This window comes from Homarus americanus, unplaced genomic scaffold (genome assembly GCF_018991925.1).
Source record: "Homarus americanus isolate GMGI-L3 unplaced genomic scaffold, GMGI_Hamer_2.0 scaffold56009, whole genome shotgun sequence".
Taxonomy (NCBI): Eukaryota; Metazoa; Arthropoda; class Malacostraca; order Decapoda; family Nephropidae; genus Homarus; species Homarus americanus.
The window spans coordinates 2,890,650-2,962,738 of NW_024739542.1; the positions used below are offsets into that span (position 1 = coordinate 2,890,650).

The 72,089-nt window shown below is 37.7% G+C and overlaps 2 protein-coding genes across 3 annotated transcripts; one reads left to right on the forward strand and one right to left on the reverse strand.

Annotated features, from left to right (window-relative positions):
• The first annotated feature begins 16,252 nt into the window (after positions 1-16,252).
• Positions 16,253-28,638, forward strand: LOC121874862. Its single transcript, XM_042379152.1, has 10 exons — positions 16,253-16,417; positions 17,055-17,168; positions 17,792-18,042; positions 19,321-19,458; positions 20,001-20,171; positions 20,929-21,015; positions 21,395-21,506; positions 22,240-22,362; positions 23,649-23,690; positions 27,402-28,638. Coding segments are annotated over exons 4-9 (630 nt in total). The 5' UTR covers positions 16,253-16,417; positions 17,055-17,168; positions 17,792-18,042; positions 19,321-19,323; the 3' UTR covers positions 23,651-23,690; positions 27,402-28,638.
• Positions 28,639-33,371: 4,733 nt separating this feature from the next.
• On the reverse strand, positions 33,372-51,967 carry LOC121874863 (transcription termination factor, mitochondrial-like). 2 transcript variants are annotated; one of them, XM_042379153.1, is made up of 9 exons: positions 51,602-51,967; positions 50,093-50,267; positions 49,202-49,337; positions 47,193-47,394; positions 44,708-44,892; positions 43,048-43,144; positions 37,733-37,886; positions 35,486-35,692; positions 33,376-33,690 (listed from the first exon to the last, which is right to left on the reverse strand). In XM_042379153.1, exons 1-9 carry the CDS (start codon positions 51,714-51,716, stop codon positions 33,504-33,506), a joined length of 1,458 nt encoding a protein of 485 aa, XP_042235087.1. In that variant the 5' UTR covers positions 51,717-51,967; the 3' UTR covers positions 33,376-33,503. The 2 variants fall into 2 exon arrangements, with proteins under 2 accessions (XP_042235088.1, XP_042235087.1); XM_042379154.1 differs by lacking the exon at positions 35,486-35,692 and having other exon boundaries at positions 33,372-33,690.
• Positions 51,968-72,089: the final 20,122 nt, after the last annotated feature.

The following is a 72,089-nucleotide window of genomic DNA, read 5'->3' on the forward strand; positions in this document are numbered from 1 at the left end:
GAAATGCTATACACATGCATTGGTCTTCATTTCAGAATATGTAAGATGATACATCAGAAAATATAAATATTTTAACTTTGCGTCGTCATTATGGTAGAAGTATTACAATTATGTTTAATATACTCGGCACTGTCTAATTCTATCCTTGATATCGGGTAATATTTTATTGGTAAAGATACAACAGGTAACCTGCTCACTTGTCGACCAGCAATATTACTAATTATCATCAGCTGCAACTTCCTGGTATCGGAACCCAACATTATCTCATTGTAGCGGAGGGGTTAATTACTGCTTCACTCAAAAACTCACACCCGTGATAAAATAAATGATAGGTGTCTGTCTGTCTGTCTGTCTGTCTGTCTCTCTCTCTCTGTCTGTCTGTCTGTCTGTCTCTCTCTGTTTGTCTGTCTGCTGCTGGTACTGTTACTTTCCGTTGGTATTGCTGCGGTTGGTAATGCTGTTGCTGATACTATTGTTATTGGTACTTTTGCTGTTTTTGACACTGTTGTTGTTGGTACTATTGACGTTTTTACGCTGTTTTTGGCACTGCTGTTGTTGTTATTACTTCTGCTGGTACCGTTGAGAATATAAGTCCCGTATTTAAGTTACTTTTATCGCCCTTAATTAAATATATTATCTGTTTATGTACACATGGCTCATAATTGCCCCTCACTCTACGTTTGTCTCTTTGCTTGGACAAGGAAGGTTCCTTATACTCTGGAATCATTTTGTCACCGTTTTTAGAATTCATATCCACTCTATAGTGAGGCGACCAAATCTGAGGAAGGTCTAATTGTGTTCTCTGTTAACTATATCAATTATACCCTGTTGCTTTAGAGGGGTTAATCGAGCACTTTCGCCTGACAATCTTCCGTGTAAACAAACACTCATACCTATAATAAAGTCAGGTGAAGCGTATTGTACGTTTAATCTGAGACTGTTATGCTTTTATTTGAATTCTTTAAGTAATTGGCTTTTTTTTTTCATTTTATGCATCAAATTAAAATATTTTAGTTTCGTTATTATGAAATGGAAGATTTTAATAAACTTTTATGAAACATATTTTCGTAATCCCTCGTAGAGCGCTACAGTTCACTTTTGTTATACGTGGACTTGTGTTCATAATAATTAAATCTTTTCGTCTCGTTGACTACTATTAAAATGTTTTCATTTGTGTAAACACTTGATGACTATTTACTACCACTACTACTACAACTACTACAAAGACTAGTACGGTATTTATATCCTACATGAAGGTCTATTACCAACAATATTTCAAAATACTTTCATTATAACTACAACTATCACAGGACCATTAACTCTTTTCACTTTCTAATGGACTAATCCCTTAATCACCAATATTATGTGAACTACAACACAAAATTATTTTACTAATACTGGCGTGCACACACACACACACACACACACACACACACACACACAGACACACACAGACACACACAGACACACACACTGACTCTTGCATGTGACAAATTTCCTCCGCCATGTACGACAGATATCACTCTTGCAGGAAAGCACTGGCACAAAACACACTAGTCTGACAGCTAGCGTGAGGCGGCATCGTCATCTGGGAAAATTCATTATACTGCATGCTCAATATATTGTCAGATGCTAGACGGGTTTAATCTTGCTCCTCCGTGACCTGCTGCTCTGGGCATTAGTCTTATTATAAAGCTAACGTTGGCAATGCAATAATAATTTCAGATATACTTAATATTTACTTATATTAATGATGAAAGTAAAGAGTGGGATCATGGTTGGCAGATTGTAGAGTTTGCTTCACAAGAGATAATAATTTATCTAAAAGAAATGTGAAGAAAAATTGTATATCAATAATTTTATCATAATTACTACAAGCTCTCATCTTAAGCGCTGTGACAAAGTCTTCTAAATTATCATATACAGTGTGTTATGCGGTCTGGCCGAGCTATACTTTAGGTTGTCGCGTGTAAAGTGTCAGAAGCTTCATTTGACACCTGGAGTTGGGTTCACAAAGGTTCGGGCGGTGAATTTTCCTCTCAACTGACTCACTCAAGCTCGGAAAAAACCTAACACCCCAAAAATAATATCAAAAGAACATTGAGATAAAACCTTAACTGAATACGTTTACTAAATAATCATTTATATGAAATAAAAATTAACATTCTTGAGGTTACCTCCTGACCGTTGCTGAGGAAGTGTATCTAAATAACTAAATGGCTCAGTTTAACTTTAATATTATTAATGGACTACTAACTATTTACTATTCTGAAATAACTTTACTAGTCGTTTAATTAGCATAAATGACAGCGAGCAGTGTATACAAGGACTTCTGATGACGTCACTCCTCAGAAAGGATTTTTTTAAAGAATTTTACGTTAAAGCTTCAGTAAAAAAATTGTTTTGTTTTCACCTGTTTCATGAAAATCACCACAACACAAAAAAATCCGGTATTGGAGTTACCCTTTAAGTTTTATAGGTGGATAGGTTCAGTGTTACCATATGAGTCAGCCATTTTTAAACCAGCCCGCCAATACAGAGAGACATAAATACTTTTTTTTTTCACAACTGATTTTTTCCCATCTTCCTTCAATTTTATCAACAACATTTTTAAGTTCCTTTAACCAAATGCTGCTCCATCAAGCCCAAATAAGCTTATGATTATTTTAACATCTTGGGCTCGGGAAACTGATAGTAGTGTTCACAGTAATAATACTAGCAGTAAAGAGCGTTTTTCTTCTTTATTGATGCTCTTTTGTTACGAAGTATAAGTTCCTGGATGTGCGGAAGTATATGTAAAATGTTCTTATCTTCTAAATTATTTTAAGAATTTCTCTCACATCCTATAGCTTATTGTAACAACTCGTTATCATTCACAATCTTCCTATAACAATTCCTTATCGTTTATTTTATTGTAATAACTTTTTATCCTCCTCTGATTTATCACCATTGCTTGTTATCATCTTCTAACATATTATTATAAGTCGTAATCATCCTCAAACTATCTTCTCTTATCTTAATCAATTAACTTACTCTCGTCAGGTCCTTTGGGCACGCAGTAGCTTTCCGATATCGGCTCAACAGAGTGAAAAGAAACCTACTATATCCAGATCAGATTGTTGATTCCGAAGCCGATATCAATTTTTTATAATGGAGGAGAAGACAAAAGACTGTGAGATGTTGGTGTCGGGTGTTGAGGGGATAGGTAGGTTGTGGACTGGCGAGTAATTAGCATTGCAAAAGTAATTAAAAATTTTTAGATGACATTTGGACAAGTAATTACACAGATATAAGACTGTGAACGGCAGAACCTTAATTAGCATTTTCCTGAGTACATATATTGAAATTTAATGTATATAACTACTTATGTACATCCAGGATAACACATAAACAACCAAAAAAGTGACGACCCTTTAAAACCATAGGTGGAGTAAGGGAGTAGATCCTGGGGGGGGGGGGGTGGAGGGGATGCATCCTTCTCTACAATCGAGTTGATATACTTCCAATATAATCATCCCCCTCCTACAATTAATGCAATTCTTAATAAAATGTTGCAATTATAATATCACAATTTTCATAATCTAATAATCATGTTTGAAGCTATCTAGTTTTATAATTATAGAATACTGTTGTGGTAGGGAGGGTAAGGTATCGGTGTGAGGCTGGGAGAAGGTTATGTTATGGAGTGAGATTTTCTGCTACTAGACCGGGGAGGAAAAGACATAAAGATACGGAAGGAGTAAAGGAAAATAAATAAAAACGCTATGAGGAAGAATTCGGTATGAAGGCATGAGATGAATGGTGAGATAGGAGGGGGAGGTGAGGGAGGGAGAGGAGGTAATGATAGATAAACAGTCTGCCAAATAGAAGAGAGGAAAAAGTAGGAATCAAAAGCGGTGTAGGAGAAGAGAGAGGGGGAGGGAGGGAGCTCAGGAACACTGTCTGAAAGCGACATCGACTGGAGAAATGACTTCACGCCAAATGACTTAAATAATCCCGCTACTCTTTTTGTAGAAACTCTGGGAGATAATTTTCTGTTCTAACATGTTATAAACTCGACGCATCACGGAGTAAACCCTGAACGAAAAATCTGCTGTGAAACCCCACATTAGGCAGAAATGCTTACAAAGCTCCAACAAGACCCCAACGGCGGTATTGGTGGAAAAGGTGACCAACATGGGAACCCAACGACTACACCGGCGGACGAAGGCAATGCCTGATGGACAAGCTACTAAGGTGAAACCCAACAAACTGGGATAGTGGCAGTCCATTGCAACTCTCCATCTCCCCAGTCGTTGCAACATTTGCACCACTGGATCAGGAAAAGGGAGAGCCAAGGTGTGTGGTTGGAATTTGCGCTCCTGCCTCATCACGTAAATCAACTTCCACAAGTCCAGGGTTCGAATCGCCTCTGGTTTAAATGTATGTCTGATGTAGCACGATATCCTGTTTTCGCCTGCACCAACATTGGATAAACTAACCAACCAGATATCTTGTGTCCTGGTTTCAGGTGTTCTTATATATGGTAAACAAAACTACTCAGCCTTTGGATACTCCCCTGGTAACTACGCCACTAGCAACCACGCCACTAGCAACCACGCCACTAGCAACTACGCGTGTATTATCATTTTATTTTAGCCTTTCATCCAGAGGTTTGCCACTGAGGGAATTAGTATGACTGAACATTCATAAATAGTAAATGAGGAACTCTGAGGTAGGTTATTATTGCATGGGGACGAAGCCATAATGTGGGGTGAAATGAAAACTAACCTAACCTCACCCCTGTAAATCAAACCAAGTGTGTCTGTAGTGATGATGAATTGTCTTATAATAACTGGGGATCATTCAGCAGCATCAATCATCATCATTATTCATCATCACCATCATTATCATCATCATTCATTATTTATCATTATTCAACATCATCGTCGTCATCACATATACGCCATCATTATCGTCATCATTCATTATTTATCATCATTCATCATCATCGTCGTCATCACATATACGCACTGTTTTCTAGGCCGTAGGTCCGTGCTTACAAGTACCCCTAAGTCTCTTTCACAAGTCGACTTCTCTAGGTTGATGTTGTTAAGGCTGTATATATTGACAGTATTTGTTCTTCCAATATTAAGTACGCTGCACTTGCTGGTGTTGAATTTCATTTGCCATTTTACTGACCACTCCTGCAGTTTATTTATATCCTCCTGTAGTGTATTTGCATCCTTCCCTGAATTAATCTGCCGCCCTATTTTGGTGTCATCCGCAAACTTACTTATGTCACTGCTGATCCCAGTATCTAGATCGCTTATGTAGATTATGAACAAGAGTGGGCCCAGTACTGACCCCTGCGGAACCACACTGGTTACACAGCCCCACTCAGATTTAACACCATCTACGCTGACCCTCTGTGTTCTATCGGTAAGCCATGATTTTATCCAATTTAAAACTTCCCCTCGATACCATGAGCCTTAACTTTTCTCAGAAGCCTCTGATGCGGTACTATGTCAAACGCTTTGCTAAAGTCTAAGTAAATAACATCGTAATTTTCGTCATTATCTACTACCTCGAAGACTTTCCTAAAAAAAACGTCAGCTGATTTTTAGACAAGATTTTCCCTTTGTAAACCCTTGTTGAGAATCGTAGATTAATTTGTTTTTCTCTAAATGCGATCGGATGTTATTTGCTATAATTGATTCAAGAAATTTCCCCACTACTGACGTCAAACTAATCGGCCGGTAATTTGACGCTGATGTTCTGTCACCCTTTTTGAATATGGGTACTACATTTGCCTGTTTCCACAAGTCTGGCACAACTCCCGTGTCTAATGATTTTGTAAATAAATTTACGAGGGGTCCGCTAATCTGTTCCTTACACTCTTTCAAAACTCGAGGGAAAATTTCATCCGGCCCTGGGGATTTTGTCTTCTTTAATTTATTTATCTTCTTAAGAACATCCTCTTTTCTGATAGTGATATTCTTTAATTTCTCTTCTTCATTTCCCTAAATATCAGTGAATATCTTGCGAAGGTCACAAATATTTTTTCCCAACACAGTAAATACGGTGATAATGGAAAGTAAACTATTTATTTGACCATTATACTTCACTTGACTATGTAATAATTTATAGCACAAAAGTATATTATTCTACTTGTCGAAAATATCACCTTTACACTGGTGATTGGAGGTTGGCAAGTGAGTTACCTACCACCACCACAGACACTTCCCCACCACTCCACCGCAACCAACACAGACACTTCCCCACCACCACCATCATTTCCACACTACCAACCACCACCACAGACACTACTACCACCACTATAAACACTTCCCCACCGCCACCACCACAGACACTTCCCCACCACCACCATTCCTCCACAGTGACCAACTGATGTACTCAAGATGGATCTGATTGTTCCTGGCTACAATATTTGACTGTCAGGTGAACAAGGTAACACCGCCTCTTACACTGGGATTTAAAACGCTCATAGAAATCGTGTTTGGTTTAAACAAGATAAAATTATGAAATCACGAAGATATGGCAGCAGCCCATCTTATATCACCTGAAGATTAACTACCCTAACACACCCCCCCCCACCAAAAAAGTGGCACTTCTGTGTATAACAAGTAAAATCTGATTGGGTGCCTAATCTTCACGTGGTGGCTAATGTCAGCTGAGTTTGGCTGCGCTGAGTGGTTAGTTGCTTATATTGTTACATACGTTTTAGCCTAAAAGTGCTGTTTACATTTTGTTCCCGACAATCATAGACCACTTAGAACACTTATGAATACACCAATGAAGACTGAAGGAATAATGTACACAGTTGAGACATCTCTATTACGCCGACTGGGAACAACCACTTATAAGGTTTGATCATGGACACGATTAGGTGTTAATCTAATGTTCATAATCCTCTAAAGCCGTGTTAAAGGACTCCGTATAAATGCTAAACCGGATAATGGTCTAGGGGAGAAGGTCGGGTTAATCAGCGTGGGTGGTCGCCTTGTTCTGGTACCTAACCTTAAACTCCTACAACCAAATCACGTTGAAATGGATTTCTACCCCAGTGAAGCTGTCAAGATCATTCAGTATAATTAAGTCCCAGTCATCAACATTTCTATACAATTAATGGGCTATCGAATTGACGTAGATTGGAGAGAGAAATAAGTTGTAAGGGAAATATACACAGCGACATACCTTATATTTTTCAACACCAACACACACATGATGGCGTCTGTATTTTATAATCCTTGACAACTGGATGTATTAATTTAGGAGCATTTTGTAAACGTTAACTTCCGTCACACATCCACTAATCGCCTCGACCGTCTCACTACTGGCCGGCTCCCTCCCTCCACGTCTGGCTGTCCCTGGTCTAAAGTTCATCCACATCTCCACCACACACTGAACCATCTCCAGTACGAACATACGCTCTTGTGGTGTTGAAGCACATGATATAAAGCGTCACTTGCGAACCTTAGTAATAACACTTAATCGGATGGCTGGCGTGGCCATATTTGTTTTGCTTAATTTGACACCATAAGAAAGTACTGATACCTTCCAAAGTGACAACTGAGAGCTCGACTCCCAGACACTGAACCACCCGATCGAAACTTCTATCTAACCGACGCTCTTGTAATGATAAGGACCGGATATTACATGTAAATGCTCACTAAAGAAAAACTGAGTTGCTTCTGCAGGAAATAATGGGAAACGTTTTTTATTCAGCTGATCAACAAAAATCACAGATGGTTCAGAGAAATGTGGCTCCAAGCTCGACTCCTGATTCAGCGCTTCCTTTGTCGTGCCCAGCCACTCAGAATTATCGATACAGATTCAGCGCTTCCTTTGTAGTGACCAGCCACTCAGAACTCATGATACAAACGACAGGTTGACATATTCCCATAGGTAGAGGTTCTGCATGATGAATACATTCTGAATAAATTACACGTAATGTTATGTAGATAATCAGAATTTATTGCATATGCCACAACAAAGATTCTTTATTTGGTATATTACGATATATTTATTTTTATGAGAGAAAATCTACAAAATGGCGTAAACGAACCGAAATAACCACTAATTTGTACCAACTGACACTGCTGGTAGTCAAGGCGGGCGGGGGAGAGGGCTCAGGGTGATAATGTGGGGTGTGTGTGATGATAAATGATGATGATGATGAATGATGATAATGATGGCGTATATGTGATGACGACGATGATGATAAATAATGAATGATGACGATAATGATGGCGTATATGTGATAACGACGATGATAATGAATGATGATAAATAATGAATGATGATGATAATGATGGTGATGATGAATAATGATGATTGATGCTGCTGAATGATCCCCAGTTATTATAAGACAATTCATCATCACTACAGACACACTTGGTTTGATTTACAGGGGTGAGGTTAGGTTAGGTTTCATTTCACCCCACATTATGGCTTCGTCCCCGTGCAATAATAACCTACCTCAGAGTTCCTCATTTACTATTTATGAATGTTCAGTCATACTAATTCCCTCAGTGGCAAACCTCTGGATGAAAGGCTAAATATAAAATGATAATACACGCGTAGTTGCTAGTGGCGTAGTTAGTTACTAGGGGCGTATCCAAAGGCTGAGTATTTTTGTTTACCATATATAAGAACACCTGATATCGGGACACAAGCCATCTGGGTGGTTAGTTTATCCAATGTTGGTGCAGGCGAAAACCGGAAATCGTGCTACATCAGACATACATTTAAACCAGAGGCGATTCGAACCCTGGACTTGTGGGAGAGAAATACGCACGTTACGATATACAACCCAAGATCCAAGTGAACCCCTGCTGTTGGTTCGTCTCCTTCTCCCTGGCTGGATTTTCAACCTGAAGTGATTGCCCTCGGTGGACCGCTCCCGAAATCCCACGTGAACCCTGTTATTCTCTGCAAATACCACCTCTCCAGGATCGCCCACTGGTCCCCAGGTAGGGTCGTCCTCTACACTGATGGTTCTGTTGACCCCGCTACAGGTCGGGCCGGGGCTGGTGTCTACATCTCCCGTCCTGATGCCCCTGAGCCTATCAAACTGTCTCTCAGAGTTTCTGACGGGCATCCTCCACTCAGGCTGAACTAATAGCCCTCCTTGCTGCCCTTCTCGCTGAGGAAGAAGCAGATGGTTTCTGCCCCTTGCTTGTCTGCTGCGATTCCAGGTCTGCTCTCGACGGGATCGCATTTGGATCAGGGGAAAATAAGGACCTCATCCTCCGAATACGAGGGTTAACATCCACACTTCAAGATGCAGGCCGTCCTGTGACATTCCTATGGATACCCAGTCATGTCGGTATCTTGGGGAATGAGGCAGGAGATGGCCTTGCCAAGACTGGCTGCAACAAGGCCACACCTGACTACGTTGTTCCTCGAACACTTTTACAGCTTAGGACCCAAATTCGCCGCAAACAGAGAGAAGCTCGGGAAGCAGCCATCCCCCTGGACTCCCCGCCCACCTGGTCGTTGTAGTGCTTTTATTTACCCGTTACACATCTCTCACCATGCCTTATAGTATTAACTATCTTCATGACATTCTTATTGTTATTAGTGATTGCGGAATTCACGATGTTATGCTCCACCTACACACAGCCTGTTACTAGACTAACCCCCACCTCCTCTACTCCCCTCCCCCCTCCACATACTACAGTGGGCGACATCTGTTGGCCGATCATAGCATTTCCCCCAGCTGTTTCGAAACTTCAGACTCAAGGCAATTCGAACCCTCACTGTGGCTGGGTAGTGGACACGACTTTGGTGCACGAAAGGACAGTCGGGGTCAAAGGTTCACTTCCGCCCAAAATGAAGCAGCATCAACCCCAAATGAGTTGAAACAGTCAGGGTAAGTCAGTTCGGAGACTCATTCCCGTGATTCAGTTTGAGCACGAGGAGTAAAGGAAGTCTTTGAGGCCGACTCGATACTGATCAACATAAACTCTACAAAAATACGCTTGTCGCTTATCTAACCTAACCTTACCTTACATAATCTTAACTGACTCTACTTGTCCTAAACTAATCATAACTAACCTTAAGTAACCATATCGAACATAAACTAATTTTATATAACCTGGACGAACCTTTCTTAGCGTCAATAAATCTTACCCAACTTAAACTTACCTTCCTTAACCTAATATAACCTTGTCTTATTTGAGCAGATGTTTCTTAACCTAAATTAAAGTCACCTAACCTAACCTAACCTAAACTAACGTTACTGGAATGTCTAAAAGCTCACCTAACCTGGCTGGCACGGTGATCTACCCCCCCCCCTCCTCTCCGCCCCCGAAAAAAATATACAGAAGAAAATATTTATCATGGAATATACCATCAACACCACTGGAAAAAAAAACCGCTGGATGTAGAGCTGACTTTAAATGAATCTACCTGAAGTCAATATATTTTCAATTTCGTGACAGCTGATAACAGTAGCAGCATTGTGCACTGTTTATTCCGTAATTTATTGACGTAGTTACGGCACAGATAAGGTGATTCACATAATGGTCGAGCTACGCATTGCTATTATCAACGTCAGTGTGAGGCAGGTGCTAGGGACGGTCCACCGGCATGACTGAGTAGGATCAAGATCACCAGTAAGGTCAGTGTGTACATGTGATTAACGGCAGCAGTGTGGCAAAAACGAAATATGGCAACAATTGCCTTACATGAAAAGCAATTGTTGCCATTTTTCGTTATCGCCCTACTGCTGCCTTTAATCACACGTAAAGCGATTGTTGCCATTTTTATAAAATGAATAATTTATTGAAAGACTGTGCCATAATGTTATTACTTAGTCGCATGTGTTTGGTGAAGGGAGAGTTCTTTGATAAATGGTGACTTGTGAGTGCTCGTCCAGGCCAACACGTCCACTTCGGATGACATCAACGTGATAAATGAGTAGAAATAGTACCAGCACTGCCAAAACTCTCCAGTCTATCTAACCCCGTTAAAGAATAATCAGTCTTTCACAACTAGCTGAGAATATGATACAGTAGTACATCAACACAGACCTGAGCTTCGTTTAGCGAGGCTCACACGACTAGATAAAAACAAAACCCTGCTGCACTTTGTATTCGGCTGACAAAGCGAATTCAGTCCCACGAACACATTCCCGCATTTACAGTCATAATTCAAACGTTTGTCTAACTTTTGACTAACACCAACGGGAAAGCTAAATTTATTTGTTCACATTTTCCCAAAGTGTCAGGAATGAATCGTGAAGATCATCAATCACGCTTGTCTATACCGTCAAATAAATTAATCTATAGTCAGAGCCTTAAAAAAGAATTTATCTTTAAGCTAGCTGAGGACCACGGCGTTGCCCCAGTTTATTTGTGCTGGGTAGATCTTTGCCTATCTCTGTGATATTACACTGTCATCCACACTACATCCACTTCACTATGATCTACAGTATATCTACTACACTGTCATTTACACTACAACCACTACACTACTGTATATCTGCTACAGTCTATACTTTCTATACTACATCAGTTGAGCTATCACTTTTAGATGGGGGGAGGGGACAGCCCCCGTTCTTTTAGATGTGTTTTTTATGAGGGGTTCCACCTTTGGGAGCGAGGGGGCGGCCCTTAAAATTGTGGGGTGCCTGCACGTCTCCCTGCTAAATTCCAGCTTTCTGACTTTAAAAACTGTAACGGGAGATCACGAACAGACAAACAAATACACACACACACACACACACACACACACATATATATATATATATATATATATATATATATATATATATATATATATATATATATATATATATATATATATATATATATATATATATATATATAAAACACACACACACTAAGTGAGTCTGAAGGAGCATACAGGTACAAACACCAGGGACTGCTGTGGACAGGCACCCAATACAGTGCCAGTTACCCAGGTTATACGCAACAGTGATACTTGAGGACGACACAGGTCTTGAAGGAGTGGCAGGACCCGTCACTTGCCTTTTACTAAGTAGTGACAGTGGCAGTGGATATATAGCGTAGAAAACGCGAGCCAGAGTGTGTCGTGAGGAAAGCTACACTGTGTCATGAGAGCTACAGTGTGTCATGAGAGCTACAGTATGTCATGAGAGCTACAGTGTGTCATGAGAGCTACAATGTGTCATGAGAGCTACAGTGTGTCATGAGAGCTACAGTGTGTCATGAGAGCTACAGTGTGTCATGAGAACTACAGTGTGTCATGAGAGCTACAATGTGTCATGAGAGCTACTGTGTCATGAGAGCTACAGTGTGTCATGAGAGCTACCATGAGAGCTACAGTGTGCCATGTGTCATGAGAGCTACAGTGTGTCATGAGAGCTACAGTGTGAGAGCTACGTGAGAGAAATGTGTCATGATAGTGTGTCATGAGAGCCACAGTGTGTCATGAGAGCTGAGGAAATCTATAGTGTGTCATGAGAGGTACAGTGCGTCGTGATCAAGGCTAGAATGTGTCATGAGGAAAGCTAGAGTGTGTCGTGAGGAAAGCTAGAATGTGTCGTGAGGATCCAAGAGTGTTCCAAATGAGGGCAATACTCACATAAAAATACACCCAAACCAAGACTGAAAGAGTTCTCCATTTAATTATGCTTAAATACGTTAAATCTGATGAAGCAAACAACCTCGTGATTACCTTGACATTGGGAAGCATCGTGTTAAAATAAACAAATAACAGCAAAATCATATAACATGTACAAAAAATAACAATAAATTCTTACCTATTATTATGCTATTGATGATATAACATGTAAAAAAAATTAATATCGGCAAAATGGATAATAGTGTTGTGAAGTACCGTTGGGTGTGTAGCAGCGTGAGCAAGCCGTATGGTGTGTTGATGTCAGCCTGTAGTACCCTGCCGTCTGCTGGATGTCCACCAAATTCTTGGGAGTCAGGTAAACACTTAACCGGACACCGACAACAACATACCATGGAGGTAATCATATAGCTTTATCGAAAACAGACGAACTGAAAACCAAAACACATACAGAATCCTTATAAAACTAAACAATATTTCCTATTTCCCCCCAGAAGCAAATGCAATAACAATCGTGTCTGACTGAACACTATATGTTTCACTAAAAGCAGATCCATGCACTATATGTTCGACAAAAATCTGTCTCGACAAATTTCCCAGAGATGGAATAGGAAGGATGGCAGTGGGGGAGGGGGGATACAATACATCGGCTGTGAATTTTTTTTTAAGAATATGATCCTAATATTTTATGTTTACAGGGCAACATTATACCATGTAACATAATTGATGGTATCTATTACGGTAGTTTTCATATAAAAGAAGGAAGTATCAACTTCTTCACTATCTGGTAGTGTTGTCCTCACTAAAACGGTGCTATAGGACCATGCTGGCTGACAGTAGACTTCCCAAGTAAATGGCAGAGTATTCCTTAAAGACTGTACAGGTTTAGTGGTGCTGGTAATATACGGAGTCATCTATCATGGCGGTGTCATCTTACTTGACGTGTCGGCCTCAGCGGGCGCTTTACGGTCACCATTTATCAAATATTTAACATCCACGAGATACATTTGCATTGATAATAATATTTAAATATATAATTTCACTCATTAATCATTTTGTAAATAGTTTTTTTTGGAGTGTGTTCATTTCATACTTAAATAATCTTATATCAAGTAATTCTTCCAAGAGAGGAAAAATTTACTCCCCTTCGATGCATTGATGATATATCTCAACTCTTGCTATTTCATGTGACCTGACCTGACCCTCTTAATTGTCTCTTCTGGTCTTTCAGTTTAGCACTAGAAAGGTGTTCCTATCAAACAGTTCAGATTATCACGTAATACAGTGCAGATACACTAAAAGGCCACAGTTGATATATATATATATATATATATATATATATATATATATATATATATATATATATATATATATATATATATATATATATATATATATTATAGGAAGAAATTATACAGGTTATCAAAGACGTAAAGATATGTGCCAGTGTTTCAGTTAACATAAACACACACACTTATCATTCTCTGTAAACATTACCCATCACCACCGTTCAGGCTACTTACTCACAACTGCTGGTCAGGCCTAAATACAAAACTTTTCCCTTGTAACATTGACTTAATTATGAAATGATTGAACTTTCTTCAATAGTCACTATCATTATACGAGGTAAATTCAAATAGAACTTACCTAATATAACTTACAACATTTTATGTGAATTTATCGTGTTTTCATTATATTACATTCATTTGAAAATAATTTTTCAAAAATTTCTGTCTTTTATATAGCTATTTTTTTTAGTATTAAGATTGTTTTAGATGAAATGTTTGACTCTCAAACCAAAGTCTCAATTATTTGAAAATATGTCAAAGATATCAAATTACCTTATGTGGGTGACGCCAGACTCGATGCTCGAAAGAAACTTCGAAGCAGATTTCAATTTGCTTTCACAAATCCTATTGCTATGGTCTCGTTTTTCTTTTCAATTAATATGCCCTCACTTCCTGGTAAATTGTGTTCCGGTATTGTTTATTTATTCACTTGTCCTCAGTGTGTCTCGATGTGGAATGTGTAGTCGTGCTGGTCGACACACTACACTATACTTGAACAAGGGTTTAACCATTTAAACAAACTTGTCATTATTAACAAATACGCCACACTACTATTACTAGGAAGCACGATCTTTATATATATTTCATGTAGATTCAAAGAACCTACTTGTGGACTCTAAGTGGCAGGAGACAAGATAAAGGCAAGCACTGAGGCAGGCGATCACAAGAACCAAGTGAATTAGACAGACCTTGAATATTTCTCTCAACGAGTTCGGACTTCAATGGGTGTGGGGGTGTTGCGGGGGGGGGGAGGTGTGTCACTGTGAAGGCCAGTCATTGCGTCGTTCAGGCTCCATCATGTGGTCCCCCCCACGCCGTTAGATTGGTATAAAACCCTTAGTGGCCCAGCTGTGCCTCACTCTCTCTACAGTCCCGACTGTGAGAACACCCGAAGAGTTTATATTTTTGTTAGTTCCTTCAGAACCTTCGTCCTTCACACTAACCAAGATCCTAACAGCACACTCAGGCCAGAGGTGCTGAGTGGTAACGTGCGGGACAACACTAACAGTGAGTTATGACCTGATATCTTATAATACTGTCGTTGCAGCCTACCTGAGGTCTCACCCCATCCATATTGACTTTACTAAAACATCTTATATTGGTAAATGTCATTATTATCCTCTTCAACTGATATTAAGACCAAGAGAGTGATGGTACTAGGTGTTGTGGGCGTTTAGTTGTTAGATTCATTTTAACTTAAACTGTTTCAGGGTCTGACGTGTGTTGTAAACACCAACTTAAATTCTGCGTGGATTTCTTTAATAAAGTTATGACAACAGTTAGCTACAACAAACATAATTCTACAAATTAAGTCACACCCATTATAAAGGAAATTAAGAGCAACGGCAATCTTACAACACCCTGAGAAAGATCCAGACAATGGCTCCCTACCTCGTGTAGTACTGCACATCGCTATAACGCTGAAACCTTTAAAAAAATGAACCAATATTTCAAATCACTTACTCTTTTACGTGTACATTTCGGTTACAAGCGGTCTCCATCCTTGGGAATTTAAGAACCAATTAATTATTCAACGATTTTGTATCATGTTTGAGTCTTCGAGCAGTTCAAAACTTTATCAGAACCGGAACCAAGTTACAGCGTTCTGAAAAAAAAAATATATAGTCATTGGTTCTGTAGTTCCTTCGGGCCATCAGATCTTAAAAAAGAGAAGAACAAATTGAAACAAAAGTCCACAAATAGATTGTCATACTACATATCCCTGGAGATTTACGGAAAAGTGATCAACCAGAATTATCTTATAGCATTAATTCTACACTTTTGAGAATTTAACTTTATTGAATATTCAATCTCATAATAACAACGAAAAATCTTAAAAGATGTAAAGAAATTAAAAAAAAAACTATCCTAATTATTAACTCAGCCTTCATTACTCCCTCTTCTTACAGAGATGTGGCGACCAACAATTCTTCAGGTGGAATGGTGGCTGCTTGGGATCTGCTTCCTATGCGTCGTCACCCAGGCGACTACAACTACAACTGAATCAGCGACTCCTACTACTACTGCTGCTACTACTTTTACAACTACTGCCACTACTTCTACAACTATAACCCCTTCTACTACTACTTCTACAACTACTACTTCTACAACTACTACTTCTACAACTACTACTTCTACTACTTCTACAACTACTACTTCTACAACTACTACTTCTTCCACTACAACTGCTAGCACCACTTCTACTACCACTTCTACATCTACTACCGCACCTACTACAACTACTACCACTCCTACTACAACTACTGATAAACCTGGTACGAATGCTAAATACTCTGCTGCTATGACCGCTAATAATTAATAATAATAGTATCTGTAATAATAATAATAATCACCAAGGAGTTGTGGGTTCCCTAATATAGTTCAAGATAACAGTTTTATATCTTTTATTTAGCTTCCAAGACTTATTTACACAGATAGGTTCCATACTTCCAATGTTTATATTCAAAATTTATTTGTATTGTAAAGGCTTAATTACAGTAATACGTAAATCACTTTCAATGTTATTATTATATACAGAATCATGTACACACACACGCGCACCTTTGAAGTCTCTCACGTCATAAGTTTGCCATTATCATTTAGGTTTGTCTTAGGCAAAATTATCGTCCCCAGAAATACGGAGATTATTATAATTCACCTAATTTAATAAACCTTTTTGGTAAATTTGATATAGTTCATAATTATACAGTACGTATCACATTGCTAAATGTTCTCTTTATTTTCTCTCTGCCTCTGGTTCTGTCTCACTTTGTATTTATTTTTTCTCTGTCTTTATCATTGTGTTTCTTCCTCTCTGCATTTTTATTCTTCATCACCCCCTCCCTCTCTCTCTCTCTCTCTCTCTCTCTCTCTCTCTCTCTCTCTCTCTCTTCTGACCAACATCTCTTACAGGTTGTGAGCTGAATGGCATACTCTACCCTCACGAGTATGTCCTGGACACGTACTGTTGGGAGCTCAAGTGTTACTGTGGCTACTGGAGGTTCAACCACAACATCACAAAATCATGTAAGCTAACACTAAGCCCTGTTTATCATCTAGACTCTAGAGTAATGACGTAAGTAATTTTCTCTTGTGTAAGTAAACGCCTCTTCCATGATACAAGAAGATATAAAACATTTATATAAACCCAGTTATTTTCATGCTGAACTGATTCGGGCCCTAATGAATGTTTCTTATATACAACTTCACTCTCTTCCACCACCAAAAACATATTTACAATCAAATAATAAAAGTAGAACTACAGTACTCCTATAAGGCCCTGAAAACTTCCTCATTCTACAGTAAGAGCTTGAATACAGTTCACATTCTGTGGGAGACAAAACACAAAGACGAGACGTAAATGATATCGTATGCAGAACAGTATTTTCAAATACAAAATGATAAAATTCCTAATTATCATTGTTGTATTGGTGGTAATATGATAATTTATGTTGGAGAAATTTTCATGTATCACATTTTGTCATAGATTATTCTACTTTATGTAATCGCTAATGTAACCATCATTTATTAACTAATCTCAGTGTATTTTGAAGTGGTCCTTTTTATTCTACATCACCACAGAGTTACACCTTTTGTTTTCTAAGGTGTATTTTCCTAAGTTTCTTCTTCTTGTTTCTGGTGGATTACAGGTTCTTCCTGCCAAGTGCGAGATGATCCTCACTACGTTACCTTTGACTTAAACGCGTACGACCACCATGGTATATGTAATTATACTGTTACCCAAGAAGGCTTCAGCTACGAACCTGAATTCGCCGTCTACGCTGACTTCAGGTCGTGTTTCGGTCATAGCTTCGCCTCCTGCCTTAAGAACACCATCTACAAGGACAGCAACGACACTGTCATCAACATAGACACCCATTCCTCCACCACCCTCTTCAACGTAGGTTCAGTTTTTCCTTCACAATGACACATGTGAGTATTTTGATATAGGATGAGGATATGTGGTTTTTATTATACAAATAAGAAAAATGAATTATTAAAAACGCATGAAATATATAAATTTGTAAAGATTATTATAAAAAAAGGGTAAATCACATCCAGTCAGCATCTTGACAAGAGAGATGGAGTGAACGTTGCTGTGAATAATTTTACAGAGAACGACAAAATGAAGATAAAGATGAGACGCAACACGACCCGACCCGCACGCTAACTTTTTTTATAATAGTGTATATGACATTCAAGCCGGAGTTTGTCCTCGGTAACGTCTCTACTCTTGGTAGTAACTCCGGCCCCCTTCCAGTGTCAGAAGCTGCAGCATTTGCTAGGTACACTGTATTTTGCAGGGTGTGGTTAGAAATGTCATTGTTTACACTGCGCTCGCCTCCTCCTGGGTGGGAGGTAGAGCTGGTGCCTCCTCTTGGGTGGGAGGAAGAGCGGGTGGGGGGTCTACCGCTACCCCCTGGCTTTGTGTCACTACCCTCCCCCTGAATATAACCCACGTACAGTACACCCGTCCCCGCTCCTCCTCGACTCCTTCCTCTGCTTCAAGCCCCGCAAGAGCGTCTTATGCTGTTCCCTCTGCATTACCGTGCGATCTGGGTGAATGAATACATTCTGAAATGCCTCGTTCCTTGCTAAGTTTTTTGCCTGCCGAATAACCTCCCATTTCTTTCCTCGCTCACTAGTGTGATTCTGAGGGGGCGAAGCTTATCCCCCTGCTTTTGTCCCAACCGACAGTTGATTATACTCGTATTGATTGTCTTCAAAAAGACATGAAAAGACTTGTACTTAGTACACCCATCACGATCACAAAGATTAACTAACTTAACTTTGAACCTTCTTGTTGTGTACTGAATCTCATTTCAAACTTGAGTCGCCAACTGGCTAGTTCACATGTAATACCTTAATTCCAAACTAACATCTCATTGTGACCAACATTTATGGGGTTCGGATTCATGTTAAGCTCCAAAAATGACAACTTCCATACAATACTGAGTTATAATGGGGAAGACAGTAGATTTCTGAATTGTGCTTTTCATAAAGTACTTTTGGATTGCATCTTTCTATTTTGTTACCTGTGATAATTTGAACTCTTTTCAAAGACATTATAGTTTGCATTTTAAAGTTTTTCTTCACCGAGTTTTACTCCTACGGTGTATTAACTTTCTATTTTTTCATTCCATGATCTTCTGCACTGGGTATGTCTGCGTCACCTCAGTTAATGGTAAACGGTGAGTCCTTCTATGTAGATCCTGGCCTCGACCTACAGCCTGTGGTGACCTCTGGCGGCAACCACGAAGTCCTTGTCTTCCGTTACCTCGGCTGCATCGTTATCATTGGTTCCTCCAAACTTGTGGTAAGTCCTTGATGGTCCTCCAGAGTGGTTGTCAATCAGCAAAGCAATGCTAATGGAACAGTACTGAAAATGAGTTATTCACACGCTTTTGTTCTGATTTAATTTTAGTATATTTCTCCTTATAACATCATCTATTGTCTTCTGTGTAGAAATATCATCAACACTACAGACCAGTAGCAATATGGCCCCACTGATCCATTATGCACAAACTAAAATGGAATTTTTTTTTCTTACAACTTACGTACAGTAACTATGGATCTTTTCATGTGATGTATTGCATCCCTGTGTGAGTATTATTAATTATGAAGTAAGGGGCAGAAATATATATATATATATATATATATATATATATATATATATATATATATATATATATATATATATATATATATATATATATATATATATATATATATATATATATATATATATATATATAAATATATATATATATATATATAATTATACGCTCAGTCTGCGTAAATAGACTGCATATTGAACAACTCGTGTACTAAAATATTGCACATTCTTTGCATGAGCAGATTATGCAGTGTACTCACGTTCTGTTCGTGTGGGCACCGTCTGAATACTCTGGGTTACTGAACGGCCTATGTGGACACTTGAGCAATAACAAGAAAGATGACTTCCTGGACAGATGGGAAGACCTGCACCCTTACAGCTATCACCCCATCCAGTTCGCGCTCTCTTGGATGGTATGTTCCACCCAAGTCATTATAATGCAACTGTACATTGTGTACACTAGTGCATACAGTATATGTGATTTGATTTGAATTATTAAAAAAAGTAGCGAGTCAGTTTTCCTTGCGAGGTGTTGTAACCGTGGGAGGAACATTAACTTTGACTCTGATAACCTGTTAAGTTCAATTTCCGCACACGCAAAATACCATAAGTGATTTACAGTTTCTACGTGTAAATAAGCAGTAATATAGAGAACTAAACCAAAGATATATGCAATTTTGATTCACACTTTGAGCCGATACACCTGGTTTGACCTCGACATAAGAATTATCATGACTGGCCCAAGAATTCTTAACAGAGAACAGGCTACTGTTTGAATATACAGTAAATCAAGAAAATCATATAATTATGAGTATTTGTAAGCATATTCTGTAGATTTGGAAATAAATAATTTTTCTAATGTGTGTGTGTGTGTGTGTGTTTAGAGGTAATTTACAATAGGTGTTCTTGAATAATTGTTTCAGAAAGTAAACATGTTGGAATACATTTGTTTTTATCAGAATTTTTTCTAAAAATCCCCCCCAAAAAAATCTGTGAATCTTAGACTTCATGAAATAAACAAATGGAATGAATATGTTGACTTTTGAAGTGGTCAGAGAGAGAGAGAGAGAGAGAGAGAGAGAGAGAGGGAGATAGATAGAGAGAGAGAGAGAATATTACTGCTCCTGGCCAGATTATCTGTGTATATTATAGCTACTGTTCCTTTGTCAGACGGAAGACCAGTTGGGGCCGCCTTGTAATGAGATGTGTCCAGAGCCTGGCTATAACTGTTCCACGACAGCGCGTTCATCGGACAAGGTGAGTTGACCTAGGGTTGCTACATCCTTCTGTTGGGTTAAATAGTTTATATACTTGTAAATTCTAAGGTTACATAGCTTTATCTAAAACAATTGACTGTAGTTTGTGTGTTCTGCTCCCAGGGGATATTATGCACCTACTATTTCATCGCTTATTGTATATTAAATGCTAAGTTGGGAGGACAGGATGTTTATAGGCTCTTGGGTCTCCGATAGATATAATTAGTCTAGATCTCAAGTTCGTTAAAAACTCCAGTATTCTTTTGGTTCACATATGGGACTCACTTCTAAGGACCATGGTAAACGTAGAGACCAAAAATTTACTCTCAGTTTTAAGGAAATGGAGGCAAAATCTGAGTAATGCCCCCTTGTATGTACAGAGTGAGCGTCTTATCAGCCACGGGAAGAAACCCAAGAGTAAAATTCAGAAAATCAGTAAGAGGATCCGGAAGCTGTGTAGAAGGCATGTGGGAAAGGACCCAATATTCTTCAGTAAGTATTTTACTTGGGGAAACAAATCAAGGAGGCAATATGCTCTTTTGGGAACATATGTGTGTGTGTGTGTGTGTGTGTGTGTGTGTGTGTGTGTGTGTGTGTGTGTGTGTGTGTGTGTGTGTGTGTGTGTGTGTGTGTGTGTGTGTGTGTGTGTGCCTGCGTGCGTGTGTATGTATGCGTGTGTGTAAAGAAGACATTTATAGTGTGTTTGTGTATACTTTACCTGTTAGGTGTGTTAATAGATAAAGATCTCCTATCACTCCTGTTAGTGGGCTTCTTAGATTAAAAAAAATGGGCTGAATCATTCAAATGATGTTACAGGCACGACACTTGGCACAAATACTCCTTGTGTGTTGTTCGTTACAGAAAAAGTTGGGACCACTTGAAATTTTCCCTTTGGCGGACATATTGAATGTTTTCAAAATAGCCATCACCAGCATGTAATTAATATAAGTCAATATATACAAAATCATCTTCACACACACACATGCAGGTTCCAAAAATGGGGTCATACCAACTTTAGAAACCTTAATACTGCATGACAACTAAGTCCCATTGTTGAAATCCCCTTTCTTGGGTCACCACCAAATGTTAATTTGTCCCATTTAATTAAAAAATCTTACATATGGAATGAGAGATATTGTATATGAAAATCACAAATACATTTCCTTCAGTTAAGGAAGTCATGCGTGTTATGTGCCTATATATGAATGTGTAATTTTATTTTCAGAATTCTGTGTGTTCGACTTGTGGCAGCTTTATAAGGAGGGGAAGCGGAATATGTGGAAGGAATGGGTCAGGAAACTCTGCAAAATCACCATCATTATGAATCACCTCCTTGAACTGGTCAAGTGTAAGCCTACATATACTGTTAATTAACTACAAGAATACTTAAGAGACGAAAAGACAGAAACAAACAAATATGATAATCACTAATGATAAAGGGAGAGTGGGATTCAGAATGTAAGATGGATTCTGTTTTCATTTTACAAATTCCATCGTCACAATTACAATCTCTCATCACATTAAAATTCTCTTCACATATTTCTTGGTACACAGTAGTAATGCGCATATCTCTCACAAATATGTCAAGGGTTCGAACCTCGGCCCGGACACACATGAGAAGGGTGTTATCTAGTGTGACTCAACCAAACATCACAAGTTTCCTGGTTCCCGGTTCCTCCTGTACTAATACTGGATAGACCAACCGCCCGAATGACTAGTAAGATGATAAGTAGCGAAAAAAGACATGATTAGAGCGGTGCCTGTCCTACTGAAATGAATTGAATAAATGTTAGGCGAGTTAATACAACTTAGCCCTTTCAGTTAGGTATTTCATTTTGTCTAACGCTTGACGATTTTATTCAGCTGAGAAAATCCCTGCCACTCAATGGGTTAGGTTAGGTTATTTTAGGTTTTGTATGAAACTATTCTTTTATATGCATCTCTGATTTACATCAGTGGTCCCCAACCCGTAGTTCAGACGCCCGCGAAACCATATTATGGTCCCAGCAAGAAATTAGAAAATTTTGCATTATTTGGGATTCTTTGTAAGAATGAAATTAATGAAAATTTGTAATATTTTGATACAACTTTATAGTTTGAGAGGGAGGTGATGAACTGCACGTTTGTCCCGAGCCTGTCGTGTACAGGACGTGTAAATTTACCCCATCCTGGGCCCAGAGAGAGAGCCTGCCTTCCCACTGGCACTGGGGTAAATACACACGTCTGGTCCAAGAGTAAATGTAAAAAGTATGTAACTGGTAACAGTTAGGCGTTTAAAACTGCAAATAACTGTACAGTACATATGACTTTTATTTTTTGCCTTGAATGTAGATTCAAAGTTTTGGCGCCCTCCAATATGTTTACACTGATAAACATGGCCCAGAGCATACAAAACGGTGGGGACTACTGCTCTACATGATCATTTGTGGCCAATCAGAACTTCCCCCCCCCCCAAAAAACAAAAAAAAGATTAATATATACAGTATATACACACAGGTGTGAGTAATTGGAAGGGACACGAACATTTATAAACATGTAAACAACAAAACAAGATCCACTGGAATTAGTATTTCGTTATACTGTACTATTACACTCCTTATATACTAATCAAATGAATATTTCTTTTCGGCAGAGAGACAACCCTAATTCTGAAGATGACTAACGACTTGATTAAAGGTAAGGAGAGGCCTCACCTTGATTTTACTATTGATGCTCAGTACTATATCTGGTGCCCACCTGGTTCATTCCATCCCAAAACTGGAACTTCTACCATGAACCTTTGTTTGAGTGTTAGCTGTGAGTGATGGCTGAGGTATATAGCAAGTGCATCTCTATTACCGTTCTTTCTCTGGCTTTTGTTTTCCGTTTTTAATGTATATTATTATAAATATTGTTATTTCTTGTTAATAGTTCTTTAATTTGATAACTAACAAGAAATCTTCTCAATGAGTATGTTGCCAAACATTAAAATATATTTAGCATTTGAAGAAGTTACTGTGCATAACACTTCATTTCTCTGGTACCACTGATGTAATGATCTACAGTATACAGCAAGAGACACTTAATTTTTATGATTGGGTATGAAAGGAGTTATGTAAATGAAAAAATATATTTAGGAGTTTATTTTAGAGTCTACTGTTTTCGATCATTTCATCATCTTTTACTTTTTACTTACTTTTATCCTATTCACCACTGACCGGCTCGTTAGCCGCTTGGGCGATCGGTCATGTCTCTGTTACGCACTGTTAGCAAGTACTGGGCATTCACTGGCTCCTGAATGTTTCTGAACCTGCTCCAGAGCTAATCAAGTCTGGTCTTGAAAGAGCTCACAGTCTTTGCCGTCACAACACTCTCTGACAGGTTGTCCAAGAGTTCACAACTCTCACTCCGAAAAAGTTACCCCTCACAGTTTTCTGGGCTTGCGGCTTCTTCAATCTTCAGCTGTGACCCCTTGTGGGGCAAGCGTCCGCCAGCTCCAGGTAGGGACACTCGACTGAGTAGTGCCCTTTGAGATGCTTATACACCTCAATTAGGTCTCACCCTTGCCCGTCTGTAGTATAAGCAAGGCAAGTTCAGGTGCTCCAATCTCTCAGGGTAGCTGAGGTGCAGTAGTGCAGGCGCTAGTCTGATGGCTCTCCTTTGGACATTTTCAATCAACTGACAGTCCCTAGAATAGCTCGTGGATCAGACGGGGTGACAGTACTCCAGATGGGGAAGCACTTCACTCTTGAAGATCGTAATGAGGGTCGGACCGTCTAGATATCCGAACGATCTTCTGATAAGACTTAATAATTTAGTTGCCTCATTTACCTTCTTCTCGCAATGGCCAGAGATCTTCAGATCATTGTCAACATACACACCTCGGTTCTTTTCACATTGTCTCAATTAATGCAGTTTTTTCGTCCCGTTGGGACATATGATACGCCTCCTTATAGTTGGTACGTCCCAGGAGCATCCTTTTACACTTCGTGACATTGAATCTTAGCAGCCATTTCTTCGACCATTCTTGAAGCTCACAGAGATCCTTCTGCAGCTCTTCACAATCTGCTTGGTTCTTAATTTCCCGAAATAACTTGGAGTCATCCCCAAACATTTGTATGGAGGAATGTACAGTGTCAGGCATGTCATGTATGAAGCAAACAAACAACACCGGGCCCGATACACTGCCCTGTGGTACCCCACTTGTGATGGGTACACATGATGATTTCGTGCCATTAATCACCACACACTGCTTGCGATCATGTAGAAAGTCTTCGATCCACGCTAGAAATTTTCCCGAATCCCGTACCCTTCCAGTTTAATTTCCAGCCTTTCAAGGGGTATGCTGTCGAAAGCCTTGGCAAAATCTAGGTATATATTGTCGACATTACCAAACTGTTGTAGAATATGGGTCCAAATATCCAGTACCTTGAGTAATTGTGTTAAACAAGAGCGCCCCGGCATAACACCGTGTTGGCAATCGTTTACAAGGTTGTTTCATAGTAGACGTTCCATCATGGCATCTCTTATAATGCTCTCAAGTACTTTACATGCTTTGCTGGTCAGGCTCACCGGTCTACAGTACAGTAGTTCGTGGAGTGAAGATCGCCCTCCTTGAAGATAGGACTCACATAAGCCATTTTCCAATCACTGGGGAACTTTTGTTCATCCAGGCAATAACAGAACAGGATCTTCAGGGGCTCAGAAAGCTCGTTGCACAACTCTCTTAGGACTCTGGGAGGCACCATGTCAGAGCCGGGACTCTTATGAACCTTTAGCTTTGACAAATTATTTCTTATAACCTCTTCTGTGAACACAATGTGGGTCAGTGCTGTGTTGAACAGTCTGTCCTCAAACGCAGGTATGTTAATCGCATACTCTCTTGTCAACACCGAGGAAAAGAAGCTGCTCAGGGCCTCAGCTTTGTCCTGGTCAGAATCTGTGTAACTACCATCATCAATCCTTAGGACTGATACTCCAACTCGCGTTTTTAATTTTCGACTTTGCATAGTGGTAAAACGCCTTTGGGTTTGGCCTAACCCTCGCCTTGAATTTCTGGGTTTTCTTCTTAACTTTGTCGATCGCTGCATGGTTAATGTGTAGGGGTCCCCTTGTATTCCTAGAGGCACTGGGTTTGGTCTTGGGTATATATTTATCGATCAAATGGTTCACTTTACGAGCTATGGTATTCAGCATAGTGTCTGCCTTCTTATGCCTTAGTGAGTCATACTAGTGGATACCCCTCATCTCGTCCAATTTCCCTTGTAATATTTGCACTTTGGCCTGGTTTTGTCATGAACTAGGTAACAGTTAAATCTGAAGAACAACATTACATGGTGGCTGGTGCCAACTGGGGCTAGATGTTTCAGTTTGGCCACCATACCCTCCTCGTTTGTTATGATGAGGTGTTTGAGTGTTTGCTCCCCTCTGTAATGTGTCGGGTCTTTAACATGTTGGAATAGAAAATGATCTCTCAGAGTTTCTACAAAAAGAGTAGTGGGGTTATTTAAGTCAATTGGCGTGAACGGGTTTCTCTAATCGATGTCGCCATCGTTAAAGTCCCCCATGATAAGGAGGTGGCTGGGGTTGAGCATCGCTGCGTTATCTACTGTATTAAGACTCTTAAGTTCCATTGATTTAGTAAGCTACAGTTTGGGGATATGTAGATACACTCAACAATAAGTAAGTCTCCTCCCTTTAATTAAATTTTACACCACTTGGATTCTTCTAAAACATCCTCTCCCTGTACCCTTGCCTGGCTGGCTCTAAGGTCTTGCCCAGCATAGATAACCACACCTCTCTTGCAAGTTTCTTGAGAAAGGTTTGTATATAAGTCATATCCGTCAATACTGAACTCGCATTCTTCTGGGTCGATTCTCCTGTTCTTGTACAACAGTTCTACAACTCCTACTATATCGGGTTGGTGTACCTTCAGTTGTGTTTCAAACTCCTCTCTCTTATTAAGGAACATGTCAGTATTATTGTACATAGCATTCAAGCCGGAGTTTGTTCTCGGTAACATCTGCTCTTGGTAGTAACTCCAGCCCCCTTCCATTCTCAGAAGCTGCAGCATTTACTAAGCATACACTGCATTTTGCAGGCTGTGGTTAGAAATGTCATTGTGGGAGGTAGAGGTGGTGCCACGTCCTGGCTGGGAGGTAGAGCTGGTGCCTCCTCCTGGCTGGGAGGTATAACGGGTGGGAGGGTGTGCCACTGCCCCCTGGCTCTGTGTCGGCGCTCTTGCTTCCACTACCCTCCCCTTTACTTTATATTTTTCATTTTGTTTTACTTCGATTAGTATTATTGTTTTCAATATCTTGATAAGAAATACAAAAAAATTGATTTTTGCCTTGACAGTTGCCAGTTTTACCTTGTTATGTCAGTAAATATTCATCTTTTATCCAACAGGACACAACGAGGACGACTTCTGTACACACGAAGATCAAAATGTCAACAACTCTTTACTTTAAGTCCACAACCTTACATTACAATATACTGTATCAACTTCTAACCACAACATCACTAACTTATATCACCATAAATCGACTTAAAACCACAACATCTCTAACTTATATCATCATAAATTGACTTATAACTACAACATCACTAACTTATATCACCATAAATCGACTTAAAACTACAACATCGCTCAAGACCTTACAGCCACCATAGATCCAAGTAACATTACCAATCAACACCTCCACCACTTAACACAGTGAAGCATATCACTTCTCAGCACATCATCTCTTCAAGATGAATGACAACATGACTGTGCAACATGATAAGACAAAGAAAGAGAAAAATTCATATGCTAGTGTTAGTTGACAAATCAATTGGACTGAGTAAAAGTATATGGCAAACAAGTTCCTGATATATAAAAGGAATCAACAGCAAAATAACCTCATGGCGATATAGCATGTATCAGTAGGGAGTCGGGAAACTTCCAGTCAATGAACATCTTATGCGATACACTAACGAGTACAGTTCATAAATAACAAGATTAACAATATAAATAATAATTGTAAAATTATTAATAAGTACAAGACTGTATACATGATTGTGTGAAAGTTTGACCCTTCTACCTCTACATTACCTGGTCAGTGTAGGAGGAAGGAGACCAGATATATATGAGCTTACTTGAACACACACTGGTACCTGGATGATTACCAATAATCTTTCTGATTTTAAACATTTATTATGAAGAAACTAACAAAGCTACAGTGAAAATCCAGATACCTGTATATTAATATAAGAAATTAAGGGAAATTTTGTTTTTTATATTGACTATAAGGTTACAATATTCCTGAATGAGTAATTACTTGATCGTTGGGTCGGGTGTGGTGGTGGGTGGGGGCATTCCTTGGCTGGATTGTTAGCCAGATCTAAGCCCTTTGACCTTTTCCTCTGGAGTTATGCCAAAAATTTATTTTTATTCCACCAATCCAGCCACTTTTGGAATAATTGAAAGAATGAATATGTGAGGCTGTGAGATAAGTTTAATAAAAAATGTATGGAGGGAAACAGAATACCATTTTCATTTCTGCAGAGCTACAACAGCAGCTTACACTGAACTACAGGTTGACAACCCTTTATCCGAAATTCAGAAAACCGAAAAGCTCTAAAAACCGAAAGTTTTTTTGTGGGTCTGTTTTTTTTTTTTTTAAACAGGGATTAGCCCACCTAGGCATAAATCACTGGCTCACATCGGGGCCTGGTGGGCTCAAATGTAATACAGTGGTCCCTCGGTTAACGAGTGCCTCGGTTAACGAGATTTCGGTTAATGAGTTAACTTCCATAAGATTCTTAACTTGGTTAACGAGCAATCCCTCGATTAACGAGTTTCTTACAAGCCGACCTGAACATGTTTTTGCTTGCATTTGGCGGTCCACCAGCTGTAGTATTAGTCCGCTAATACAGTAATCGGTTCTAGGGCTTAAATTCCTTACCATTTTAGCAAATATCAAGAAGTTTATACTATTCAATAATTTTATAAGTTTAATATTAAATTTTTTAGTCATTTTAACAATTATTGAACATAAATGAAGGTAATGAAACTAGTTTTATGCACGCCATCCAACCTCTCAACACACCATACAGGCGTCAGTCTTTGTGTCTTTTCAGTGGACGTAACATCTTGCTTGAGACTCTCTTCAACTAAATGCATTTTTTGTGTTTGCAAGCAAATTATTGGTCGTTTTTAAATTTATTTTACATATTGACAATATATAATGCAGTGCAGTGCAGTGTTGATTTAAAGAAAATAATCTTGAATTACACCAAGTGAACTTAAAATTTTATGGGTGAAATGGCGGCATGAAGCATGGGGTAACTTCTCTTCCACCCCAATGCCTTCTTTTCTGCCTTCCCCTCCACCCCCATTCTAATTCCCATCATCATCATCATCATCCAGGAGCCTTCTACAAACACACCTCAAAGTAAGTGTACTTTTCTACATTTTTTGCTGAATTTAGGCAATTTTCGGTGAGCTCGAACCAATTACCCAATAACCCATTGTAACAATGGTTTTGGTTAACGAGTTTTTCGGTTAACGAGCAACCTTCTAGAACGGATTGTGCTCGTTAACTGAGGGACCACTGTAGTAATAATAATTATAATAATAATAATTATTCATAGTAAATAAAAATTTTAATTAAAATACTGTACTGTACACCAAAATAAAATAATAATGATAACAATAATAATAATAGTAATAAAATATAATAATAAAATTAATAATAATAATAATAACAATAATAATGTAATAAAATAATAATAGTAATAAAGAAATACAAAAATGAAAAAAAAGATCAAAAGTGAGAAATACGACCTATAGACCTATGAATTATTATTACAGTATTATTAATAATAATAATAATAATAATAATATTATTATTATTATTATTATTATAATAATATTTCCCCACCAGGCCCCAATGTGGGTCAGTGAGCTATGCCCGGGTGGGCTTATAGAAAAAAAAAAAAAAAACTCTGAAAACCGAAAAATTCTGAAATCCGAAATGCCTCTGGCCCCAAGGATTTCGGATAAGGGATTGTCAACCTGTATTACATCTTAAATCTAAAATGTTTTGAGTTCATCTTATTTGTACAATATATCTTGATTGGTAGACTTGTTATTTTTTTGTTTAGTTTTTCATAATAAGGATTAAAATTGGAAAGCTTGCCAGGATCAATATTCGTCAATAGACAAAACTCAAAGACACACAATGTTCTATTAAGCTTAAACAGTCAGTACTGTGAGGAAGCAAAATATAAAGCATATTTAATTTACAGTGTTTCTTCCTCAACAACATGAAGATGATTAAGTTTGGTGACATAAGTTCTGCACTATATTTAATTTTTTGAAATTTTGAAAAGTATAATACAGTAAGTATCATTTTTATAGAAAAATATAAAAAATAAGATTTTATGTAATACAGGAGGGTGGCAATTATTATAACGACCGTCCTCAACAATGTATTGAAAATTGCGAGAGAAGATCTGTATATGTCGACAACTTCAAAAGGCCTTAAACACTGTCTTCTTACTATTGTACAGTCACGACGATTCTCGACATTTACCTCACACCTAATAGTTGTATATCACATGAAAAGTAAAAAAAAATTCCCTTATAAATTTTAATAATACAGTACGTATTTGATTTGATTAATGTCTTACCTTGACTGATGCACCTATCTAACACAATCACAACCGCAGGCTATAATCTACTTATTATTTATTGTTAATGTTAGTCACCTCTCTAGTGTGTCCTCACCAATAAATCCCTGAAGTTTTGAAGCTTGACAAGTGTAATTATACATTCTAGTCAGTAACATGTGATTATTACATATAATGATACTAAAGGTAGTTTTTTGTTATTTTAAAGGTATTGGGTAATGTATTAGGAATAAATTAATATTTATGGTATGGGCTTACCTTATTGATGTGTTATGTATATTTACTTATGTTTATAAAATCGGTAGAAGATGACAGAATGATGCTGATGTCGATGAATCATGACACAATTGCCTCCACAATGTGTTAATTGGTGGTGTTAATTACAACTTTGTAAAACATGGTATGTTAAAGTTGCTGTGAACTTGTCAATAAATTGGCTTCTAAATATATTTGTGTTTAATTGATCTATATAACCAGTATAAGAGTAGGATGTATAAGACCAGTATAATGGTAAGAAGTATAACTTTTGCATTTTTCCTGTATTTTGATATAACAAGAGTTACAGAAGATGGGGTAGAGATGACACAAGTCAGAAAAAATGAACACAAACATGAACACGATTATGTCTGTAAAATTACAAATATTTGGGGATTGGTTTTACATACACACAAGTAACACTATCTGAAAGCAGGTAGTTGACAAATGTATGTACTGTATACTCATGTTCACAAGCACAAAGACATGAGTGAGTGAGGAAAACAATATTTCATCTCAGCTTGGTCTACTTGTGGCTGTACTAAGCCCATGTGACTGGATCCTGCAGAGGGAAGGTTCTCTTGCCATCATTGAAGGCTGCAAACTCCCTGAACTTCCTCTAACCACTTCTGCCTCTTAAAAATGGGCAGGGTTCAGCAAACCTAATGGCACTGATCATGTCATCCAGGTAACATAACTCATTAATACTATCCGGGGACATATCCCCAAAAATGAGTTTTTCCAGCCTTGCTGTAGGCAAATGGCTACCCATGCATACAGAACATATAAAGTCAGCAACATCCTGCAGTCTGGTATAAGTTAAAAGTTAAAAAAGTTTATTTAATCTTAGCAATCCAGTACAGTACTTTGATAAACCTCTCTTTTCCAGTCCTGAAGAAAGGATAGTTGTCCCTCACAGTAATTCATTTAAACAAAGAAAAAAATGAAAGTGATATCTTAAATATTGACATTAGAGCTTATAACACCATGAATAGAATGGCTTCAATGTCATGAGCCACAAAGAAATAGAACTTAAAATTTTCTGATAAATAAATATCATTTAAATCCAAAATTCTTATCAATTTTTACAGTCATTTTCCATGATTGCATGGATTAGCTGCAATTATGTGATTGCAGCCTCTTTAATCAAGTTCTCATTTCTAATGTCATTTCTTACCACTCCCCATGACATTTTTGGCCTACCCTTAACTCTCCTTTCCTCCATATTTAGAGTCTTTTGACCCAATTGGTCTTCTCCATTCTCTCCACAAGACCAAACAACCCCAGCCTACCTGTATGCAAGACTTTGCTAATACTCTCAATACCCAGCTGTTCTCTTAGCTCTTAACAGGGTTTCCTAATCTTTCAGTGTCACATTGCACATCCATATCGTAAATCTCAGTTCAACTCACTCAAGCCTGTGTATGTCATTTTCTTAAACTGCTGATGTTTCACTGCATACTTCTCTCCTCTCATATGAAGGGAAGGTCCTTTTGCCATTAATAAAGATAGTAAATCCTTAAACTGTCTCCACCCATTTCTGACTCTTGCAACTGAGCGAGCTTTGGCACTGCCTCCGCACTGATCATGTAACCCATTATAAACAGAATTATTTCTACCTTGATAAATTTTAGGGACCTGTTTTATTGAAAATCTTTTTTATTTAGATGTCTTTACTGTGTTTTACATGGTTATAAACTTTGAATGTATATAGTGGTCCCTCGGTTAACGAACACAATTCGTTCCAGAAGGTCATTCGTTAACCGAAAATTTCGTAAACCGAAACCATTGTTTCAATGGGATTTTGGGTAATTGATTCCAGCTCACCGAAAATTACATACAAACTAAAAATAAACGCAGTAAAGTACACTTTCTTTGAGGTGTGCATGTAGAAGGCTCCTGGTTGATGATGATGGGAATTAGAAGTGGGGGTGGAGGAAAAGGGAGAAGAGAAGGCAGTGGGGGTGGAAGAGAAGTCACCCAATGCTTCATGCCGCCATTTCACCCATAAAATTTTAAGTTCACTAGGTGTAATTCAAGATTATTTTCTTTAAATCAACACTGCACTGCATTATATATTGTCAATATGTAAAATAAATTTCAGAATGACCAATAATTGCACTGTAAAAACGTAAAAATAGTTTATGTTCAAGGGAGTCTCAAGCAAGATGCTTCCTCCACTGAGCAGAGACACAAACTGACTCCATTCTGGGTGAGTCAAGTGGTTGTTTGGCATGCTAAAAACTAGTTCCCTGTACTTCAATTATGTTAAATAATTGTTAAAATTACTAAAAATTTTAATATAAGACTTGGAAAATTATTGAATAGTACAACCTTTATGATATTTACTCAAATGGTAACGAATTTAAGCCCTAAAACCGATTACTGTATTGGCAGACTAATACTACAGCTGGTGAGCAGGTGAAAGCAGGCGAAAACATATTGGGAAAAATTTGTAAGGAATTCGTTAACCGAATTGAATATTCTTATGGAAGGTAATTTGTTAACCGAAATTTCGTTAACCGAGGCGTTCGTTAACCGAGGGATCACTGTACTGTATAGTGCTTATTATTAACTGAATCAGGTTTCCTTATCAACTTCATTTTCCATACATTTTTCATACTTGTACTGGTCAACAGCTCTCTTGAATGTCATGGGGGTCTTGTACAAAAGGCTGATTGGAAAGGGCCAATAACCTACCTCCTTCAACTCCTCGATTCTTCCCAATGTTCGTTTCTCTGAATACTGTAGCACACGCAGGCAGAATCTAAAATTGGAGAAATTATATGCAAAATTATGGGAAGCTTTTATCAAATAGATTATTAAGTCTTGAGTAGTGAATCATATAGTCATTACCTGCTTCACATACATGATGCACCCCTGAAAACCTGCATGTTAAGTGCACACACATAAAGCAGACCTTAATTTCGCAGAGAAACCCAAGTTATAGGTTGAGATACTGTACAGTATGTCCCAGAACATTCCCAAATTTTCATTCTACCTTGAGGCAATTCAAAACTTGAATTACCTCTAATAATGACAGAATGGTGATATATGAATACAGGAACTTAAAATAGAGAAAAAAGTATACAATATGAATGTTGTCATGTTCAGAAAAGACAGGGAAAGTGTTAGGTTAGATGTGAAAATAGATGGACACCTAGCCACAATATTTAACATAAATTTTGATGTGTACTTGTACATATTTTGAATTTTTTGTTATCATAAATAAATAAAAATCTTCATTCAAAGTAAATCTTGACCTGATATTTTCATATTTTTTCATTAATTATTTTTCATTTAAAAAAGTTTAAAAAAAGCAGGGTCGCCAACCTCCCTCGGGTGGGAGACCCTACCTCCACACTGGAGTGTATGAGATTCAAAACCGCTATAAGTCACTAAAGACTATAACAATTACACTTTTATCTTCCTGTAATCGTGAGGGTTATATTTTCGGAAATCGTCGTGAATCGTGAATTCACGAATACTGATTTAAAACCTTACGGAAAAAATAGGGTCACTAATAAGTTTTCGTGAATAAGTGAATTAAAAAATACAGAGTTCGCGAAAATGGAGGGTTTACGTATACGAGTATTGTTCCCTAATTATTAAACAACATTATATATATATCGAACCGACACTGTTTGGCACAACGGAAATCAGTGAATGCCTGTACCCAGTACAATGCTGTACACTGTAAACAAAACCAGCTATGGGTCCAATATATGTGCAGTATCTTCAAACATGCGTATGTAACACTGAACGACTGGTACCCTTATAAAATGTGCGTATCATCAAATATACATACTGTATATCAAATGTATGCTAAGTAGGCACTCACTGTACCCCTCCTTCTTGAAAATTTAATCGGGCAATGCAGGAAAGCGATCCTTGGTCAAGTTGCCTTTCTGTTTACCTGCACTGTTTTGACACACAGGAAACTGTATACTCCTACGGCCTATGTCTACATTCATGCTGAACTGTATACCTGCATATTTTATAAACATGCATATCCAATTGTAAACCTGTATGACAACTTTACTGAATATATATCAATACGGTATCATCATTCCCGATACATGCTGTGTACTGTATATAGTTTGTGTGGTTTAGCTCACTTAAGCAGCAGTATTATTCTTTCTTTGATTTTCTTATAAAAAGGAAAATGTCCAGTAAAGATGAAAGGATCTCATTTCCATTTATAAATTTTAAGTATGTACAGTATGAAGATTCTGCCTTGGTAGATCTGGGGCTTTCCCTAGATACCATGGAATCTACTAGACTGTACCTTGGTCTAGATACTACTACAATTAATCCAAGCTCAAGAGGCATAGTTGTACTTAGCACAAAGGTCAATAGATTACCTGTAGAAATGTTGATTAAGCGGAAGAAGGGTGGAGCTATAATACTAAACTGTTATTAACTATTGAAAATTAATATGTAATCCTTAGCTTTAACTTGAACCTGATAAACAGGTCTAATGGGTGACACATAACAAAATTTACAATAACTTTGGCATACCATATCTTTATTTCCAGCCTTGGTGCACATACACAACATACCTGACATCATATGGTGTGAATCCCACAGAAAATAGAAGATCAAGTTTTCTTTTCAACTTGCTGACATGGATGTGCTTGAGACCAGGATTACGTTGAAAGTTTATTGCCACAAAATGAGGCTCACATTCCAGCCTATGTGCTAAGTAACTCACTACATCCTTGTGCTGTCCTAAAAGCATTTTCTGAGACCGATATCGCTCACAGTATCTGGAAAGTAAAATTAGTACTGTACTGCTGCCTTTCAAAGAAATATTAGTGAGGCTGCTCCATCATCAAGTGAATTATACTGTGGTCAGCTATACTGCCATGTTGTGCATGGAAGTTTATCTTGGTGAGTCATCCTAGTGCCACTGGACAACTTTTGCTACAGTATCAGGTTTATTATAGTCAAGGTACCATACTTTTAGAAGTACTGTACTTAAGTACGTAAAGTAAAAAGTAACTCACTGAAAATAATATAATACGTATACTTCTTCCATCAATAGTTCATTAACGGTGTATGTAAGTTCCACCATGGTTTTTTTTAGCATTAAACTGTTATTATTTTATTGTCTAATTATCACTACATATAACACCACCCATCATCCATCATCACTACATATAACACCACCCATCATCCATCATCACTACATATAACACCATCCATCATCACTACATATAACACCATCCATCATCACTACATATAACACCACCCATCATCACTACATATAACAACATCCGTCATCACTACATATAACAACATCCATCATCACTACATATAACACCATCCATCATCACTACATATAACACCATCCATCATCACTACAGATCAGTAAAGTAGTTTCCGAGATTCTAGTGCGGACACACAAACAAACAGACATACTTCTTTATTTTATATAGATAGATAAATGTTACCCAAATGCAGTATTGCTAAGCTGTGCACATTTACAGGATTATAAGATTTAGTGACAAGCTGCCAGGGTTCATTTTATTTATTCATACACTGAAAACAATTGGCAAAACTTTGTATTAACTTTTAATATAAATAATTTTCAAATTTCTTGCATTCAATACCCTGTAGTAGCATGCTTTGGGCTAAAAATTAGCACAGCACAGCTAAACAAACATTCAGAGGCTGCTGAAGCTGACAGAAGAGAGTTTAGGGACAAATATTGCGAATGAATTATCCTGTCTTATTTCGCATTTTGCTTGAGTTCAAAACTCGCATGTTTCGAAACTAAAGATTCATTTTACACGAGCTGTTGTGAGAGGCCGGCAAGGCAGGCCACGTCATTTAGCCGGGACCTGCCTCGTCACTGACACTCATCCTCTCTTCATCCTCTCTGTGAGTATGATTAATAAAATATATATATGTATATAGTGTGTTTAGCAAATAAGTGGCATACTTAACTGGTGTTACAAGTAAATAATTTAGTTTGTATGAAACTAAGGACGTGTTCAATCCTTCAGCTTTTTATATATGGAGTGGCGGAGCTGCTGCAGTGTGGTGACCTGTGTGGACTACCGCTAGTGACCTAGTTAGCTGGTATTGTGTGTTACCTCGCTAGGATTTGTGTGTGCAACTAGCCCACTACAGCACCTTTTCAACAGTGCTGACACCTTCAATGATGGATGCGGCCTCCAGTGTAACCCCTGTGTACATGAAGTCCAGTTGGCCTGAGTCGCCAAGTGACACCAGACCCCACCTCTACCAGCCATGATTCATATTTTATATGGTCTCCTTAATATGCTGCCACTAGAGTATTCTTATTTTATTATTGTTAACACATTTTAATTTTTCCTTGGTACAATCAATCATAGTTGAGAGATAAATGCAGAGTTAATCATAATTGGTGTGAAGATCTAACAACCTTTAATGAATACCTTGACACGGATACCTTATTTCCAATTATTATCCTACTAATTCTCGTAATTTCTAGTCCCTCTGCAAAACTTATCAGAAACATAAATAAGGACTAATGATTCCTTAAATGATTAGCTGTCAAACTAGAAGTATGCCATGTACTGTAGTACTATTTCATATGCCTTTCACTGACAGGATGCTGTTTGCCTGTCTGTAAACTTTCTTTGTAAATGCAACTCACCTACAGATTTTTATAGAATGTTTTGAAACTTGTAACATACTACTACCACCACCTGAACATCTGTAAGTGTATTACTATCATAAGTAAATTGTTTCGACACCATCCATCTTGGGATTATAAGACTGACTTTAGAGCATACAAAGTAAACTGTTTTGCAACTAACCTCTCAAAAACTTCAGGAGTCGAGTGACAAATCCATGGTTTGGGCCTCTCACAACCTACTTCACGGGCTTGCTGCAGTCTCTCCTCTGCTATTTTAACATTGTGACAGAACACCCATAAGTCGGATACAATGTCTTCAGACTGCACTCCATATGCTGTGGATAATCATCATACTGTACTCTCATTAAAGAACTTACTTATCACTGATATCTATATCAGGCTAAATAAAGATTTCTACTGTACATTTATTTTTGAGAATTCACATTGGTCTTTAAAAATGTCCATATCAAGTGCTGGGTTTAAATACTCCTGTGAAATGTAGCAATGATTTTGAAACCTACATTTCAGTAAGGTTCAGCAAAATTCCTAATCCTAACCATTATTTCGTAAAAAAAAATTAATATAAAAGTCTGAGAGTAACATACTACCTACGAGTAATGAGCTATTGCTTATGAAACATACACTAGCATGTGTGTTACAATGAATATGATCAACATGCTGGGGAGGGTCTGTTTAATACCATTACCCTGTATACAGTAAAAACCCATAATTCAAAATAATAGGGGCACCTTTTCCTGAGGGATAAACAAAAAACAACAGTACTTCTACATTATCTGCATCAATCAAAACTTTAACATTTCTAAGTACAGTACAACATTTAGGTGCTTGGTTCAGGGTATCAGACATAAAAGCTCAAACATTGGGCAATGATGGAAAACCAGGCAGGAAAAAGCGTACATGGTAGACCATCGAAGTACACTCGATGACTGACCAATGTGAACTGACCATGACTGACACGATTGACACGCATAGTACTTGTTTACACTGAGGTGGGCGGTCGCATCCCATGGCGACATGTGTGTCATATATTTGAAAATGTCTTTCATAATCAGAAATTTTACCAAATATTATGAAAACTGTAATATACAGTATATATCGTAAGAACAAAACATTATAAATTATGAGTGATTTCAAATTTGGGGAGTACGAATTATGGGGGTTTTACTGTAAACAGTACACATATTCTTCCAATCTCTATGTCCTTACTGTAACCTTGACAATCCCTCTACCAAGTACTTTCCACAACTCACTGGTGCAAGACAACACATTCTCTCCCTCTTAATTTTTTTTTAATCCACACCTCCAAATTTCCAAAAGAAAAATACTCAACAAGATAATACACTTCACCAAGACACATCAACAACCAAGAAATTTCAGTTTAAAAGCACATCACTTTCTAAAGATCCATTCGAACAACTGGTTTCCTCTTCCTCACAGGAAATCTGGTAGAAGGAGCAGCTACTGTATTCCCATCATCCCTTACACTCTGTCTCTCAACAGGCTCTGATTCTGAGAAAGAAACATTAGGTGGAACCTGGATGTCGTTTACATGGACAAACATGTTTCTATTTACACATCCTTTCACCTTTTCGGCTGCTCGCTTCATTACCTCGGCCTCATCTGTAGGGTTGGTTTATTTATATATTGCGTATGATATCAGTTACTGTATATGGGCCCTTCCATTTGGCATTTAATTTCCTAGTGGTACCTGGGATAGGTACTCCATTTCTCCCCCAAACAGTTTCCCCTAGTTGTACTGCTTGGTTGACTCTATCCTGGTTTGCCATGTTCCGGATTTCTCTTGACATTTGTTCAGAAGCTTCTGTAATCAACCTGTGAACCTCTCTCAACCCTTCGCTATTCTCATTTTCTATTATTGGTAACTCAATGCCCACTTGTCTCTGTGCGTGTCTGGAACAGAATGTGAAATGAGGTTGTACGCCGGTCATGGTGTGCACAGTGGTGTTCAAAGCATACTGTGTAGGGCCAAGAACCTTGGCCAACGTCGATGATCATCTTCGCACATTTTCGATAGTATGTTCTTAGAGGTTTGGTGCATTCTCTGAGTGATACTGTTACCTCTGGGGTGATAAGGCAAAGTAAAATACGTCTTAATGTTAGTTACTCGACAGAGTTCCCTTTAGGGCTACGGAAAACATTAATGAATTTCTCAAATTCATGGGTAACTTTTTTAGTTTTCTTGGTGCGCTGATGTTAAAAGTTAACAAACCTTGAATAATGATCGATGACCGTTAATACATATCGGTTATCATTGATCCCAGCTTGCATGTCTGTCAAGTCCACAGAAACTTCTTTTTCTAGTGGTTTGGTAACTACTTGCAATTCTTGCCATCATTGAGTGAGCCCCTTGGTCCCCTTGAATCTGCCACACCTCACATGATGCTATAGAGTCAACACAATCTTTCTGGTAGTTATGCCAATATAACAGACTTTCTACTCGGGCTATGGCCTTCCACCATCCTAAATGACCAGTCTTGGCACTGTCATGCACTAACTCTAATGTTGCTTTATGTAAATGTTGAGGTACTGTACTACTAAACAATACAGCAACACTTTATCAATTTGTTCTTTCACTAGATACAATACCCCATTTACTACTTCAAAGTTATCAATGGCACCCTTTGGGTACTTATGTTGTGGTAGTTTACTGCCTTCTAAATACTGTTTTAACTTTTGCCACCTTGGTTCTTTCTGTTGTTCTAAACTAAATTCAACCTGTGTGAAACCTTCTAATCTGGGAAACTGATCCTGAATAACTTTTCTCAAGGCTCTGACTGGTCGACTTAAGGCATCTGCTACTACATTTGCTTTACCGGGTTTGGATTCAATGTTTTAAACATAATATCTCATTTCTAAGAACCATCGGTTCATTCGCTGACTCTTGGTTTTCTTTCTAAAGACTGATGTTAAAGGCTGATGGTCTGTCTTAATGGTAAACTGTGTATCCCATAGAAAATGATGGAAAAATCTGTAAGCTAACACAATGCCTAATGCTTCCTTATCGGTGGTGGAACAACAAGTTTCTGCAGGCTTTAACTTTCTAGAAAAATACCCACAGGTTGCAAGGAGCCATCTTCTTGTAACTGGTTAAGGGAAGCGCCCACACAAAAATTGCTGGCATCACTATGCAATTCAAAGGGTTTATATTTATCTGCCTTGACGAGGACTGGATATAAAGCTAGTGGTTGCTTTAACTTCTCAAATGCTTCTTGACACTCAGTGGTCCACATAAAATCAACATTTTGTTTTGTTAACTCAGTGATGGGATTAGCTACTTTGGCAAAATTGGGAACATGTTTACGGTAAAATCCACACATACCCAAAAACTGGCGGACTTGCTAAACATTAGTTGGGGGTTTACACTCAGTCATAGCTTGGACAATTTTTGGGTCAGGCTCAATGCCTCTCTCTGAAACTACATATCCTAATAATTTAACTTGCTTATGGCCAAATTTACATTTAGATAAGATTTAATTTAATACCCATTTCCACAAATCTATCAAACACACTGACTAGTCTTTCCAACAAGGTTGAGAAATCATTAGCCCACATTATTACACCAAGACAGTTCAGTATCCAGTCTTCAACTGCTAATGAAGCTTATATTCTGTTTACTTTTCTAGTAAAAATGGCAGGACTGGCTGAAAACCTAAAAGGTAGATATGTAAACTTCCATAGATTATACTCCTCACTAAAGGTAGTTAGGTCTTGGCTACTGTTGTTAACAATTACCTGAAAGTGTGCATCCTTCAAATCTAATACCTGTATGGCCTAATACTCATTTCCCACAGCTTTCTCTACTAATTCATCAATTCGTGGCAAAGGTTGTATGTCGATTTTCAAGTGCTTATTGACAGCTCGAAAGTCTAAGCATATACCAGAACAATAGGGGATAACCATGCGGCAGTTGATGGCTCAATAATGTTCCGATCTCTCATGTCTACAATTATACCTTTAATTACATCTTCAACTTTCTCTGGGTGTTGATATTGTGGTTTCCTGAGAGGATTGTGATTGGCAAGTTGAAAGTTAGCAGGCGGACCACCAACTGACCCTATTTTGTGGGGTCCTAAAGCAAACAAGGGATCATGAGCTAAAATCACTTTTCTTAACATTTTATGCATATCTTTGTATAAATGGGGCCACAGTTGTTTTCTACACAATTCACTCAACTTTTCCTGTCTAGTGACTCCACCTTTTACTTCATCACATTCCAGTATCATGTTGTTAGAACTTTCATGAATATGTCTGACATTCTTTACTGGACTGTTGGGAATTCCATCACAAATTACACAGGAAATTGGTGGTACTCTACACATAAAGATATATGATGCCTTCACATATACTCAATACACCTTGAATGCTTTATCTCACTGTAGGCATATCTGACTTATGGCTTCTCATACACGTTATCTCTTAAATTTAAATTTACTTTGAAGAGTGATTGTTTACGAGAAAACGGATGTTACCTCTCTCTAGGGAAAATACGCCTCTCTCTAGGGGTAACTCCTTAGTTTCACGCATGTTTTGTGAACGGTGGAGCATAATATGAATAATTAAGTGTTGAACTTACTAACTGTGATATTGTGACCATGACAATATAACCTTATGGAATGTTGGACATGCATAGTTTGGGAGAAAACAGTACCCACATTCTTCCACCAAAGTTTTGCTTCAGGGGAGCCATAGAAACGTAAGTCTCTTCATTTTTATCTGTTGATGACCAGTGCATTTACTAACTCAGAAATGCACTTAAAGACCCTAGTTGTTGAAGCTCAGTAATATACTATAATATCAATATCTCTCGTGTCAGCCCACAAATAGATGAGCACATGTTCCACAGTTCATGAACTTTATCTCAATAAAGTCATTGTCAGACAGCAAATCTGTGAAGGGCAAATGCACAAATGACAAAGTCCTGTTGTTTGTATGAAAGCTTACAATAAACGCTCAACTAATGTCTTCATTATGGTAAATTTAGCCTTTACAGTCCACTTGTCACTATATATACTGTACATTCAAGAAGCTGTGTTTCGGTTCCTATAAATGTGTACCACTATAATAGAGCTGGTTAACATATGTCTTTACCAGCAGGTTTTAAGGAACCATCAGCTGTAGGCATTGCTAACATGAGGAGAAAATTTCTAATGAAAATAGGTGAGAATGAATCCAATGTGGCAGAAAGAGCCCAACACTTCCAGCGTGTAAGATTTGATTTGCCTTTTCTTATCTTAGAATCTGATGAGAGGATGACTAAGTCTATACAATATGGGTTTCTGTAATAAACTGTAATAATAGACACATACATTCCTGCAAAAAAAAAAAATGGCAATGCACAGCCTATACAAAGGCAATGAAGTGGAGTCCTGTAGGGTTAACAATATTAATAAACTCTACACAGTAACTTCTCATTAAGTTTTTCAATCTCTCCCATAACATGATTAATTTCCTTACCATGAAGGATGTTAAGCATGTGTTCCAGCCGCTTCATTTCCATGGTGAGGACATGTTTAGGCTTGATGACCCTCTCAGTGAGTTGCTCAACTGGAACCTGAGATCATTTAAAAGTAAGCAATTAAATAATAATGAGTTTAAACTCAAGTAAATAAAAAAAAATTTTAATCAGCAATTATACATATACTGTACTGTAGTGTACAGTATAGTGATATCCCCATTAGCCGGAATAATTGGGAACAAGAGAATTCTGGGAAACGAGATGATTCTCTCAAACCCTGAAAAATCCCACATCCCAGAATATGTCTGGGTAATGGGAAATGTTTCTGCAGTCAAAATTTTAATTCATCCTCTGAGTTTGCTCCCAGATCCGGAAATACAAAATTGGAGAGTGTCCGGATTTTCTTAGAATTTTCCACAATGACGCATTATTTCATCCTTGGAATTTGCTCCCAGACCCTGAAAAAAAATGGGGGGATAGATTTTCCACAATTTTCTCAGAAAATGTACCTGATTTTCAACCTTGAAAACTTGTTCACAGACCCGTGAATGAGGTAATTTTTTCTGAAAAAATTATGAGCCAATTTCAATTCCGGGTATTGGAGAGTTCCGGCTAACGGGGAATCTGATGAACAGAGATACTGTATTACTGTATCTATGGACACTATATATATAAATTATTATTTTTTCTATAATCAGTAATTTTAAGAACATATCTTAAGCAGAGATGGAGGATTAATGTAAAATATTTCATTACTGTACTAGGAATGTATTGTGAATTTATACAATACCCTGAATTAAAATCCACTCCTATTTTGAAATACAGTATCTGGTATTTCAAACCCCCATTTCCGTCACTTTAGTTTGAAATAACGAGGTTCTACTGTATTTTTTTTTATTTTCTACATTGTATTCCTCACTTTTATGACTCTCAAGCACTTCATTTCTGACATCTTGTACATGTTTCTTACTTATGCATCCAGAACCCATGCTTCACCTCCTTACAGCAATGTTGGCACACCTACTTTCATACACTCTCCTATCTTGTTTCCTTGGACACTGTTCGCTCTACTTATATATTCTTATTGCATTTATAAATTACTTTCGCTCTGTTTCTGTGAGATTCCATTTGTCATCCATTGTTCCATTTACTGACACCCATCACTCCCAAATATTTGAAAATCTTTTTCTTTTTTCTAGATCCACTCAAATTAACAGTCTTATTTCCCTGTCTTCATGCTTTACTTTCATCACTTTAATATTATTTACCATCAACTCTCTCTTTCTAGACACTCTTACTAAACCATTTTTTTTAAGTTTCCAACCTTTCCTCTGCATCACCCACTTGAACAGTGTCATCTGCCAAAAGTAGCCAATTCACCTGACTTATCACTAACAATCAAAGCTGCACCCTTCTCCACTACACCTTCTTCACCTCTTTCACTACCCTATCTATAAAAATATTGAACATCCATAGCAACATTACATATTCTTGACATAGTCCTACTTTCAATTTTTACCAGTTTTCCACTTTCCAATAAACTTTAACAATGCTTCTGGCAGTGGTCTGTCTTTATAAGTTACTTGTAAGAATCCAAATGTTCTAAAAAAGTTTTCAGTTACAAATGAAAAGGTTTATGCTATTTTCACTGCAACTCACCTTTAGTTTGTCAGCCAAGTAATGGATACGGTTAAGATGATCAGGATAATCTGCAGCCTCTAACATAAAAAGTTTCTGGTAGCTTGCTATCTTTTTTAATGTAAAATGGCAGAATCCTAAGCCTTCGGAGCAGTTTTGAAATAAATATGGCTCAGTTAGCTTCAAGAATTTTTTCTGGAGATCATCTGTAAAATAATTCAAAAATTATAAACTCATAAAGATAATAAGTACAGTAGACCGTTGCCATTCACAAGGGATAGGTTCCAAGAAATGGCATGAATTGGCAAAACCGTGAATAGCAACTTATACTACCTTAGTGCACTACTGTATATCTATACCAAACAACTGATCAGCTGTGGCAGCACTCATCCCCTCTTTTAACTTATCTAATAATAAAACTTTCTTTGTCAACATCATTACGGACTTCTGCTTTTTACACTTCACTCCACTAGCATCACTCGCACTGAAACTCGGCAGTCTTTTAGGGGCCATTGCACACAGAAACACTAAAGTTTTGAGAGTACAACACAAGAGATGCTGCATGGGGTGACTCGTTGTGCTGCGGGAAAAGGCTTGCAAGCTGGCCACCATAGCCATCATCTACTTTCCGCGAATCGTCGAAATTGCAAATCGCAAACTTGCAAATGGGTTGAAGACCACGTTCACTGAACTGAAATCTTAAAACCCTGTGACAACCTTAACCCTGATCTTTCTTTTACATTGTTTCAACATCTCTTAATTTCCTTCCCCTTTTTGTCACTCCTTTCTCATAAATGATGTTCATATGTTCTTCTTATCCCCCTAATGAGTACAGTTAGCCTCTCATCCCACTACTTTATCTTCTTGTTTAGATTTCCCATTTTCCAGTACCCACAAACCCTCAGCTGTACTTTCTCAGATGGTTCTCTTGACTTTGTATGCTTGACGGGCCAAGTATACATAGGTATGTACTGCATATCTTTCAACTTTGTTTTGATGTTATTGTACCTGTTTTGTTTCATTTTGTTGATGTCTATTTATCTGCTATGTTAATATTTGTTTCTGTGTTTTTATTGAAGGATACTTGAATTCTTATAGAATCAAGGGCAGATCTAGGAATAAAAAAAAAAGGGGGGGTGGGGGGTCCAAGAAGTTGTGGGTGGGGAAACATGGTGAGCACAGCGAGCCCACCCAACTGGGGGGTTTTGGGGGGGCACTGTAAGCCCTTACCCCCAATTTTTTAAATCTGCCCAATATCATGGGCATTTTGAGGCCATTTTGAAGCCATGTGCACTTGATATTAGGAGATATTCTGAAGTCAATAGTAAATACTTTGTACTGTACAAAAATGACTGAGTACATTACTGCTTTAAAGAAAAAGTACTGGAATTTTCTAGTGAAAAGGTGGGGTCCAAACCAACAGGACCCCACTGGATCTGCCCTTGAGCCTAAGTTGAATTTTGTTTCTCTTATGGGCCTACTACAATAAACAATTGCCTGTTACACTATGTAACACCAAATTTTAAGTAAAATCAGCTAATCACTTGTTATGTGACAGAGCAATGATACAAAGTAAAACCCCTTAAAATCCTTTCATGTGCCTTACTGGGAACAGTTTTGGTGTCACTTATTCAGTACATGTGTAGCCTCTACCAAGAGGTCACAAATGTAGAAGAATGATCAGATTTAAGGAAAAATTTAACTTTTTTGTGCACCCCCTTAATCCCATAACATAAACCTAACTCAGAGCATCCATTTGCCAAGACCCATTCATATAGGGATCACCCTGTTCCACACAACAAAAGAGAGGAAAGTGCATTCAATTTACAAGCCTGGCTAACCCAATCCCCAGTCAAAAGTTGGGGTGATGCAATGTATGAAATTATTTACATCTAGCCATGCCACCAGTCCACTTCATAGCACAGGGTGAGTCCCACATAACCCTAGAATGTAATGTACCAAAAGTTGGAATGTGGTTTGTGTATACAGTACATTGCATAGGCTGGGGTTTGCAAATGGCTCCAACTCACAACACCCACTACCACCTCATTAGTTTCTTGCCATATACAGTAATAATTTACCATCATTTACTTGTTCCATAGACTAGGGAGTCAATAAACAAGAACCACCACATTAAGAGTGGCAGCTGGAATTGAGGTGGTGTAAAATGAGTTAAGCATGAACTGTGTGATAATCACAACTCATAGGCCTTTGGGTAGTTGTGACTTCTTAATTTCTTCTTTTGAAGGGATAAGGTTGTTGTGGGGAAGAAAGCTAATCTTCAAAGTAAGCCCCAGCTACTGTGATGCTAGTGCTCTTCTAGGTTCCTGCCCCAAGCCTCCAGTAGGCATATACAAGAGTTTTTCTACACAGGCTTAGGCTAAAAATAAAAGCAAATTACATTTGTATGAGTAGAAATATTATTAAACCTACCTAAGAAGTGAAAACCTTTCCTTGAAAATTCATATTTAAGAAACTGAAAAAGGTGTCTAGTAAATTGACATACCTACAGATTGTAGAATTATCCACGGTATTCGTTGGACTTGTTGAGAAGAGATATTATGATCTTTAAGGAAGTACAGAGTCTTCAGAATAGCACCATCTGACACCAGGAGAAATTTGCTGGGACGAACCATGCGGAGAGCTTCACTGCGATTTATTTGAAACAGGCGATTCAATTCACATATAACAGACTCGCCAACATTCACCTGGAAAAATAACAAATACATTAATTTCTTCTATGACAAAATGAAAAATCAAAGGAGTAAGGATTGAATTAAATATCACTCGAGTTCTGATTCCTGAAATCCTGCTTTAAGAATATATGTTGGTGGTACAGTGGCAGGGTGCTAGCTTCTCACCAGTGTGACCCTGAGTTTAATCCTAAGTCAGGTATGAGAAGAATATTATCCAGTATGATCTACTGAACATAGAAAGTCTTCTCCAGTTCCATCATGAACTAACAGTGTAGCCATGAAACACAAATTCTTATCAGCAACATTAGGAGGATTAAAACAGGTCTCCAGCTTCCTTCCTCAGCAAAAGATGAATTATTGTATTTACAGGCCGGGTATCCACAAAAGTCATACAAATCATGTGTGTTCTAGTATGTGTTCTACAGGTAATATTATATGTATACACTATTTACATGCAGAACACCCCAGTCAGAGCATGTAACCAGCCATCACCCACACCAACACACAACACATCCAGTGAGCACAGAAACAACAGGCTCCATGGTAAAGTAATTATGAAAATCACAGCTGTATTATGTACAAGTATTTATTAAGTATTTACTAGGTGTTCTCATTACAGACATGTTCAACACATGCAAATTCACCCTTCTGTGAGAACCTCTTTTCTGCCAAAACTTGCTTACCTGTGAGAAAAATTCAGGCTTATGCAATTGAGTATATATGAATATGTTCTGAGTCAGTCACAATGAACCTCTCGACACCATAGCATCTTGGTCACTACTCAGCTAATGCGAGTGATGTATTATGGTGTCGTATAGTGTACAGGTATTACGTAAATATTATTGTAGAGTCGACAAAAAACTACATTATGTATCTTTATCTCTGGGTCCGATGGGTTTTGAAATGAATACTATGACTCTTGTTCTTTTGATAGGATTGGTACTGTATTGCTGCAGAAATGTGTTCCGACACACCCTGTGGTAACCCATGTATTCAAATGGCAACGTCACAGTTGTAGTATCACTATTCATGAATGAAGGGGTATTGGTTGAGTAATGACGGATGTGATTGGTGGATAGGTTTGCGCTGTGTGTATGACATGACATCACATAGGGGGAAGGAGAGTGTGGCTGGCTGTAGTTACAGCTCACTGTCTCGATACATACATTCACTACCCACACATATACACCCATGCTCTTCATTCTTTATAGTTTTATTTTATATTTTCTTCATTTCTAAGCCACTTTAGAGTATTGCAATGATTCTTTTTTTTTTTATCAAACGAACACAGACAAGTGATAAACACAGAGCTAGTGAGAGATGCTTGTGCGAGAGAGAGAGACCCAAGTGTAGGGGTGGTTCAGAAGGTCAGACATGTACAAGTGGGTTTGCATGCTAGGGATACACGTACTATGCGACCCTACTGTACAGTTGTGCCATAAACACATCAAATGTCATAAAAGCCTGGTTTAAATAGTTGTAAAATGGTACAGAAATCCTTTTATGCAATTTTGTATTATGCACACTTTTTTTTAGAATGCAACCCTCACATGTAATGAGAACGTCCAGTATATGTTATCTGTATATGAAATATATATACACCATTGTCAGCATCATAGATACGATTCTTCAGTGGATATCCTGTACATATATCTCCCCAACCCACCTGGATTTCTGAAAATTTGGGGGCACTTTAAAAATTTAGAGATGAAAAGATATTGAAGATTTCTGGTCTCAATGACACATTAACATCTTAATTTTAAAAAGCCAATAAAATCCATTATAATACAGTACAAAGATAAATATACAACAATCTCACTTTTTTTCCAACATCTTTCCATTGAATCTTTCTATCTTGATGGTAGGGGTTGTCAAAGAATTCTCCTTCTTCTAGGGATGATTCCTCACTAACTACAAGGATCACTTCATCATCTACACCCTTAATCTTGTCATCACTGAAAAATGAAGAAATATAAGAAACATAAAGTGATGATACAGTACAGGTACTCATTCATGTAAATGGCTAACTCCTACATAGTACCTTATATATTAATTAAAAAAAAAATTCTATATGTTCTGTTTCAAGATTCCAACTTCTAGACAATGGGCAAAATTATCTCTGTACTATTTACTGATTCAACAATGAGTAAACTCTGCAGTTAAATTAATTCTGTAATTCTCTATTTCATAATTAATTTTGCAGATACAGGTATTGTACAGTATTAGTAATAATGAGATTTCTGTTTTAAGCAGTCAATTACTTAAATCTACAGTAAACTGGGAACAAGGAAAATGGGAAACTAAGACAAACAAATTTACTTTAAGATTCTAAGGCTAAATATCACCACTAAGACAATAGAGGGATTGAGGCAGAAATCTTGTTTTCTAGCAAAGCCCAAAACCCTTGTAATACAGGCTACTTAATAGGGAAATGGGATGTAGAATATCTTTCCATTCCCCATTTATATAGGCAAGGGTGAGTTATCACCCCTTCCATCCATTTACCCAACCCCCATATTCAGTGCACCTTTGTGGTGACATAGTTGCTTGAAGGGAGCTAGGATCAAACCCTGATCATAAATGACTGAGCTTATTCTGAAATCAGTGCAAGGCTTTGTTCAAGGACTAACATATAGTTATTGCTCCCAAATATCAGATAACAGTTACATTATAAATTGTCAATAACAAAAGGCTGCCAGTGCTATCTTACCTATCACAAGATGACTTGGCTTTATTAAGCAGTGATGCATCCTGTGTAATTGTGCAAAATGGAGTGCTTGTGGGCAGCTTGTCAATTTTTAAACAATTTCTTGTTTTGAAGGCTTGTGATGCTGGAGTAACAGTTGTTTTATGGCAACACTGATGTGAGCATCTTAATCTTGGTGCTGGAAATGTTGGAAAATGTATTCAATCTGAGTTCAATCAATTCTAACCAATGGTGCATGATTAACATTTAGAATTACAAGAAAATAGAAAAAAATTACTTAACCCTCTGGTACTCTTGGCCATGGTCGGAAATCTCACTCACTCGCAGTCTTTCGACGCAGGTTGTGTCAATAACAGCAATGGGTTTCCCATTTGTAATGGTGCTAATAAAATATTTTTGACAACTTTCTTATTAAATTTCATGATATTCTTTAGGCAATTTTCTACTGAAGTGTGTTTCATACACACCACTGCTTCCACAGAGGAATAATTGAGCAGCTACTGGAGATAAAATGAACGGACCTTACCTAACCATACCTAACCGGAATTTTTCGGAAAATTACGGCTTTGGGAACGATTGTCTGATGGGCACATTTTCTGGAAAATTCTGAGAAAATTTTCCCAATATCAAGAAAATTTCTGAAAATTACGGGGATTTTTTTCCCGTTTTTGAGAGATGAAAATCATGCGCATTTTCTGGAAATTCCGAGAAAAATTTTCGGTTTCCCCTGAAAATTCCGGGGATGAGGGATATTATTCCTGGTTCGAGAGATGGTGTAATGGGCAATTTCTGAAACTTCCGAGAACATTTTTCCGTTACCAATTGTTCCGGCTAACGGGGATATCCTTGTAAGTTATTCCGTCACACAAACATTGCACTACAAGTACTGAACTTGACAAGAGCTAAAACGGTACTGGAACTATGAAACGAAGTACGAGCTTATATTCAAAACTGAATTCACTCACATAGGATTAGTGGACCTCCAAAAACGAGAGATTAGTACAGCCAGTGACCCAGGCAACATCCCTTTGAGTATCTGATGTAACGTCCTTTGATGGTCGCGTATCACAAAGTCGCCAAATAACCTGACTGTGATACGCGACTATCGAAGGACTATGGAAGTTCTGCAATAGACTTATATGCCAAGAATAGGCCTAATTCAAACTTTTAACCTGAAAATAATAGGGTAGACTTATATGCTGCCAGGATTCGATCCCACGGCCCACGACTGTGACCGGGGAACGCTACCTCTAGACCACCAGGATATATATATATATATATATATATATATATATATATATATATATATATATATATATATATATATATATATATATATATTTCATGTAGATCCACATATTTATAAAGTACACACATATATCTAGAACTCCAACAGGGACCAATTTCTACTGTATATAAACCAATGAAGTTAATGGCTAATTCTAAAATTATTCCATCAGATAATCTGCCTTTAACCTTGTGGTGAGTAAAGTAACAAGGTACAGTTCTTACTATTTGTGTTGTCACATGGTCTTGTACGTCCGGGAACTCCTGTGGTCCACCAGATTGACCTCACTCTCCCAACACTGTAAGATTTATAAATATTTCTTAATATCATTTTACTCATAAGACACAGCTGCCTTCAAAGTATTTTCCTCATGTTAATCTTCGGGTCGGGTCTTTTCCATGTGTTCAACATCTATATTTCCTTCTCGCGTCACTGTCTCTCAATAAATATTTGTTTCATATTTTTCTTTAAGGAACACTTTTTACGTAGTTATGTTCTTGTTCTCCTTTAATTGTATGTACAATTATATGAAGGCTTCAAGTAAGGTTTGTTTACTATTTCAGTCTAGTCCTGTCTGCTCAGCTGGGAAAGCAGTGTTGCCAGATGACTCCCAGCAAAATCTGCTATACCAAGCGTTAAAAATGGCTAGAAACTGGCTACACTGAAAAAATATGGCTAGAAATATGGCTAACTCTTCAGTGCATACATATGTAAATAGAAATTGAGGGAACTACTTATTTTAATGAATGTTTTCCACACTAGCTTTTTTCTTACCTTTTAGTTAGTCACATCTTTTAATATATAATGTTTAGCACGTCATCGTCATCTTCATTTTCATCAGTGGACGATGTTGAAGGCTTGTCTGATGCATTTTTGCTTGACTGCTCATACTTATGACTTGAGGTTACAAAGTCAAGAACATCATTTGGAAATTCATATGTTACACAAGTTTCTGGCATCCTTTTAAGGCCATAGTGAATGTGAAGTAATGCATTAATGTTGTCTGTTTTCATTTTATTCCTTAGCTTGCTCTTAACCAAGTTTATTTGACAAAACACTTTCGATTTCTGCATTGGGGTGTGGCAAAGTTATGATAGATAGTTAATGCAGCTGATGACAATTCTAGGTAATGATTCAAGTTTGAAGCATATTTGTACCTGCGGACTTCAGCCCAAAATTTTACCGTGTCTTGGGTTTCACACCATTTTACTAGTGTAATATTTGCCCACTGGAGTTCAGTTTTTGTAATGTCTTCTGCACTAACACCCAAAGATTCTATAAGAGGGGCAATGGAGTTTTTTTTACTACACGGAAAGCATTTGAGACACTTAACAGTGACATTGTTTTCAATACTCGTACATTATCGGGGAATCTCTGTTGAAGTTACTTGATGAGACAAAAAATTTAGAGTATCATTCCCGAAAATTTTGCTCTCGTTCCACAGACAAATTCACTTGCAATTCTGATAACATTTTCTCAGTTTCGTAACCAAAATACAGTTTTGGTTCTAGATACTCCTCAAAGTTGCAGGTGAAGGGATCTCTATGCGGTGTCGATGAGAAGGTTATTATCACTATTCCACCAGCATTTCAGATCGTCCAATAACTTTGTGGGATCACAGTCATTAGATTCAAATATCTTGTTCACTCTTTGAACATTACTTGAAACAGACTTCAAAATGGGCATGTAGGCAAGGTTGAATTCATCACTGTACATGGCATGTAAAATTTCTGATGTATAGCACGATTTTGCGATACCAAAATGTGTTTTCAATAACTTTAGAGTTAGAGTATTCAATAACTTCAAAACTGAAATGAAGAGAAATTAACAGATTCACAAGAACATTTAATTAAAAAAAAAGTCCAGAAAATAGCCAAACCTTGTGGGTTTTCGGCTATCGGCTAGATGTAATATTTTCTGGCTAGATGTAGCAAAATAAGCTAAATCTATAAAAAAATGGCTAATCTGGCAACACTGTGGAAAAGTTATCGGTTAATTTTTGGTGTTAGTACTAACGTTTTCTTTCGTGGTTAGAGCACCTTATCTACTCTTGTTTTAATTTCTGATTTAACAAATGATGATATTTCCTAAATATATATACGTTTTTACCTTTTGTGTTATATACCATAACTTTTGCTGGAAAGTCATTCTTTTATTTAGAAACCGCTAGTGCTTCCAAGCCCACATTCTTTGCCTTTTTTTATTCCATCTATTGAACAGATTTCTGTAATGCCTCCTCACACTAAAATACGAGTAAGTATCATTTGGATAATTAATATTTGATAATCCTTTCCTTAATTGTAGTTCCTTCAACGATACTCACAATTTCTCGTAAGATTATAATGTCATTAATATTGAAATTTGCACGCATCCTTGTTTGACTCCATGTTTAACCTTAAACCATCGAAAATGTTTATTTTAACACATTTTATATTTCTAGTTAGAGAGTGTCATCAGGGACTACCTGTCCGGGGTGAGGAAATGAATAAGGTCACCATACTCATAATATTTGTGAAATTGAAGAAGTTGGTAAAAAGTATTTTAAAAGCTTGTCAATACAAAGTCTTTAGCATAAAAGGTGCAAGGTAAAATTGCAATTTATCTCATTAAACACCAAGGAAGCAAAATAAAGCAAAAATTGGTTAGAATCTTTTCATCGTCGTAGACTGGGATTCACTGTGGTTTGTCACATTGTACAAATTGAAAAATTCTATCAAATCGTTTAGTTCAATTCATTGCTTCAGAAATTAAACGACTATTGATTGGTATTTTAGCTTTACCTCTGTGCACCAGAAAAGCTACCCGTTTTCCTCGTAACATAGTTGATAGAAATAGATCAGGAAAAGGTGGGTGTTTTGTCAAAGTTTTTCTAAAAGTTTATTCATTGTGAAGCTAAAATAAGGAAGAACTGTACCAACACTTTCTTACACGAAGTTTAGAAACTGCTGGGTGAATTAATACTTTCTTGAAGAAGATTACGAGTTTGACTTCTCTGTGACCATATAGGACTAGAGACAACTCAGTCCACAAGACAGGTCAATCCTATGCCATTTTTCCTTACAGTCAAGTATCTATGCACCAGGACAATTTGTCTTAGAGTTATCGATATACACTTTGAAACATCATTATTAAGCTTTGTTAAGTTAACATATATGGAAAATATCTTCATACTAAATTTTATGATCCTCAATATACCGAAAATTAGAGTTTTTTTCTTTTCTAGAACTGTCCTAGCATAAGCCATTGGAGCAAGAATAGTACTGGGCCCGAAAGCAGGCCTTGACAAGACTATAAAGAACACTGTGGGATGCCAACACAGGTCACTGGCCTATTTACCCAGCCTTAGCCACCTCCATTTGTGGTGGACATTAAGTAAATTAGGTAAATTCGGACCCCTACATTGATAATAGTGACGGCTCTATCCCAAAATTTTACTACTACAGATCTTCTATAGTACAGTATCTGTAGATATTAATTGCCACTGTAAAGAAAATATATCAATACTAATTTATAAACAGTGCTTTCAGTTAGCTATGGAATTGTTTTTTTAAATAAGGTGGATCAAGAACTGGTCATTGGTTGCGTGAAGATGTTATTGAGAAAAGGAAACTCTTCTTTTCCACAAGACACTCATCAATAAGTTCACGTAAGGCAGATGTTGGGTTGACTGATCGCAGACGAAGAAAGAAAGTAAAAGAATTGGGCCATATTTCTTCAATCGGTACTGCAATAACTCAAGTCGTTTTTTATTTTGTATACTTTATATATATATATATATATATATATATATATATATATATATATATATATATATATATATATATATATATATATATATATATATATATATATATATACAAAGGATTATTGGTAACTTTAATTTCTTTCACGTTAAGATTACTGTAGGATTTTATTTTAAAAAATCACCCAATACAAAAAACTCGTGGAATACATATGATAAAGTAAATCAAATATGGAGGCCAAAAGAAGAACCTTTGAAAAATTTGGTAATTCTATTCTTTGGTTTTGGGGAAGATGACTTTGTTCCTAAGTTAGGTTAAAATCCATTGTTATTTACTCGAAATATTGTATTTTAAAATGATTGATGAAAACACACACACGAAGGAAGAAGGTAAACATGAAACTAGGAGGAGTTAGAGAGTTCCATCACAGTAAAGGCCAAGACTAACTCCAGGTAACTCAAACACTTCTTAACAATTATTAAACTCCTCAGACACTATCTTGATCCAGTAGACCAAGTCAAGACCAAAGAGGGAACAGGAAAACCCCGGAGATCAAAGCCTTACCATTAGGGAGCCTCGCGTGACCCTGGGCCGAGTAAGCAGTCTTTGATGTGCACCAAATTGGCTTGGTCGAATTCCTGCAGTCAGAGATCACGTTCGTCCACCAATCAGACGTCTTCCTGCCCTCGTTATGAAGTTCAGAACTGCATGCACATCAGGGTGTCTGTATATTTGTCTAGGTCTCTAAGAAGTATAGTAGAGTCGTTCATTATATACCATTTACTCACGTCTCTGTTACTTCTTAATTAAGTGATACTGGACTAGTGAGACATCTGGTAGTAGGGGTTTTAACCTTTATCTTGAACCAGTATAAGCATTGGACGAGCCATGATTTTGATGTTGGACTTGATGATAACAAGACCGGGATTTTGATGTTGGACGATGATAAAAAGACCAGGATTTTGATGTTGGACTTGGTGATAGAAATGCCAGTATTTTGGACTCTTAATTAGTGTTGGATAAAACGGTAGCTATCACCGCCAACTCATGAACATTGATGCTCAGCGCTGATTGGCCCAGCGCAGTGACGGGTACTAAAGGACCTTGTCTTAGTATAATGAACAGCGGTGTTATAACAGCAGCAGCAGCAGCAGCAGCAACTTACTGATTGCCACTGTTTGTATACCCGCACTGTCTAAATATATTGTAAATTGCCTACCTCTATGTAGACTATAATATATATCTGTATTGTCTACATACAGTACATGCTGAACCAATTAAAAGCTTGCAAGGTGATTTTATTGAACCTGTCTGTCTGTCTGTGTCTTTTTCTGAATAAAAGTTAGCACCTTAATTCCCAAAGCTACTCAATAACAGGTAGTCAGGTGGCCATCTTACTTGCAACTCACCTGGTGCACACATCAATTGTAATTTAAATAATACAATATCCTCACAAGCTATATTAATCAGTGGCAGACCATCTCTTTGTGCTAATTTTCCCTGGTGAGAATAAATTTCCACCTTACTGTTGACTTTTCCTCTGTTTATTGACTTCGTTATCGAGTAATCGGTTAGCTGTAGGTAAAGAAGCCTCATTTTCATATTTACATTCCTTGTGAAGAGACATCGGCCGTCAGAGGAGATATAACATATTTCAGGAACGAAGCAACAGATTATACAGACTCAATCGTGTTATTTAATTTAAGTTTGTGTCTAATCAAGGTACCTTATATTCATTACCAACCTTCCCTAGGACAACTAACCTTCCCAAGGACAACCAACCCTCCCTAGGACAACCAACCTTCCCGAGGACAACCAACCCTCCCTAGGATAACCAGCCTTCCCTAGGACAACCAACCTTCCCTAGGACAACCAACCTTCCCTAGGACAACCAACCTTCCCTAGGACAACCAACCTTCCCTAGGACAACCAACATCCTTCCAGTTATTAGGCCCGCCCGGCTCCTGCCACCACTCGCTGGCTTTGTTCTTTAGCGCTGGCAAGCACAGTGATGATATTACCGAAGAAAAACCTTGATGTAAATGAGATGAGCTCATCTCTGTATATTGGTGCAGGTGATGGCCCTGGCGGGAATAATAATATTATCTTTTATGATTTTAATATCCATCGCAATCTTAATATTCACCCTAATGATTACACATCACAAAGGTATATTATAATATCTGACAAAATGTAATATCAACCAAAATATTGATTTCCACCTCAATGATAATATTCATGAGAATAAAATTATAGATTTCCATTAAAATATTCACCATCAAAGTAATAAGACTCACCACTAACATAATATCGAGTATCTGACATCCATTACAACGACAATATCCGGTATGATGCTAATGTAATACAATGGTAATATCCTTCACGGCAATAATATTTATAAGAGTAATAATATTCCTCACAATGACAATCGCCCTCACAATGGTAAAATAACAATGTAATATCCGCCACACTGGTGATATCTGTCACGTAGATAATGTCCCTCACCCGTCACCCGAAAATGATTTAATAACATCTTTTATATACCAGGATGAGAATTCTCCAAGTTCCGTAGGGTAATTTTTTTGTTTCTTTATGGTAGAATAAGAGAGCTCCTGTAGTTATACTAGCGTCAGTGTATTTTTGAGTTGAATAATGAGTATACAGTGTCTACGTAAGGTGTTTTTTAAACGTTTGATCGAGGGTTTTGTATTTTTATTATTTTTTTTTTACAGTATGAAATCTACAGGGTTACAAGGTTGAAGAAGAGGGTTTGTCGTGACGTCACTACTGGCATAATTCAGTTCACCCGTTAACTCCTCTAGACGGACCAGTTAGATGAGATCACACACGTTGGGGGGGGAACACAACGCAGGGAGTATAAGGTAAAAGAAAGAAAAACCATAAAAGAAAAACGATTTTTCTGTAGCTAACAGTGTTCATGGTTCTAGTAAATTTTCTGGTACATTTTATTGTTATGACTATAATTGCGAAGGCAATACATCTCGCTGGAAAACTTATAGAAAGTTCTAACATGATTTTAAACACGGTGAACACAAAAGACTTAAAACAAAAATCGATATAGGTATAAAACACAAATTATAATGAAATTAATAATACAGACTTCTCAACAAAGGCTTATTACAAAACCTAAAGTACAATTAAAATACTTACGTCCTAGCGTGGATAGAAGACTTTCTACATGACCGAAAGCAGTGTGTGTGTGGTGATTAATGGCACGAAATCATCAACCGTACCTGTGAAGAGCTCCAGAAGGATCTCTGTGAGCTCCAAGAATGGTCGAAGAAATGACTGCTGAGATTCAATGTCACGAAGTGTAAGATGATGCACCTGGGCAGTGCCGGGTTAAGACTTTCGTAGGCCTTAGGCACCTCCAAGATATGGGGCCCCATTTGACAGCATATTCACTAATAACACAAGCTAGTACCTAATTATAAAATGTGATGTCGAAAGAATAAGATTCAGTGATGTTTGCCATGAATTGAGTAAAAGAAAATGGGTTAGCTCAGCTGTTCTTGTACAGTACAGAAATAGTTTTGTTTACAAAAAGCACAGCTAGCTGGTGGACACTAATAGGATTAAGTAATAAATAAATGGAAAAAAAGTACCTCAGTATCAATTTAATAGTAACCTGTAGAAAAAGGGGAAGAAAAGTTCTCGTTTTATTTTTCGTAGGCCCCCAAAATCTCGTAGGCCCTAGGCACTGTGCCTACTGTGCCTAATGGATAATCCGGGCCTGCACCTGGGGCGTACCAACGGTAAGGAGGCGTATCATAAGTCCCAACGGATGAAGAAACTGCACTATTTGAGACTGAATGTGAGAAGGACCTAGGTGTGTATGTTGACAATGAGCTGAAATTCTCGGGCCATTGCGAGAAGAAGGTAAATCAGGCAAATAAATTATTGGGTCTTATAACAAGGTCGTTTAGATATCTAGACGGTCCGTCCCTCGTAACGATCTTCAAGAGTGAAGTGCTTCCACATCTGGAATACTGTCACCCCGTCTGGTCCCCGAGATATGCTAAGGACTGTCAGTTGGTTGAAAATGTTCAAAGGAGGGCCACTAGATTGGTGCCTGCTCTTCGGCACCTCAATTACCCTGAAAGACTGGAGCGCCTGAAGTTCCATAGCTTACACTACAGACGGGCAAGGGGCGACCTAACTGAGGTGTATAAGCATCTCAAAGGGCACTACTCAGTCGAGTGTCCTTACTTGGAGCTGGCGGACGCTCGCCCCACACGGGGTCACAACTCATGATTGAAGAAGCCGTAAGTCCAGAAAACTGTGAGGGCAAACTTTTTTGGAGTGAGAGTTGTGAACTCTTGGAGCAATCTACTAGAAAATGTTGTGACGGCACCGAGTGTGAGCTCTTTCAAGACCAGACTTGACCAACATTGGAGCAGGTTCAGGTATATTCAGGAGCCGGTGCATGCCCAGTACTTGCCAACAGTGCGTAACAGAGACGTGACCGATCGCCCAAGTGGCTAACGAGCCGATCATTTGGTGAAGAGGATAAAAGAAAGAGAAAAGTAACAGAGACGTGACCGATCGCCCAAGCGGCTAACGAGCCGATCAGTGGTGAAGAGGATAAAAGTATGTATTAGAGATACATAATGCCACCTCCACAAAGACTTTTCGACATGAATGCATAGTTTGAAAGTTGGTGAAGGAGATGGTGAAAATTTGAACCAGTTTTTTGAAAGCAACTTTACTATAGAAAACATCAGTAATATTGCCACCATCACCGCTAATAAATAATAAAAAACTGTTCATCAAAGAATTATTATTATCATTAACGACAAGGATTTTCTGCCTATACCTTCAATAAGATAAAGGTCAATAATACTCGTGAGTCTGATAACTTTTACCTGGAAGCGCTAGAGGAAGACTTAAATGAATTATTAGGAAAAGTTAACTGAAATATTCAATATGTCGGCTTAAGATGAGGATAATTTTAGTGAATTGCAAAGTTACCATCGATGCATATATCTTTATAGAAGGTTGAAAAATATGTACCAGGTAATTATTCAACATTTGGTGTTACTTTTGTTTCGGATCAGATATTCACGTTGCTATTATCAGTTTTTAGGGTTGGCGACCACGGCCCACCCCTCCAAACGTTTACGGGCGGCCTTTGCCATTCTTCCAAGACTGTATAAAGTGAAACCTCCATATAACGGACTTCTCTCGCCATATAATCCGTTAGATGGGGGTTTTACAGCTAACGGATCGTCGATATAACGGAATTTTACATCTATATAGCTCATTTGATGGTCTCACACTGTTTGCTCTGCTGTGATTGAATCATTACCCTGCTCATCTAATGTTTCTTTTCCTTTCGCCTTCCTTCTTGAGCAACAAACAGCCTTGACGGGCCCAATGATGTGTTGATTTTTTCCTATTATTTTGTACTATAAGGTAATATTAAAGGCCTTAACATGATTGAAAATAGCATTACTAATCTGAGCATGGCTATAAAGTAGTATTAAATCACGTTTTAATTATAAAGTAGTATTAAATAGCCTTCATAGGATTTTAAAGCGTTACCTAGTGCTTTACTTTGATACTAAACTAATATCAAGGCTTTGCTATGAATAAAAAAAAGAACACAATATAAAATAGTAATATCAAGAGTCGTGTTATGATTAAAAAGGTAATATCAGGAGCCTCACTATGACGTCCTCTTGATATTTGATGAAGGTTCACAGGTGGTCATCAAAACTTTGATCATTAGAGAGAGTAATAGCTTAAGGGGGTGACGGTAATATATTTCTCTTGGCTGGGTGAGAGAGAGAGAGAGAGAGAGAGAGAGAGAGAGAGAGAGAGAGAGAGTACCGACATCGCATTTATCCCCTGAGAAACCCAATACGCCTCGATATTACCAAAGAGATATAAAATAACATCCGTTTATTACAGACAAAGACAACAAGAAGAGCAACTCAACACAGTAACAGGTGGGTCAGGGCTCTACTAATATACAGTACATATAGTTTGTACTGATGAGGTATTTTGGCCATGTGGTGATATGTTTATGATCAAGAACCAACGAGGCATTAAACATGGTGGCCAAACTCTGGTACAACTGGTATATAAATATTATTAATTGTTGGTATTATGTCTCGACAGTTTTTGTGTACCATTTTCCACGATTACAATTATGCAATGAAATTTGTTGTAAATATTTTGTTTTGTTTTTTACTGTCATCAATGATTTTTATGGTCCCTTTGACTTCATTATGACGTCAATGCCAAATTTTTATCCACGAAGGAATTATGTGACAAATTACTGTACTGGGAAATTAATTTGACTATAAATAATAATAATAATAATAATAATACACGTCCACATAAAGTAAACAAATATAAATGAAACACAACAATAATATTAGATAATTCCATGTAATTTTCAGGTAAAAATATCTTTCTGTTTTGCATTTTCAGTTTGTGTTTGTGTTCCATGTAGATACAATGATGTGTTGTGACAGAAACGTGTACACACTAACGAATAATATCTCAAATTTACCTAACTTATACTTATCGTTTGTGTTTTGTTTTGTATCTCTGTTTGCGTGTGTTTGTTTTGTTTTTTAGATGTGTGTGTGTGTTTGTGCATATGTGTATGTGTGTGTGTGTGTGTGTGTAAACCTGACTATTGGGTGCTGTTGTCACTTGTAGAATCTGTGTGAAAGAACTCATAAAATAACTGTACAGAGATATTGACATATCTGTCTTCAGCTCCTTTGTTAACTTTCCATTATTTTGGCCTCTCTGATACTTTTAACCTCACATGGGTCTTCTCCTTTTTCTATAACCTAACCTAACCTGACCTGACCTGACCTGACCTGACCTAACCTAACCTAACATATATAAACAACCAAGAGTATAGTCAGTCAGTCAAACATAGAGCTATTTAAGTGAAGAATCTTTTCATTAATTACTAAAAAACAGGGAAACTTCGAAGCAAAAACAGCAGTCATACAGTGAGATCAACATTCAAACAAAAACATAGTACAACAGTGTTATGACTCGATAGTAGAGATCAAATTAAACATTTTCTATTTTAATAAAAGCAAAATATTACTCTCCTCACTAACACAACATCAGACAATTACTCAACCATTTCGATACATTAATGATCCCTAATGGCCAGTTTACACGTTTTCAGGGCAGCTATTGGTGTCAGGTGATTAAATACATCATTTTATGCATAATATTTTTTTTTTAATTTTTGTAATAATTGTTTTGCCTTATATTTTTAATGTTTGTTTGTGTTAAAGAAATGCTATAAATATGTTGCTGTGGAAGTCGTGAATGTTTTAATGTATCTAGTCCTGTTTACTACTTCACACTCAGTATCATATTAACATAAGCTCACCCAGTGGCTACAAAAGGTCTCAAATTCTCCAGCCACAGAAACGTTCAAAAGTTCGTGCCAGAAAATCAGTGATAACACACGCGAGCGAGCAACACCGCCTGGTATTCCCAACACACTTTAATTCTTACATGCATTTCACCGGACGGTCATTCCTTACCCCTTACCTGCAGGTTCATTCTATTGTATGGTATAATTATCTTCGTCTTGCCTCACCTTCCCTCCAACACCCATACTTAATGAGGACACTAACAACTGTACCATCACATAAACTAACAACTGTACCACTACATAAACTAATAACTGTACCACCACACATACTCTACACAAAAGAAAGGATGATATTACTACAACACAAACATATTAAACTCCCGACACAAACACATGCACATACACATGCATTAAAACAGACACACACATATACATACACACACACATACATAATTACCATTGAAACACATAAAATGGATTCACGCTGTCTTCTCCTTCAACTGGGAGAGTGATATAAGATATTTTCTTTCTGAGTTGGTAAATGAGTCGACCAAAACCCTTTATGCTGTAATTTTTCCTTCAACTTTTTGTCAAAAAAGGGACGGCCTCATTTTACCGTGGCAACATTTTAGGCTCGTATCCCGGGGTTGTTTACCAAGATATCAAGTATTCCAAACAGGATTTTGCTAGAGTACATATGTCCTCGTGCGAGCAGATTAACTCATTTTCCCCCAATAAAGCGAATTAGTGCGAACAAAAAATGATCATGTTTATTTTTTTGGCGCTTGGATTTTTAATAACAAAGCTGTTGAATAATACATGTTGAACAAAACAGTGTTGGCTGTGTTCAATGTTGGCATAAGGTGTTATACATGCCTACCATATGTTATTAAAGAACAACTAAAAACATACACATGAGGTATTTATATATGGGTGATTTTTGGATACCATTCGCCCAGAGAGGAGAATAAGGATCGTTCACGGAATACTGGGATTACAGTATTTTCCCTGAATTCTGGGTAGGTATTGTCCTCTCTTACCACCTTACCACACACACACACACACACACATATATATATATATATATATATATATATATATATATATATATATATATATATATATATATATATATATATATATATATATATATATATATATATCATGTAGATCCCCAATGAAAACGTGGGCAAGATAAATCGCGGTAAAACCAAACAGTATAAGGGAATCACTAGCACCTTAGGTCAGACTGGGAAAGTATTACAATTTAGAATAAAACCACACAAGTATAATATTAGAACAGTATCTGAAAGTAGTGCACTTTTCGTTCATATAAGAAACAATAATCATCCCATAGATTGAGAAAACAGTATAGAAGTGTTTAAAGCAACATGTGTCACAGAAGGACTTCTGGTTGAAGCAAGTCTGATTAGGAAAATGAATTCTATAAACCTTAGTGATGGTCAGTACAAAACTAATAATATGCTATATAAGCTTGTTTGTCGGTGGCCCAAGGTTAAAAATGGTTGAAAGCATCTGAGGTAGATGTAGGGTAGAGTTTTTGAATTTGCCCCGCAAGGGGGCAAGTTTATTGGGCACCCCCTTACATCCTGTGCAAGGTGAAGCGCAAAAGCGTTTACAGCGCCCATCTGGGAAGCATGCGTCGTTCATGCTCGCCTTCATGACTCATGCATTAAGGGCATAAAAGCCTGAAGGGCCATGGGTTTTGTCAGCAAGTTACATAAAGTGACAGAATGATGAGTGTGTGGGGGGAAAATTTCCGGTACATTTCATCTGTTTACGACAAAGCGTGGCAGGTCCCTAATAATGTCAAGTGCCAGGCCTGGCTCTAGGAGGAGGGATATCTGGTCAGGGAGGGAAGAGGTGTTGGTAACGGCTGGGGACTTGTAGGAGGAGGTCATAGGGCAAGTGAGAATGTAGTGAGAGAGGGTTGACCATGAAGCTTACAAACAGTGCAGCCAGGCTCAGGGTTGTCAATGTGCTCCCATAGGTACCTGCACCCTAGGCGCAGTCTCATGTACATAATCTGTTGAGATCGAGTCAGGGATTGATACTCTTTGTAGTGGCGGTTGTCGTCACCGGTTACAGCGTCATAGTGGAGTCCTGTGGCACTACCCCTTTGTTTCAGGGAGAGGGTGAGGGTGGCTTCAATATCTTCTTCTTGTGTCGCTTCTTTGGCAAGACGATCAACAGTGTCACAGGCAGTTATTCCTATACGTGACGGTTCCAAATAAACTTGACACGGATGTCATCAGTTTGTTTTAGCCCGGCGACGGCAGCTAGGGTGTGTTGGGCGGCAGGGGAGGAGGGGAGGATAATTTGAGCCTCGCTAGCGCAGAAGTGCTGTCACTGATTATAAGGAGGTTCCGGGGTTCAGTGCGGTGAAGGTGGTGTGTAGATTAGTGGATCCCATGTTTTTGACCTGACCTGATGTTATGTAAGGTCACCCTTTGTATATAAGCCTCTCTCAGTCGCCTCTGAAGATGTCTTGAATAAAGATGAAAGCTAAGGTGCTCCATTGTTTCCCTTTTCCTATGTAGTTTTATCGATCGATGTGTATATATATATATATATATATATATATATATATATATATATATATATATATATATATATATATATATATATATATATATATATAATCAGGAATAATTTAGGGGTAATTAGGGGTAATCGCTGAATAATTTTATTACCGCCAAAAATTAAATTAATTCTGCATCAACCAAAACTTTCATTTTCCCACGAATTTATTTGACATCTGATGGGGTTTGGAAAATAATTGATTAGTAAAAATTGGTGGTCGTCAGAACAGGGTTTAAAAAAAGCATGAGCTATATTCACAGGTTTAACATGAAGGTGATGTACTGTACAAAAGGTCGAATATATTTTATATTTTATTTAAGTTGGTCATACAAATTTAAATGACTCCAAATCTTTTTAGGTCGTCAGATGAGAAAAATCCGTGGAAAACAAATGGAAGTTAAGCGTTATATAGTTGAATATGCACAATAAAAAAATCCCTCACTTCTACACTGTGTTATGAAAAAAAATTATCTGGGAACCAAACCGTTTTTATACATAACCTAAATAGGAATAGTTGTTATATTAAGCCTTAACATGCAACTGACTTTATATTTTTTTGCTAAATAAGGGTAATTTTTCTGCTATATTGCTATGATGTAACATAAATTTATTCATATACGGTGAATAATATCTCTGTAAGACGTCGTTAGTTTTCTTCTATAACCTAACCAAACTATACATAAATTAAATTGGTTAATAAACGTTAATTAGGTAAAACTAATAATGATTCTCTGCATGTACACTTTCTATTATAATTATATACATGATCGTTACAGTATACAGACCAATTTAAATTTCCATAAAAAAAGACATTAAAACATTCAGAAATTATCGCTACTTCACACTTATCCTTACTTAGCATCGTATATATCCTGATTAGAAGAGAGGAGCTTATGATGTAGACTCAAACAGCCTGAATTCTCCTTTACACCTCACTATTTTTTATCAACACGGTAAACTATTCGTCCGTTCCGTCTAAAAAAAAAAAACGAAAACGAAAACAAAAACATTATATTTCATGTGCTTACTGTATTTTTTGGAGATTAATTGGTGATAACAAGCAATACCTACTCGTAAATACATTGTTATCCACCAGGTGTCAACTATCAGGGCGGGTCATCACGGTATAATTAACTGTTGGGTGTTATTTACATCAACCAGCGGGACGATTTACCTTACCGACTGCCGCCCAAATTGATATTTTATTATTCGAATGCTTATTTTTTTTATATGGCTATACTAGGAATTGGTGAGTGTTCTATGACAAAATGTGATGACAGAGAGAGAGAGAGAGAGAGAGAGAGAGAGAGAGAGAGAGAGAGAGAGCATGTGGTGAAATAGGGAGTGGTTGGTTAAAGAGGTAGTGTGTTGAGAGAGGGAAAGGGAACAGTAACTAAAGGGATATTGGAGAGTAATAATGGTGAGATTGAGGAAGGTAAGAGATGAATTAATAAAAGAGGAAGAGAAAGAAAGGGAGAGGGGAGAAACAGAGAGAAGGGAAGAAGGAAATGTAGTGTGTGCGAAGTAAAAAAAATAAAAAAGATAGACAGATTTAAAATATGCAACATCACATAAGGAACAGTGACAACTATAACCACAAAACACTATTCTGTAGAGGCATTAATTGTGTATGTACAGTATATTGAAGATTGTTGGGGGACATCAGTGAAGTCAATTGACCTGTATAGACCATAATACAGTTACTTGACAAGGACGTGCTTACAGGGTGGTGTGATGACAGTCCACCAGAACAATTTCGAGGGAACAGCATTATCGTTGTCTAAAAATGTGTCACAAATTCTTCCTCAAGATAGATTCACAATATGACTAAAGAACACAATGAACCCAACCGTAACAACATAAGGTTGAGACAAGGATAAAAATGTGACTTTCTACGCTCATTTCTTAGGTCCAGATCTGTTAGGACATTCAAATTTATTAATGGATCTACTGAAGCCATTAGTAGGTCAGCAGATTCAGATGGTCAGCAGATTTTGGCCTCTTCAACGTCTCTATACTGTGTGAACATATCAGTGTAAGACAGAGATGAAAATTGGCTTAAGTTGAATCTTCTACTGGATGTGGTTTTTCGTACAACATATCTCTGTCCTCTGGTTGTTCCCGGAGTAATGTTAAGTAGGAAACCTGGAACAAATTAGTCTTGAACATGACACGAAGGCCTTCCTCCTCCCCCCGCCAGACATCTCACCAATGTTGTATGCTTTACTGATATGACAGGTCCTGCCACTTAGCGTACAGGCTGGAGATGCGTGTCCCTGTCCGCTCGCCTACCTTACGCAGGAGTGGAAGGTTAGGATAGGGATGGGAAGGAAATCTAGGAGAATGGTACATATTCAAGAGGAGTGAATTTATGCCTTGGTTTAGAGTTTCACAGCTTGTGTTAACTCTCTCATTAGTTACCCAGCCCTTTCTTTCTCTCCCACGTCCTTATCCTCTCTCTCTCTCTCTCTCTCTCTCTCTCTCTCTCTCCATTCACACTCCTTATCCATTGTCGAGTCAATGAGGTTGTGCAGGGAGAGAAGAGGCTGGCGAGGGAAACTGGTGAGGGAAGGAGGAGACTAGTGAGGGAAGATGGTATGGGGGGAGAGAAGACTTGACAGAGAGGAGTGTACATCATCTCTCACACCACTCTAAACTAGATCTTACTTGCTAATTCATCATGTATCTATGTATCTCTCCTATGTATCTCTCTACCTTCTACGAGTGAGCCGAGGTGAGTAGTTCAGACCTTGGACAGATAGTGTGTTGCCAGGATATAGAGTGCTGTTATTCTGAGTCTCATCCAACTAAATTATCGTTATTACTGCATTGATATAGTATGTATGTATGTATGTATGTATGTATGTATGTATGTATGTATGTATGTATTTATGTGTTTAAAATCATCCTGTTCTATCGTAAAATATATTAAGTGATGACATAGATTTGGCTATGAATAAGTTCTATATTTACAGGTTTTACTGTTAATCGTTAGAGAGGGAAGAAGAGGTGGTGAGGGAGGTGTTGTGGAAGTGAGGGTCAGGAGGGAGAGTTAGGTGAGGTGCGCAGGTGAAGAAGGAGGAGGAGTAGGAGGAGGAGGAGTAGGAGGAGGAGGAGGAGAAGGAGGGGGAGGAGGAAGAATGGGAGCCGGTTTTCAAGCGTCTTGGAGGGAATCTCGTTACACTCACAATATTTTATTTAGGTATTATAACACTACTATAAGTTATCGTCTTACATTATCTTTCGGCAAACACCCGAAATAATTTGGCGAAGATCGATGATGTCAAACGCCCGTAAAAAATTCTCAAGATTATCGAAGTCATGAATTTGTTATCCAAAGATGTAATGTTTTTTTTTTCTTCCTTTGATGATGGTCCACCTATCTGGCCCCCTCAGCTGATGGCAGTTTTCTTCTCCAGATGGAAGAAACATTCTGGCAAATCTCATTCTTCCTGTTAAACCTCATCTTCTTCACGGATTTATTCTTCTCATCTTTCATATCAAACATAACGAAAAGAAACCCTCCTCCTTCTCAAGTCGTTCTCAGGTTCTCTAATCACCCAGTCGGTCTCAGGGTTCTAACGGAAGTGATAATGGAGCCTCTGCCTCTGTGTCCTCCATAATACCTTTCACAGAGGAGAAGATATGAGAACCAGGTATGATATGAGTTATCTTAACGAACACAATAAAATCCCTTGTATATCTTCTCTCCTCACAAACTAATCAACAACGCAGTCCCTCGCTAATCCAAGATCTTCCTAACCCTCGAGAAATCATCCTCGCCAAGCCTTGTGCTCCAAACAAAACCTAATCACCTGTAGTCCCTTTAGTACTGTGCAATTCTCCACTTACTGAGTAATCTGACGAAGACGCTGCAGGTGTTATAGCAAGAAGAACCAACGACATAAAGCCTCAACAACAACTACAACAGCAACAGAAAAATAGTAACAGTAATCACTAGAGAATCAGCAAGAACAACAGCAAGGTGAAGCCAATGGTTCACTCCTATAGATAAACAAAGGCTTCAGATAAGTGATGCTTCTCTATAATAATACAGTGTTGTGGCATCGCTTTCACTGTAACTACAACAACAATTTCCCTACACAACTCCAACATATTAGAATTACTCATAAAATATAACCTTTAAGCGATGGTATACTATTTAGAAAAAAAAACTACATAAACTATATGAACGTTGATTATTTTTTACGTCAGAATATTAGGACAAAATGTAAACACAATATTGATGGTGTGAGAAACTTCGACCTTTGACTTTTGCTGCGCGTACAGGTGGCCGACCACCAGCTGGTTGAATGGACTATACAGGTAGCTCTCAAAACACACACACACACACACACACACACACACACCTGCCATGACCAACTCTTACCGTGGCTTAGTGGCTTAAAGGATGATGTAGTGCCTCACAAGGTTGGTTTATTCTTTTAAGGGTTGGTTTAATTTTTTAATGCTGTTTTAGTTTCTTTAGAGGCTAGTTTCTTTTTTTCACTGACTGGTTTATTTTCTTAGAGGTTGGTTTAGTTTTCTAGACGCTGGTTTAGGTTTCAAGAGGTTGGTTTTGGTTTCAAGATGCTAATTTAGGTTTCTAGTGGTTGGTTTAGGTTTCTAAAGGCTGGTTTAGGTTTCTCTTGGGTGGTTTAGGTTTCTAAAGGCTGGTTTAGGATTCTCTAAGTTGGTTTAGGTTTCTAGAGTCTGGTTTAGTGTGTTTGAAGGGTGATTTAAATCGTTAGAAGCGAGTATATCTTTTACAGGCTGGTTTAATTATTTACTGATGGGTTTATTTTCCTTGAGGCCGGGTTTACAATCTCAGAGCTGGCTTAGTGACCGGCTTTGTATTTAGTGCCTGGCTTAGCGATTTTTGGCTTAGTGATTTAGTAGCTGGCTTGGTGATTTAGTGGCTAAATGGTTGACTAGACTATTGTCTAGTTGGCTTAGTAAACACTGACTATTTCCCACTGTATTAAGACACGGGGAACTACCCTTATAAACCGATTAAAGTGATGAACATATGAATTAAAACTAACGAGCAAAAGTTTATAAATAATTTGAATAGTAAACAAACAGCGTAGATAGATTTTTTCTCTGTCATTGAGTGAGCGAGTCAGTCAGTGGTATTTTTTTCTCCGTCAGTGAATGAGTGAGTCGGGATATTTTCGTTCATCAATGATAATGAAGCAGTGATTTTTTTGTTCTATCAGTGAAAGCTTTAACCAGATAGTGAAAATTTTCCTCCACGAGTGAATAAGAGAAACAGACAATCAGACATAGAGGACAAAGAAATACACTTTACAGGAGAGGGTTGTACCATACTGCGATATGTATCAGAAATTCAGATGTATAAACGACGGTATGGGTAAAACAGGAGAGAAAAGACATGCACAATAACATCACGGAGGGGACTGTGAAGGTAGGAGGGGGAACACGATGCAGAAAGGGAAAGAAGAGACAGGGAAATAAAAGAAGAGAATGAGAAGAACAGGGAGAGAGGGGCAGTAAAAGGAAAAAAATAAGGAAAACACATTGGTAGTCTAAGGTAATAGCTATTAACTGGAAAAGGAATTAACTTGATGAGGAGGAAAGTAAAAAACATTTCTTATGTGTTTAATTCTCATATATCATTTAAGTTCGTAATATTTTGTAGTTCATCGACTTTACTAGTACGTCGAGAGAACAGTCTTTTCCCAAATATCAGATGGGAGTTATTTTAGATGAACTCTTATCCCGTTGTGTTGTGTTTGTCTTAACTCTGGACAACATGAGGGTATAAAGATAAACCACAGAAGGAAAATACATTATCTCAGAGGACGAAATCCTCCTCTGACCTCACAAGGATCTGCTAGATAACAAATATATGACAGGCAGATGAAAAAGCATTTGAACCCATGGATGGATGAGCATTGTATAGAGCGGATACTGTAAGAGACGTATCCTGGGGGTAAAAATAACACGAATAAGAACACACAGAGAGTAACAGCAGAAACAACAACAGACCAACACCGAGAGATCATTTCAACATTCTTTCCTTCTTATGAGGAAGTAAAAGTAAGCGTGTATATATTTCCATGTGTTATTATTTAAAAGAAATCCTATGAACACCCTAATATTACTTTTGATTAATAAATATTTAATTTATTAGAATGTGTATAATAGATTCAGGAGACTGTTTAACACTATACAAGTGAGAGTGAATTATGACAGATCCATGGCAGAGGGAAGACGAGGAAACATCTGTCTTAACCCAAGTTCCATAATCAGGTAGAAGGGGAAAGCCAGGCACTGTTAACTTGCTCGCACTGGCATTTATAGTCTATATAAAAAAGTAATACCTCGCCAAAAGGGTAAAATAACGACGTAAGCACGAGGTAATGGTCAATAGACACGAGTTTATTGGCAATATAAACACTTAAGGGATACATCAAGGCTTCAAGGCTGCCATGATACTGTTTTTGGAAGCTGTGGAAATAAACACACGTACCCCCCCCCCCCACCATCCCCCACCCGCCTCCCCTTCCCTCAAAAACAAAATTCTAAACGCTAGAAATGAGAAGTCCAAAGTTATTATGCCATTGATTAAAAAAAAACAGAAGCAAAATATGTTTTCTGTACACAAATAAGATGCAAAAAAAACAACAACCACAGTATTTTACTAACTCTGAATCATTGATATGACTCCAATAAGAACCAGCATACACGTGAGATTATGAGCGAACTTAAGAGCCATCAAAGTTGTTGTAAGGAGGATAGGAATATGTCTGAGAATATGAAAAGAAAACAAGAGAAGAGGAAAAATTTTATATATGGAAAGAAAACGATGCGAGGAAAACATTTATCTCTAAGTTTAAGAAAATAAACTGGGAGGTGAGGGGAAAATAATATAAATGAGTTTGAAAAAAAAAATGAAAGAAGAGTAAAATAAAAATGACTCAAAAGAAAACGAGAAGACAATAAAAATAAAAATATGAT

What these genes read in the sequence shown, in the direction of transcription:
- LOC121874862 (XM_042379152.1), top strand. Translation starts at nt 19,324, where the DNA reads ATGGTAAACGGTGAGTCCTTCTATGTAGATCCTGGCCTCGACCTACAG. An exon ending in TTGGTTCCTCCAAACTTGTG is followed by an intron (nt 19,459 to 20,000) that starts GTAAGTCCTTGA and finishes TTGCATGAGCAG; the next exon opens with ATTATGCAGTGTACTCACGT. An exon ending in AAAGGACCCAATATTCTTCA is followed by an intron (nt 21,507 to 22,239) that starts GTAAGTATTTTA and finishes TTTTATTTTCAG; the next exon opens with AATTCTGTGTGTTCGACTTG.
- LOC121874863 (XM_042379153.1), bottom strand. Translation starts at nt 51,716, where the DNA reads ATGAGTAAAATGATATTAAGAAATATTTATAAATCTTACAGTGTTGGG. An exon ending in GCCAAGTCATCTTGTGATAG is followed by an intron (nt 49,338 to 50,092) that starts GTAAGATAGCAC and finishes TTCATTTTTCAG; the next exon opens with TGATGACAAGATTAAGGGTG. An exon ending in ACTTGGCTGACAAACTAAAG is followed by an intron (nt 43,145 to 44,707) that starts GTGAGTTGCAGT and finishes AAATGATCTCAG; the next exon opens with GTTCCAGTTGAGCAACTCAC.